This window comes from Salvia miltiorrhiza, chromosome 3 (genome assembly GCF_028751815.1).
Source record: "Salvia miltiorrhiza cultivar Shanhuang (shh) chromosome 3, IMPLAD_Smil_shh, whole genome shotgun sequence".
NCBI lineage: Eukaryota > Viridiplantae > Streptophyta > Magnoliopsida > Lamiales > Lamiaceae > Salvia > Salvia miltiorrhiza.
In genome coordinates this window covers 35,232,070-35,304,158 of record NC_080389.1, presented here as the reverse complement: position 1 = coordinate 35,304,158, position 72,089 = coordinate 35,232,070, and the positions used below count along the sequence as shown (strand labels likewise).

Sequence of the window (72,089 nt, the reverse complement as noted above, 5' to 3'; positions counted from 1 at the left end):
TGATACTTTTCAAAATTATAAAATAAAATTAAGGATCTTTACTGAGTAATTGATGTAGATTATTTTATTTTTTAAGAAAAAATAATTTACATTTACTTATATTCTAACTATATTTAATATTTATTTGATACATCATTTAATTTATTTATTTTTGATAAATTAACATGATTAAATAAAGAAATTTAAAGGCCGCGCCACAGGGGCTCGAATCCAAGACCTTCGGTTTTAGACATTAACCCCTAATCGCTTAACCGATACACACGCTACATCGTTTAATTTTGATGCAAAACTATGTTCGTCGTGCATCGCACGGGCGAATGTACTAGTTTTAGTAATAATTTTACACTATAAACAATATGGCCCCACACCTTTATACTCACTCCGTCCACAAAAGAACTTCCTATCTTTCTTTTTTGGGACGTCCACGAAAGAACTTCCTACCTATTTTTGGACTATACCTCACCACTTATAATTACTCTTACTTTTTATTTTTCACAACTCTCAATATTAATTATAACACTTTTTCACCACTCCCAATACACTCAACTACCTTTTCTCCACTTTCAATACACTCAATAATATTTTTTCTTAAAACTCGTGCCACTCCCTCCTAGAAAGTTCTTTCATGGACGGTGGGAGTATATTTTTACTACACTAATTTAACTCTCCTTAATAATCATGCCCAAAAGAAATAGGACAAACCTAATGGGACGGAGGAAGTATCTAATTTGTCATTTTCGCCTGTCTTTCTAAAATGTATCCAGTCTATTTTGATAAGTTTTTCACTCACAATAAAGTGGGACCCTTACTCCACTCACAACATGTTCAACTACTTTACTAAAACCTGTGCCATTTAGAAATGGATACTTTTTATAAGGAATGAGGAAGTATATCCTAAATTAACTCAGTAAATCTTAGTTGCTTATAAAATTAGATAAAACTATATATATATAATTATATATATATATATATATATATATATATATATATTGATGGGTATAGATTTAAATGAGATGTTCGGATGGGTAGGATTTCTTTAGTTCACCTGAATTTCAATGAGCAAAAGAGAAAAACTTTAGAGCTTGGCTGTTGTGATGAATAGCGTGTGTATATTATTATGGAGATGAACTATTTCAAGAAGGGTATTATAATAATTTCATGTTAATACACGCGCTACGCGCACTAACTAACTAGGTCTTGGCGAATATATCCTAAAAAGGGGTGTCAGATTCTATGTCGGGGCATTGTCTCTAATCACCATCTCTGGCATCGCCTCTCTGTCTTGACCTGGAACCGTTCCTCTGATAGCTGCTTCTCTGGTCCGGTCCAGAGCTTCTTCGCTGATCTGGTATACTCTGGTCTGGTACGCTCTAGTCTGGTCCAATCTGATCCACTCTGGACTTTATCCGAAGTTGAGTATTCTTTGGTATTATCGATCTCTTATGATATTCTGGCTTAGTAGAGCAGACCACGTGGCGCGATCTTAGAAGAATACATATTTCACTCCTCATCAGCTACTCCCCCCTGGTATGGTCAAACGATCTATTCCAGAGTTTGACCGTATGTCAGAACTCCCTGGTGTGGCCAAATGATATTTTCCAGAGTTTGACCATATGTCAGAACCTGACAAGGTGGCATATTTTTCCAGGTAATGACGAAGCCGTCGTTTGAGCTTCGCGCAAATAAAATATCCTGTGCCCACAACTAGACTAGCTAGTGGTAAGTCCAGAGTCGAATCCACAGGGAACTGAGCAGTAACTCCTCCTGCAAGGGTGTCACTAAAAAGGGTTTGTATTCTGACGGGTTCTAACCACAACGTGCTTATGGGCAGAACATGGTTTCCAACTAAACTGAAATAACAAAGGTAAATGAATCAAATAACAAAACAATCCTGACTTGGGTTCGAATCTCTAAACATGAACTAGGCACTCGATCATTGGTGCAAAGATAAATTATTATACTCGCATACCAGTGGTTATATGCATAAGAAATGTTGCGCCCCTATTGTCACTCGTCACGCACACAAAAACCCCTTGCCCAATCTATCATTTCAGTTTATGATCCCTTAGAAGGTTCAGCTAATGGAAATCAACTACCCCGGGCAACATCCACGCTCTCTGCGATGGCCTATCGCTAGTTGTGTTTTGCCTAGAATGCCTTAAGAATTAGATAGACTCACTTGACTCGTGCGCAGATATTTCACCGCAGTCACGGCTCCAACACTCGTTGTACTATTTTGGAGGTCGATGGCGTTTCACCTTTGCCCAAAGTTTACTTGTGGCCAAAACTCCCTAGTTAACTAGTGATCAATTAATTAACCAAGTTGTTATAACCTTATTGGAATCAAACCTAGTGTATCGAGAATATGCTCATACAGTTGTTATGCCCAAATTAGACCTCTCGAGTTAAGTGTTCATGCTTAGATCATCTCGCCCAAATCAGAATATAAAACTTAGCCAAACATAAAGTAAATAACAAAGGCAAAAGACATAAAGGAAAACATAAAGTAAAAACTGAAATAGAAACTTACTTAAGGCAAAGGGTACTTACGGCCAAAAGTGCCGCAGAAAATATGAACAGAAAACTAAACTACTATGCCCATAAGGGGCGACTACTCCTACCTAACTATGGAAAGTAAAACTGCAGCAGTGGTCTCTGAAATGGTGCCTCCAAAATCCGTTCTTCAATGGTTCACAACTATGTGGTATTTATAGGTATGAATTAGGGCTACGAAGGGCTCGGCCTAAAAGGAGTGGGCTGGAATTAGGGCTCCTTCTGCCAGAGATTGCATCCAGATCTGGAGGCTGATTCTTTCCTTATCCAAACCTCAAGGGATAAGGTTTTTGGATTTCTTTCCTTATCTACATCCTCTGCACTCTTCTTCTCTGCCCCGTCTGTACCTTCTGCCCACGATCATCTTCTGGTGCAACTGGGTCCCACACGGTGCTTATGGGCAAAGCGCTATGTTGACTTGAGCAACTCCAAACTTCATCTAAGCTTTTATAACCTGCTGCTTCAATCTCCAATTGGCTTTGTATCTGTGCTCATACTTCTTCCCCGAACCGAAGTCGCATTATGCCCAGAACCTTCTTCCGATGCAACTGGATCCCGCGCGGTACTTATCGGAAAAAGGGTCGATTTGCCCAACATCCTACTTCTCGGACTTTTGTTCTTCAAAACATGCTTCTGAGTGTCCCAAACTCCTCTGCTTCAAACTCATGCCTCTTTCGCGGAATGCAACAGCATTATGCCTTAAAAGCACCTTCTGCCCAAAGAACGGGCCTGTCCTGGAACTACGCCCTCCCAGGCGACTAACTCTAGCAAAATAAAGGAAAAATGACTCTATCTAGACCTAAAACAGACACGAAAAATGAGCACAAACATGGGCTCATCAGGTAATCATTTTATCCTCGTTTTAATAAAACCTCTTCGGTTCCGATAAAAGGGGAAATTTGAAACGTCTAATTTTTCTCCATTTCCTAGGTAATTTAAACCGCCTGTTTCTCATTTTCTCATCTTCTTCGAATTTCTGGGAATTTTCGACGTATTTTAACAATTTTCTTCTTCTCCATATCAGTTTTCCCCTAAAGCTACTATTGTTGTTTCATTATTATCCGTCCGCAATTCCTACCAGGTGTTCGTCTTCGTTCGTGTTTACCCAAATCACTAATTTAGGTACTGTCCTAAATCCTTGATTTTTCCCTTGGTGCGATTACTTTTAGACTTTTAGAACTTATAGAATCATGTCGTCTGGAACAATCCCCAATTCTGTAATAACTCGTGATCAACTGGATAAATTGAAGATGAGGTTGAGGAATCCCCCCAATCTTCATTTTGAACTTCCTGGTAGTCCGGTAGATTTCTTCAGTGATTTGTCGAAAACTAAAATCATTGATTTATGCTTAATTTACTCTATTTTTAAGGGTTTGTATGTGCGTATTTTAAGATAATCTTCTGGAAATTGGTGCGTTTTATGGTGTATTTTATGCTTTGCAGGAGATTTAGGCTTTCGAGACGGAAGAATGCAATTTTGGAGAATTTTGGATGAATTTGGCGTTTTCCAGAGGAACCGACATCTCCAGAGCAGAGAAATCACCATTTCTCTGGAGTCAGAGAAGTCAACTCACCAGAGCAGAGAAACCAATCGCCAGAGAAGTCGATAGTCAGAGCAGAGGAATCGAGAAGCCAGAGAAATCAAAGCCAGAGAAATCACCATTCCTCTGCAGAGAAGCGCCAGCATCAGAGAAGTAAAGTCCAGCGCTCAATAGTCAGGGAAGTGAAAAGTCAGAGAAATCACCATTTCTCTGGCGAAGACAGAGCAGAGAAATCACCATTTCGCTGACGACCCATTTCTCTGGCGAGGTCAGAGAAATCATCCGTTCCTCTGGCGAGAGCTGCGAATTCGGCAAGAGTAGGAGTATTTTCCGGAGCGCGCATCCAGCTGGAGAGTTGCCTTATTTTACACGATTCTATTATCTTTAGAATTCTACTTTGCATGGCAACTTCCATGTTGATCGTAGGAAATCTGAAATCTATAAATAGGTCCTCTTTTGACCTATCTAGAGATACCATACCGGAGACCCCCCGAACCCGAACATTCATATTTTCAGTTTTATAGCTTTAGAATATTTTAGCTTTCTATGTTTTCAAGGCTTGGATCAAGATTGAAGATTCAAGTCGCTACAATCGTTTTCATTTAGTTTTTATTTAATTCAGTTTTTATTATTGCTTTCTTCTTAATTATGTTTATGTTTTATTTTAGCATGTCTGGCTAGTTTCCTTTCGCTGATTCTAGGGTTTGTAAATAGTTGATTGAATTTATGTGATTTATTTGTTAATACCTTTGTGTAGGGCTGAGCATGAACCGAACCGGACCGAAAAAACCGACCGAACCGATCATTTTTGGTTCGGTTCAGTTTTGGTATTTCTGGGTCGGTTTTCGGTTCGGTTTTCAAAGTGAAAAACCGATGGGATATCGGTTCGATTTCGGTTTTCTATTTATGGTTCGGTTATAAACCGAACCGAACCGATGCATTAATATATTTTAATAAAATATATTATATATTATATATTTTATATCTTTTAGCCTAAATTTTGAAACCCTAGTTCTCCCCTACACCACCCGCCGCTCACTCATTCTGTTTCATTTCTATTCCCATTTCCAAATTCAAAAATTTCGAACCCTCAATATTATTTCTCTTCGCCACTCACATTCATTTCTCAGTTACATTCTTTGGAAATTTCTGCTGATTTTTGCAAGGTTTGAAACTTCCCCTGCAGCAATAGATCTGCTGAAGAACACTGAAGTAATGGCAATTTTCGGTCTCAAACATGACTGCAATCTCCCCTTCTGCTCAAAATGATATGATTCTTGAGAAATTGTATGAGTTGAAGAAGTTGCAGACAAGGGTGTTTGTTGTTCACATGCTGCCCTCTCTTCCTCCGCTGTTCCGCCACCTCCGACGATGAAGCACGAGCAGAGCGGCGGCGCCCGACTTTTCCTCCGCGGTTCCGCTGCTTCTCCTCCAGCACGAGCCACGTGCAGACCCCGCCGCCCGCGTCTCCTCCAGCACGAGCCACGAGCAGATGGCTTCTCCTCCGCCGACTGCCGGTGAAGCAGACCGCCTCCCCCGGCTTCTCCATTCTTCCCTCATCCGAACGGTTCGGTTCGGTTTTGAACCGAAACCGATCGGTTTTTAGCGGTTCGGTTTTGGTCGGTTTTCGTACTTCAGTCGGTTTGGTTCGGTTTTCATTCTTCCAGGGTCGGTTCGGTTTTGGTTTTTTCAAAATTCATCGGTTCGGTTCGGTTTTGAACCGATGCTCACCCCTACCTTTGTGCCTTCCAGTTTATGATTCATAATTCCTGGTGCTTGATTTCTTGTGAATTATCTGATCAATAGTTTGCATGCTTAGCTATTCGGTTTGAGACCTAGCGGAGATAACTGTTTAGCGGATTCAGGAATGTATGATATGATTTTAACCTTGAGACCTAGCGGAAATAGGTGGATCATAGGGAGCTATTCTTAGGAGCTATTGGGAGTTAGTAGATTTTCTTGAGACCTAGCGGAGATAGAGAATTTATTAATCTACGATCGTTGCTGCTCTAGCGAGAGTGATTGATTAATTAAGTGATCTCTCATCATAACTGGATTAAACTGGTACATAGGATTAATAGATTTATTGCGTAGATTTAGTTAATGAATTTACTACCCTAGGATCAGTTGTTTTTAATATTTGATTTTTCTACGTGATTTTATTTGTTGCTTTTTAAGTTTAGTTTTAATTAAACCTTCTTCATAATCGTTTGCCTGTCTACTGTTATAGTCTGTTTAGGGGATAGCTAAAGTTATTTTGTTGTGTCAGTCCCTGTGGATACGATACTCGGTTACTAATTATTTGCTACAATTGCATCGTGTTAGTTGCGGTATTTGTTGCTAAGAAATTAGTGATCAATCATCATCTGGCAAGGCCAGGTAGATGCAGGGCTTCGTTTTTCCTCCCCCGACTTTTATAAAAGATGTTTGTAACTATTTTGGTATTCCTCTGCGTAGGGCTTTCGCTTTCCACATATTACTTAGTCATCACGGTGTTTGACACACCGCCAATCTCTTTTTCCGAACTCAAATTCTGAAGAAATCTAATATCACTCTTTTCCAGCCACAAAAATTATCCCATACTATTTTTGTTTAGCTTAAATTCCAATGATAAGGGATTTTTACCCAAATATTGTTGGGTGTCCATTGTAGAGGGTGATTGGAGTACTTACTATCAATTGGGTGATATTATTTGGCACCTTGTTAGGCGTTCTAACGTTCCTTAGCCTCCAGAGAAACCCTCCTCTTATTACTTGAGTATCATAGATAAGCTGAATGCTAGCCAAGAAAATAGGACCTTTCCATGCAAGAAACTTACAGACAATGATTCAGCCCTGGACGCCACAGGGCTGTTCGAATTGTTTCCTATTGCTAACATAGGTAATCTTATTTATTATTGTGGCGTTTATGAGCGTATTCTGGTCGTGCATTATCTTAATGTTTTTGCTTTTGGGATATCCTTTACAGATATGTCGTGGCGTACCGATTGTAGGTTGGTTCTGAAAACCCTGAGAAAACCTCAAGATGGGGCGGAGGCTTCTGTTTCTTCTAACCAAGACACCTCTCGGGCTGTGTCTGATCGTGCAGAGACAGTGATTCCTACTTCCAACGCTGACCAAGGCATTATCGAGATTCCTTCTTCTTTCAGTCCTGGTCCTCGAAGACCACTTTTGAATCCTTCCACATCGACACTGACTATACCTCCTTCTGATACTGCCTCTCAATTTGCTTCCGATCCCATATCATTTCTTCTCTCATCCGAGCAACCGACTTTAGGTATTGAGATAGTGGAGCTGGATGCCCTTTCTTCCTTAGCTGCAGGCCCTACTCTTCCTTCTGAAGAGGAAGTTGACCTTAACCGCAAGAGGCGGAGAAAGAGCAAGGAGAAGTTGGCTGATTTGGCTGAGAAACGGTGGCGAGAGACTCTGAAAAATACTATCATTAGAGACTTTGCTCTAATGGATGAGGAGGAGGATGCTCTTCCAGAGACCGTGCCAGAGACCCGGGCTCTTCCCTTTACCAATGCCTCTAAATCTGTCCTTCGCATGAAAGGACGAGAACATCTTGAAACTCTACGATCATGTATCCATTCGGATGATCGTGCGGTTGCGTGGAAGCTGAAAGGGAAGAGTTTAGCAGAGGGTTTGGGCCGATTTTGGCTAATGGTAAGGTCTTCCTTTCATCTTGCCGAGTGGTTGTTATTTTGGAAATCATTGTCCTATTCTGACTTTTCTCTCCTCATCTATTTATTGTTGTTTTTTAGGGCGAGGCACGTCTAGAGGAAGCTCTTCAGCGAGTGGAAGACTATGATGGTTTAGAGAATGATTTGAAAGAGGCTCGCGAAACCCTGGAGCAAAGGGAAAAAGAGCTTACTATGATCACGGAGAAATATAGCACTACGGATACAAAGCTGTCCAAGTTGAAGGCTCGGTTGGCTGAGTTAGAGGTGGAGAAAGCTTCTCTGGAGTCTGAACTGGTCAGAGCGAAGAGAGAGGGACATGAGCAGGTGGTCCATTTTAAGAATACTTATTCTATCCAATATCGGGAAGCCAGGCGGCGATGGCAGACGGCGAGGGACTCTGCTTGTAGGGAGTGATTCTTTTTCGGGGCCAGAGATCAGAGATTGGAATTTCTCCTATCCCCGCATGGTCATCAATTTATCCAGATTCTGTTTGATGGGACTCTTCAAGCATTTCGCTTTGCTCCAGAGTTCTTGCGTTGCTTTGCCCTCTTCTTTGCCCACATTATCTCTGTAATTGGGCATAAGGCTATAGAAATGGTTGGGGCGAGTCCAGAGCAGATTGCATGTCAAGACCTTGAAGCTCTAAAGGGTGCGATCGATGATGAGAAAATCTTTGCCATCATGGGCATCGAGGCCTCTGCCGCTCCTTCTCAAGCCTGGTGGTATCTTGTGTTGGATAAAGCAGCGGAGCAATTCGCCTTCGGACTCTACACTGATCGTCTCCCCACTAAACGTGTGTACCAATCTCCTTTCCTCCAAACTCTTCAAGAGTTTGTGGACAAATTGAAAAAGCCAAGTGCAGATTCGATCACTAGTCCTGTCGGTTTGAGGAGTATAGGCTAAGTCCTCATCGTCTTTCAACAATCGATACTTCTGGCGCAGCCACTTCTAGGGAAGCTCTGCTCCAAAAATTTATGACCTTTTATCAGGATGAGACCGCAGTCTCCCAACAAATTTTTTGGAGCATGATTCCTACTCCTGTTGCTTATTCTGTCAATGAGGATCAAGATGATCTGGAAGTTCTCCGTGCTGATCCTTCTCCTGCTCCCTCTGATCATCAGATAACTGGTTCCTCTGCTCCGTCCGACCCTCATTGTTAATTCTACCCTTGTATTTTTGTACTTTTGACTTTGTAGTTATTCCCTTCTTATGGTTTAACTTGTGGTTTTCATGGCCTGTTGACTTATCTATGTTGATTAGTTATTTTTACGCTTTTGTTTTTCCTACTGATTCGTTTTCTGTCCCGTTTTTCTTTTGTTGCCTTGGTTTTATATCGAAATGGTTCTCGTGATGATGTTGGTCTTACGAAGACCATTATATAAACTTCTGTATTCTGGTTTAAGGCATATGCTCTAAATATATCTCATTTTTATGCTTTAATTATTTATTGGTATAAAAGACATAAAGATATCATGCGGAATAGGAAAGGGTATCCACCCCTAGTCCTCCCCGAGTGTCGTGCGCGTACTTTAGAAGTCAAGCACGATTGAGTTAGTTTTCAACGTGTGTGGAAGGTTTTGTTTGCTTTTGGTGTTTTGGCTCACAGTCTTTGCTATTGATACATTATATGCTGCTCTGTTACTCTTATATTGGTTCTTTCATTCTAATGCGTTGTATTATGCTCTGGCTCTTTTGTTCTAGATATCTAGAGTGCTTGCATAGTTGTCTGCTTTGATTATTAGCATAATGCTCTGGCTCTTTTGCTCCGGCAACCAGAGGTGCCTGCATAGCGGTTTGCTCTGGTTCTTAGCATTATGATCTGGTTCTTTTGCTCCGGCAACCAGAGGTGCCTGCATAGCTTTTTGGTCTGGTTCTTAGCAATATGCTCTATGTTTGCTATTTTTTCTGTTTTGTTTGTTGTTTGTTTTTTTTGAAAGGCCCGTGTTGGAGTATGAAAAGGGACACGCGTGTTACCCTAAAACCAAGGATACCATTTTATTATTGATATCTTGGTCCCAAACCTCGTTAAAACCCTTATGGGGGGAATAAGAGTATTTGGTCTACATAGAATTCTTGGATGTTTACACATAAAACTTCTTCAACATGGTGATGTTCCACGGTCTGGTGAGTGGTCTGCCATCGCTCTCTGATAAATGGTATGCTCCTCCTCCCAGCACTTCTGTTACCACAAACGGTCCCTCCCATGTAGCCTCGAATTTGCCTGTGTTTTTTAATGCATCCATCCTCTTCAGAACCAGATCGCCTTTTTTAATTTCTGCACTGTTACATTTTTGTCAAATCCAGCTTTGACAATGCTATTGTACTTGGCAGCTCTGAGTACGGCCATGTCTCTCTGTAGGTCAATGAAGTCCAGATCTAATCGTCGAAGTTCGTCATTCTGGATGGGATCATAATGAAGTATTTTGTGTGATGTGAGGCGAACCTCCGCTGGTATCACAGCGGTGGATTCATATACCAGAGTGAATGGTGCTTCTCCTATACCAGTTTTAGGACTGGTTCTATGTAGGGGTGAGCAAAACCGAACCGGAACCGCCAAATCGAACCAAACCGAATCAAACCGGGCAGTTTGGTTCGGTTTTTGTAAGTAAAATGGTCCGGTTCGGTTTGAAAATTTATAAACCGTAAAATTTGGGTTCGGGTTCGGTTTCAGTAAAACGGTTCGGTTTTGAAACCGAACCCGCTCGAATTAAATATTAATATAATATATTATATATTTTTAAAATAATTAATTATTAAATAAATAAATAAACAATAAGGTTTTAGGTTTCAATTAATTTTCAAATTCCAGATTTTAGTTCTAGGGTTTCTCAGCCTTTCTCTTTCCCTATTTCTGCCGCACCCTTTTCTCCTACCCACACCCGCCGCCTCGTCGGCGCCACCCCTTCTGCGCCGAGCCTAGCCGCCCCCAGGCCCCAGCCTCACCACAAAGTCGTCGCCCAGGCCCCAGCCTCGCCGAGAAGTAGTCGCCCAGCCCCAACCTCACCGCGAAGTCGTCGTCCAGCCCCAGCCTTGCCGCAAAGTAGTCGCCGAGCCCCAGCTTCGCCGCGAATCGATCAAGCTCTGAATCTGAGGATTGCGACCGGTTTATGCATTCCAGATTTGTGCCCTCTTCATTATAGTTTAATTTTCATTGAATTTTTCTATTGTAAAATTGTGCCTTTTGAATTTGTGGCACCTGATGTATGGCCCCAACCCCTCTTTTCCATTTTTTCAACTGAATTCGTGTCTCTTGAATTTGTGGCACCTGATATTTTTTTTTCATTTTTTTTTGGCCTTGCAAAGGATTTTTAGTAATATGAAATAGTTTTTGCCAAACCGAACCGAACCGAAAATTTACGGTTTGGTTTGGTTCGGGTTTGGCCTTACAAACGGTTTGGTTCGAGTTGAATTTTTAGCATCAGTTCGGGTTCGATTTTTTCGGGTTCGGTTCGGTTTTAAACCAAACCACCCGAATGCTCACCCCTAGTTCTATGAGCCCAGAGAACCCCGTCAAGTTCCTCTGCCCATTTCCCTTTGCTATTTTCTAGCCGCTTCTTCAGGCCATCACAAATAGTACGATTAGTGAGTTCTACTTGACCGTTAGCTTGCGGCTGAGCTACAGATACGAATCGTTGTATAATGTCCATTCGGTCACAGAAATCTTCAATCCTTCTACTGGTGAACTGGAGTCCATTATCCGAGACGAGTACACGTGGGGACCCATACCTGCAACAAATGTTACGTCATAAGAATCTTTCTACTGCGCAATCATCCACTTTGGTTACTGCCTCTGCTTCCACCCATTTTGAGAAGTAATCGACCGCTACAATCAAGAAACATTTGCCCCTTGGGGCAGTAGGGAGTTTTCCGACGATATCAATCCCCCATTTGTCGAAAGGGCAAGTGGCATACATGATGCATCATCACAAATATCACATAATTTTAATAAAGTATCTCTCAATTCAACAGACTGGAATCTAATTGCTTGAACACTTTTAATACGACTTTCCCAACAAGTATTTGACAAGTATTCTTCTATTTTCACATTGTTGTATGACATATCAACACATCTGATTTATGCTTAATTGTTCTAATTTTAAGAGTTTGCATGTGCATGTTTTAAGTTAAATCTTCTGGAAATTGGTGCGTTTTATATGGTTTGTTTTATGCTTTGCAGGAGATTTAAGTTTTATAGATGGAAGAGTGTGATTTTGGAGATTTTGGATGAGAAATGCATATTCTGACGCACTCTGGTGCCAGAGCAGAAAAGCCCGCGCCAGAGCCGAAAAGCCCGCTGTAGAGCAAAGAAGCTCGCCAGAGCAGAGCTACGAGGATAGCTCTGTAGCATAGCAGAGCTAACTTGCAGAGTCAGAGCCGAAATCTCCAGAGCTGAACTTCCCTATGCAGAGCTAAAATCTCCAAAGCAGAACAAACATGTCAGAGCAGAGCTAAATCAGCAGAGCTAAACTCGACAGAGCTGACTTTCGCGCCAGAGTAAAATTGACAGAGCAGAGCTAAAGATCGACAGAGTCAAACGTACTTTGCCAGAGTCAACTTACGCAGAGCTGAATTTTCAGCTCCGCACTTTTGAGAACTCGCTACTGCCAGAGCTGACTTTTAGCTCTGCACTATACTTTCCAGAGCCGAGTTTTCGGAGTTAGCCGATTTCTCGCCAGAGTGGAGATAACTTGCAGAGCACGATTTTGATGGACTTAACTTCTCTTACACGATTCTATTTCCTTTAGAGTCCAACTTTACATGGCAAGTTTGATGGTGATCAAGATTGAATTGAAGTCTATAAATAGGGCCTTGTTATTCATTGTAAAATAATTCTTTTTGCCCTAATCTTCGTTCCACCTTGAGAGAGTTATTCTTCCGCAAGGCAACCAAGACTTAGGCGTTTTTCATGCTTTCCTAGTTTCTTTAAGTTTTCGAGTTTTTAGTTCTAGTTTGCTTTCAAGTTAGTTTATTTAGTTTTTGTTTCGAAGGTGTAATCACGTGACAGATTTCATCCTCGTGACGTTTACGGTATTTCGTATTTAATTCAATTTATTTTGTTTAATCATGTTTACGCTTTGCCTTTACGTTTATGCTTTCTTTTCAATTATGCAATTTAAATTTTGCACTTTAGTTTCACGCCTAGATTAGAAGGTTTTTAATTTACAAGTCTTTAATTTCTTAAGTTTAGATTTACTTTAAGTTGTTTAATTTTTGCCTAGGGTTTTCGTAGTTTCTTGCCTAGATTAAGTTTGAGTTTAATTTACGAGTTCTAGTTTTTAAATCAAACCTTTATTGCTTTCTTTACTGTTTTCTTGCGATACAATTAGAAGCCCTTTAAGATCTTCCTTGAGAGATGACACTGGGTCAACTTACCATCGCTAGGATGTCCTTGTTCTATTGCAAGTCAACTTAGAGGTGTTTCTAGTTGAGTCAACATCGAATTATCAAAATCATTTGTTCATGGTGACTTATATCCGGTGTACAATCGAGAGAGAGGGAGAGGAGAGAAGAGAAGAGAGAGGGAAGAGAGATGAGAGAATAAATCAAGAGAGAGAGAGAGAGGGGAGAGATGAGAGAGAGTAGAATTTGGTTTTTTTTCATCAAAATTAGATTTCATTTTTAATTTTTTCTAATGTATTGTTGTTATATTATTTGTGGGCCTCATTGAGGATACAATTGTCTTTTCATGTCAAATTGGCTACTTTTGTTATAGTTTTATACTTGTGGCTTTATATGTTATATATACTATTTATTTTATAGGATCTGTAATTTTTCCAATTCATTTTCATGATTCTAACAGTTGAAAAATTATTGAAAAAAAACATTTTTGATACAATGAATGGAGAAGTGAGAACTGAACAGCTCTCTGAAGAAGGAGATGAAGAGTCGGCTGCGTGAGAGGTGAAAAGTCGGAATAGAGAAAGAATTAAAGATTTCACACAGTCACGCTATGTCGCTATTATCTAAAAATATTTAGGGATATAATTTTATTGGGCTCCAAAGTTCTTTTGGAATATATATTTTTGGGCCCTAAGTATTTTTATTACTAGTAGTATACATAAAAAAGGGGCCCATAATAATAATAATATATATAAGAGGATATAAAATTTATTGGACCCCCAAAAATGATGGGCCTTGGGCGGTCGCCCATACTCGCCCGCCCTCAAGACGACCCTGTTATGATGGGGCACACAAAATATCGATCTACAGATATAAGTTGGTTAGATCAAAACCATGTTAAATGGACAACGACGAGTCCACTACGAGTAGTCCGGCCGTGAGTTCCCTGAATCTGAAACGGAAAGGAGATGGCACGCACGGACTGGAAGGGATGGCCGCAGCAATAACCCTGATAGAGAGAGAGAGAGAGAGAGAGAGAGAGAGGCGCTATCAAGAATAGAGAGAGGATGAACCCTTAGAAATTGGGGGTTTTAGAGCTAAGCAAAAATTGGGAATGAGTCGAAAGGTGAGGATGGTAAAGGAAAATTATGAGAAACTCGTGATTTTTTAATTTCAAAAATAACTCACTTTACACATAGACTACTATCAAAATGTTGCACATGAAATTTCAGTGTGATTAACTTTTTTTTTTTTTTTGAAAGGTAAAATTAATATATATAGCGAACAAGAGGAGTACAAGGAGTAATTAAGTCCTTACCCAATGAAGCACACTACAGCCAATCAACATCAAAAGAAAACTTAAGGCATCTTAGGAGGAAGACAATTAAAAGAATCTAAAAACTACTCAGGAGACGAATAGCAAAATAAATGAGAATAAAAAGCTTTAAGCCATCTCCATGTACTAATAATAATAGTATCCATCGTTCTAATAATGTCAAGACTTCCATCTTTAAAAACTCACTTATTTCTATTTTTTTGGATCTTCCCCAAATAGTGTTGCATATCAGTTTTCCCAAATGGTGTGATCAACTTTAATAATGGGCATTTCCAAAGAACTTAGAAACAAATAGAAACAAAAATGTCCATATAAGGAATAAAATATTAAGAGCACAAGAGTTTTGGAATTCGAGTAACCGACTTTATCAGGAGGTGGGCATCAAGAACAAGAGACTTGCACGTGCACGGACATCAGTGGATATTACATTAATTATTAGTATTTGATAATGTAATAAATTATACTCCAAACTAATTGCACGTGGCAGTCTCTCCAAACTATATAAACGATGATTCGGCCCTCCTCAACAAGATTCAATACTCCCTTACAATCTCAGATTCAGAGTGAGAAGATGGAGAAAGGCATGACAGAAATCACAGACTTAGTTTTCTCCCAACAAAATAAGGAGAGAGAAGAAAAGGAAGAAAAGAGCGTTGATGCTAAAGAAAGTGCAGAAGAAGAGAATCATTCTGGTGACGATTCTACTTCACCAGAAGCTAAAAATGGAGGGGTCTTCGGTAATTTCATTTCTGGTATTTTGCATCCGAGTGGCGGTGGGGATGAGAGAGAAGGAAGCGCCGCCGTGGATGAGAGAGAAGGAAGCGCCGCCAGCGATGGAGGCGGTGGTTTGATAGATAATATCGCCTCTCACTTGCCTGCTCCTCTTTCTGGTAATTTTCTTCAATTTCTTGTTTTGTTTCGAAATCAAGTACTTTATTTTCTCTCCCATTTAATTTCATTTTATCACATACTAGAACGTGAAACTGTGTTTTGTGTGACGTGCAGATGATGCAGCTCCTGCTACGGAAGAGGCATCTATTTTGATTCATTCCATTATTCACGATTAGTGGTTTTTTTTAAATCGTTATTCTTGTACTCCGTATTTATTTCTATTTCTATTTCTATTTCAATTAGACTCATTTCCACAGCAAACTCTGCCTTATTTTTTGGTACCAGAGTTTGGGGATGTAATATGTGCTTTGTAATTCATTTTAATAATGGAATTGTATACAAATTCTTCACTTAATTGGATGGTTACTGCAAAGTTGGATTATAGCATCATCTTATTTAGTATCTATCTGTCGTTATCTTTATATACAATTTCCGTAGCCAATCAACTGTGAAGAGCATCCACGTCGGCTTATTCATCCGAGGGGATTCGAGTCATTTCTTGGATGAGTAAGCCGATGTAGCCCCTCCTTACTCGAGCCTTACTCATCCGTCTTAACGTAAGACGCGTGCAATGCACCGCGCCATATTTTTTTTTTTTAAATGGAAATATTTTTGAATCCAACGGCTATTTCAGTTGAATTTTACTTTTTGTGGCAACGGACAACGACCAAATTCAAATTTTCTTTTTTTCTTTTTATTTTTTTATTTTTTTATTTTTTTTATTTTCTTTTCACTTTTATATAAACCCCTCATTTCTTCATTTTTTTTTTATTCCTTTCACTCTTTCCCTTTCATTTCTTCTTCATTTCTTTTGTCTCTATTAAAAAATGGCTTCATGGTTCGATGATACTTCGTATTCATCCGAGAGGAAGACGCAAGAAATCATGGACATCATCCTCCAATCGCAAAATACGGTTGCTCAATTTTTCACTCTCCAACCACAACCCCAACGACATGTTATTTTCAATACAGTTCGATGATACTTCGTCTTCGTCTTCGGAATCGGTTCGATTGACCCCGCCTAGCTTCGAAGAGTACATGCATAAAGATGCAATTCTCAGAGATAGTGGATTTGATCGAGCACGTTTGGACACGTTTCGGACCTATAGGGCCAGAATAGTTATTTAGGGGTTATTTTAAGCTATGTTTTATTTTTTAAAATTTTATGTTATTTCAATTTTATTTTATGTAATTTAAATTAATACAATTTAATTTCAAGTAATTGTGTTATTTAAGTTGGTGTAATTTAAATTAAATTAAAATTACAAAAATCAAAATTAATGAATATAAATTAGTTGAATGAGTTTCTCCAATGCAAATTACTGACATTTAAATAGGAAAAAAAAGAGTCTAACAAACTAAAGGGAAATGGTTTCTCAAAAAAAAAAAAAAAAAAAAAAAAACTAAAGGGCAATGGAAAAACAAGACTTGATCGTAATTTCAACAACAATAACTATTGTCTGTTACAAAAATATGTCTACCTTATAAATTTTGATATACTTAAATATTCTTATTCAATGATTACATTGATATAGGATAAGAATACTTTCTGCCTATTTTATTTTTTATGTTGTAAAAAAATTTCTCTATTTTAAAAATGAATTAATATCAAAATTCATAATATGTCATTAGTATGATCAGGTAGTTAATCTTGAAAAGAAATAGATAAATCGTGAATGAGGTATTTGAAAACCAAACTTGAAACTTCTGCGTTAATAGTTCCCCAAAATTAGCGAACCGTGGTCTGAATTCTGGAGACAAAAACATAACATATTCACTAATAAAATTAAAAGAAGGAGAAAAATATAAAACTATCCACCTTTGATTTGTTTCTTTTTTATTTCTGGGCTTCACGCCATTGTGGTTAATATATTGGACAGCGCTGTCTTATGGTGAGGCGAGGCCCAATTTTGAACGAGAAATTTGCGGAGCAATCATAAATGCTTATATTATGTACCACGAAAACAAGCTTGTCGGACCGGGTTGGTGATTTCCAAACTGGACTTGGAGGGTGTGTCGCTAACCTTATTTTAAAGAGCTCGTAAGCCCATGGAGCTTATAAAATGTTTCAACAGCTCATAAAATATAGTTTTTTAAGAGTTTATAATTTCTCAAAGTGTTTGGATAATTGAGTTTATAAGTTAAAGAGAGAATTTTTTTTACTAGAGAGAGAAAATCGAAGAGAAATGAACTTGAATGATATACGATGAAAATAATAAATTATAAATAAAAAATATTTATAAAATGATTGTTGCATATGAGATTATAAAAAAATAAGTTGGGGTAGAGGAACTTATTTTTTGGGGAGCTTATAAGAGCATTGGTGCCTACTTGATAGCCTACTTGATAAGAGGGGACCACATTGAGTAATGAGGCCGCATTGGGGTTACTTGACAGCCTACTTGATTTTTTTAGTTTTGATTTTTCTATTTTTCATTTAAGTTTAATTGCATAAAAATTTAAATCACACAATTTACTTCAATTTTAAATTGCATTAATTTTGAAATCCTAAAAATTACATAAAACTTCATAAAATAAAAAACAAATCCTAAAAATAACTATTCCTGCTCTAGAGGTCCAAAACGTGCCCAAACATGCTCGATCAAATCACGTTGGAGCGCGGCGTGCATCTGCCTATCTCGGAGAATAGTATCTCTTTGCACATATTCCTCGAAAGAAACCAGAGTTGCTCGAGCACTCTCCGTCGAGTCACTGCTAGACGCCCCGTGTTCTGCGTTGTCATCTCTCCAATTGGTTGCTCCTTCACCTTCGTGCTCCACAATCATGTTGTGGAGAATGATGCAACACAACATGATGTCCTTGCAGTGCTCCACGTACCAATTACGCACCGGACTTCAATGATTCCCAACTGAGCTTGAAGGACTCCAAAGGCACGTTCGACATCCTTTCGTGCCTATTCTTGCATTTTTTTGAACCTCGCCTCCTTCGGATTGGTCGCCATCGGTGGACTCTGGATGAAGTAATGCCACTCCGGATATATGCCGTCGCACAAGTAGTAGCCCATCTGGTAGTAGCGATGGTTCACCTGAAAGAGTACGGGCGCCGCCGTTCCATCCAACACGTCGGCGATGAGAGGTGACTGGTTGAGAACGTTGATGTCGTTGTTCGAACCAGCGACACCGAAGAAGGCATGCCAAATCCACAGATCGTTTGATGAAACAGCCTCCAAGATCAAGGTTGGCTCCCCTTGATCACCGCGTGTATATGCATCGTGCCACGCCTTTGAGAAATTCCTCCACTCCCAATGTATACAATAAAGACTCCCTAGCATCCCGAGAAATTCGTGTCGCGCCTCGTGCATCTAAGTAAGGTGTGTGATGTCCTCCGGCGTTGGACGGCGCAAATAATGGGCTCCGAAAGCCCGGATGACAGCCTTGCAGAACTTCTTGAGGCATACACGCCCGGTCGAGTCGGTGACTTTGAGATACTCGTCAAAAGTATCCGCACTGACGCCGGTGGTTAATTGGCGGATAGCTGCCGTGCATTTCTGCAAAGAGGAGAGAGAGTCCCGACCTATTGCATCAGTGGTCATCTGGAAATAAGTATCTTCACCTTGAACAGCCTTGACGATGCGCAAGAACAGCTCCTTCTGCATTCAAAAACGACGTCGAAAAAATGTAGGCCCGTACGTCGGATTGTCGTTGAAGTAGTCTTGCATAAGACGTAGATGGACATCCTCACGATCACGGTGGACGTAAGACCGGGGACGTTTAACACGTCTCGGCTTCGGCGCCGGTTGGGTGTAGATTTGAGCAAACCAATTGTTTCTGCAACTCTATCTCCTCCATGATCGCGTGAGCTACACCGTCAGATGAATCAGACGAAGAATCGTGCTGGGGTTCCGCCATTTTTTGAAGAAAAAGAAGGAAATATTGAAAGAGAAATATTGGAAGAGTGAAAGAGAAGAATTGTTGTTGTGTGAAAGAAGAAAGAGTTTAGGGGTATTTATAGATAGGAAAACAAACATATATATATATATATATCAAATGGCTAAAATAGCCGTTGGCAACAAAAAAAAAAGGAAAAGTAATTGCAAAATAGGCTACTAGCCGTTAGTTTTAAACTTTGATTTTTTTTTTTTGATTCCAGCGCGTGTAAACACGCGCCTAACTCAAACGAGATCGAGTGCTACTCTATCAATCGAGTAAGTCTCGAGTAAGGCGACGCTGCATCACCCTACTCGATCTCACCCTTACTCGAGTAGGGTGGATCGAGTAGGGCGTTACCAATGCTCTAAGCTCTTGGAGCTTATAAGCTGTTTAGGAGCTTATTTTGCCATATACTTTGAAGGTGCTTATAAGCTTCTAAACAAGTAAATAAATAGTTGTCTTCCAAAAATAATTTTAATAGATTAAAGTCAAAATTAAGTATGTTGAATAGTATTATCCCGCCTCTCTTTTACGCAAAAAAACCACAACCTTTTTTTTCCCCTTACACTCACGCTTCCACTCTCTCCAAAAACCCTAGTTCCTTTGTCGTGCCTGCATCGCTCTAGAGCCCTAATCCTCCCGAAGCACCGCTAAAACCTTTGTTCCAACGCACCGCCACTGATATACTAGCATATACTTTGATCGGTTTCGAAATCTCTCTCGCTGCTCTTTCTCTTTGATTTTCTTTGAGTCGTCGTCAACATTATCACCTCAAGAATCCTGAGAAATCTGAGTTCTATGAGTTCCAGATCTACAAAACTTATGAGATGTAAAATCAGATCTAAGAAAATCTGAAATGAAATAGTATGAATTTGTACCATTTATTTCAAGATCTATCCAACGTGACCGTTAGCCCCATCCATGCCATCTGTACTAAGATTCGTCGAGGCAAATATTGGTACAATTGGTGCGAATGGAGCCATTAGAACCATTCGTGCCAGTCGCCCCGAGATTTGTCAAGTATGCAGGAATGGGGTAAAAAAGACAACAATCTCCAGTCTTCCTCGATTATTCATCGCAGCCCCCGCATGGCGCCTTTCTCCAGTGCAAGAAAGCAAAAGAAATGATGAAAAATGAAGATTTAGTTTAGAGATTTAGTTAGATTTTGTGAGAGTTGTAACATTTCGGGTTAACTTGATCATATGATGTGTAATTTTATTGTTCGAAAAAAAAAATTGATTCAAATTTTGTTCATAAATTATACTTGGATTAATTTGTTGGGGAAAAAAAATGACAACTCTATAGTGATTTTATTGCGACATTTTTCGTGAGAAAAATGGTACGAAGTGACATATTCTCACCATTCGTCCCAAGTGGTAACGTGACAAGCCTTGGCACGAGTGGTGCAAAATGGCATATTCGTATCATTCGTCCCAATGTATGTCACAGCATGTGTTTGATATGAATGGTACTAATATTTCATTTTGCACCATTTGTGCTAAGTGCTAAATTTATTAGGACAAATTGCATCATTTTTTATGAGACGAGTGGCACAAATAGACCATTTTGCACCTTTTATCCCAATTACGAGCGTGACAAACTTTGGGATGAATAATGCGAAATGGCCTATTCATGCCAACACTATCAGAAAAAGACCTTGGCACAAATAGATTTTTGTTAGGTATTGACGGAGCCATGAATTTAGTTGAGGGGGTGGGTGAATTTGTACGGGGATCAACAGATATTTTTTTTTTTTTTGGGCATTTTGTATATTTTAAGTGTTTTTACTAAAAGACAAGCATCTATATATTATATAAAGTACCAATTTAACAGCATCCAATTTACCGTCATCTTTCTAACAGAATCTTCTTAAATATTAACGACAATTTATTGAGCTTATATGTTGATATTTAAGGATAATTTAAAGATAATTCATTTGCTTACCTTCACCGGCCCACTAACTCACCTTCTGCCACATACCCATTTTCTCAATTTTATCATTCCACGATTAAACCCTATTTCTTCTGTCCCCAACTATTCACATCAACATAATTGCAAAAGCAAATCCCAAACTTCGAACCTTTTTCTCACTCAATTCTCCTCTTTGGCCAATTCCACCACCATATGAGCGAGCCGTCCTCGAATGGAGACTCATCCGTCATTTGGTCTTCAAACTTTGATGAAGACGTAACGCCGTCTTTGTCGTGCCGCCTTGAAGAAACGTCGTCCAAACCTCAGGTTGGCCTGTGACCTCACTGACACACACCCGTCGTGCGGTGCGGACAAAATACCTGTGTATGCCCAGTACAGACAGTACACGCTCCTACTTCTCACAACAAGAACTTAGTCTTAGCGGTGAGCGTAGGGTCGAATCCCACAGGGAGTGAGGAACCACTTTGTTCTCCAACGACAAACTGAGGTGTCACAATTCTCAATTTGTATACTCTGCACAAGAAATAAACAAGATCAATAATAACAAAGGGGTGAGGTTATTCGGTTAGGTCATAACTGTAGTTAACATTTGTTTCGGTCATAGGCACACTGATGATCCGTCTATGATCCATACAAACCCAAGGCGTGGCCCAAAGACATTGGGGCGTTTCAAGGGGTTGTACTTCACATATAGGATGGTTGATCTCATTGTGGTCACTTGGTCCGAAGGTCACACAATCCCCGGTCACAAGGCAGTGCTTCACTTCTCCTTAGATGGTAGCCATACCCGTTACTCACCAAGTATGGCCCTCACCAACCTTCTCTCCCGAGGTCCCCAACTCAGCGCTTTGAGTGACACATGCCTCCTGGACACAACCATTTCTGGCTTTGTCAGCCGACCAGTCATAGACATGCTACGGCGCCGAGATTGCTTTCCTCGTTTGATAACCATGGCTTTATGCCTCGTCACAGTTGATGGATAGTCTCTAGAGAAGCCCAAGACTGAGGAAGGACAGTGTATCCCATCAATCCTTTCCCCACCTTCCGGATTTACAACGCCTTTTGTTGACGCTGCTCAGCTACTCGGTCTTGGGCATACCGATTGTTGTACCTTGGTACACCCTGGCCTTTGCTTGACACGGATAGCGTTTTACCGAACGGAGATCACCCGTTAGGCCCCTACTGCCCATGGTTTCGAACAGATCCTTTCGGAACCACGAGATTCAACCGAAAGAACAAATGCCTCACGAATGTTTACATGTTAACAACAATTACTTCCACCCCTAAAACCTCACCTAAAGAATTACTCACACATAACAGAATTCATAAATGTAAAATAGATCGAACACATGATAGAACGAAAAGAAATACTGGAATAGATAAATAATACCTAGGCTTCAAGCCTTCGATCTTGTTCAAAAGCAAAAACACAGCGGAATAGGAAAAAGTACTGAAATGTAAATTGTTTTGGATGCCACACACGGCGAACTAAAGTGATAACTAAAGTAAAAACAAGAGTTTTAAGTGCCAAGAGCTTGTGCACGCTGCACACCATTAGTCTTTTATACTGCCGAATGGTAGAGGTCTAACCCTAGCTGTGCCGGCTCAAAATCTTCGCCGGGATCTTCTTTCCTTAATTAGCTCGATCTTTGATTGATCCTGATACGATCCTTGCCGATCGATCGAACACAACGCACGCGGAAGACTGAACTGGAACGGAAAGGGTGGAAATCCCAAAACCTCTGAATCTAACCCACGGAATGATTTAGGCGAACGGATCCCTAAACCCCAACGTGCAGTTGACGCAGCAACTCGGGGACGCTGAATGACACCCGACGAGGGTTGGTTGTTCTCGCCGTTACGTCGATAAATTGAATTCGTCTTGGAAAAATCAAGAAGAATTCGAAACTCTCAAGAGAGAATAAAAACTCACAATTTGATTAAAAGGTAGCTGATTTTCGTCCATCACAAGGGAGCCTTATATAGGCAAAGGCTAAACCTAATCTAATAAGGAAACAACTTAAAAACAAGCCCTAATAAGCCAAACAAGGCCCTTACTACTAAAATCCGAAAATAACAAGGCCCTTTTAACTAATGGGCTGCGAAAATAACAATACTGAAATAAATAAATGAAGTCTTCAAAATAAATAAATTCTTCAAGCTTCGGCCCACTCGCATGTAATGAGATTAATTAGACTTGGACCGACTCCACCATCTCCAATGGGTTTCTTCATCAACTCTTGAGCCCACACTTCTTGAACTAAGCTCATCAAGCTCTCCTTGAACTTCTTGGCTCGTGCTCTTGTAACCGGACCAACAGGAACATGCACCGGGTCTTGCACCAACGAACCTTGGGCTGCATCATTCCCCTCCTCTTGAAGAGGATTTGTCCTCAAATCCAAAGCATCACCTACATCAAAAGGACTCAAATCAGTGACATTAAAAGAAGCACTCACATTATACTCACCTGGTAAGTCCAACTTGTAGGCATTGTCATTGATGCGCTCCAACACTTGAAATGGCCCGTCACCTCTAGGAAGTAATTTGGATCTCCGCTGCAATGGAAACCTTTCCTTGCGCATGTGCAGCCATACCCAATCACCGGGCTCAAACACTACTTTGCGACGTCCTTGGTTGGCGCGCTCGGCATACTGCTTCGTGCGCCTCTCAATATTCATCCTTGCCTTCTCATGCATCTGCTTCACAAAATCAGCCTTTTTCTTGCCATCAAGGTTAGTATACTCATGCTCAGGTAATGGAGATAAATCCAATGGAGTCAAAGGATTAAATCCATACACAATCTCAAATGGCGAAAATTGAGTAGCAGAATGAACAGAACGATTATAAGCAAACTCAACATGAGGCAAACAATCTTCCCAAGACTTAATGTTCTTCTTGATAATAGCTCTAAGCAAAGTAGACAAAGTCCTATTCACTACCTCTGTTTGACCATCAGTTTGTGGATGACAAGTAGTAGAAAACAAAAGTTTAGTACCCAACTTACACCACAAAGTCTTCCAAAAGTAGCTCAAGAACTTCGAATCCCTATCAGAAACAATAGTCCTAGGCATGCCATGCAATCTAACAATCTCTCTAAAGAATATATCAGCTACATGAGATGCATCATCAGATTTATGACATGGAATGAAATGTGCCATCTTAGAAAATCGATCAACAACCACAAAGATGGAATCTCGACCACGCTTAGTCCTAGGCAAACCTAACACAAAATCCATAGAAATATCAATCCAAGGTGCTGTAGGAATAGGCAATGGTGTATACAATCCATGGGAACTCACCCTAGACTTAGCTTGTTTACATGTAACACATCGACCACAAATTCTCTCAACATCACGTTTCATATGAGGCCAAAAGAAATGCTCATGCAGAACAACTAAAGTCTTAGCAATGCCAAAATGTCCCATCAAACCCCCACCATGAGACTCAAGCAGTAACAACTCACGTAAAGAACATTTAGGAACACATAACTTATTCTTCCTAAAAAGATAGTCATCATGCCTAAAATACTCTCCACTCGCAGCTCTCGCACATGCTAGATAAATCTTACCAAAATCAGCATCATGCTCATACAAACTCTTGATACACTCAAAACCAAGCAACTTAGCATCTAAGGTAGAGATCAAGGCATACCTCCGAGAAAGTGCGTCAGCCACCACATTCTCTTTACCTTGCTTGTATTTGATGACGTAGGGAAACGTCTCAATGAACTCCATCCACCTCGCATGCCGCTTGTTCAACTTGTGCTGCCCCTTCAAGTGTTTCAACGACTCATGATCCGTGTGAATGACGAACTCATTGGGCCACAAGTAGTGCTGCCACGTTTGCAAAGCTCTCACCAATGCGTACAGCTCCTTATCATACGTGGGATAACTCAACGTCGCCCCGTTTAACTTCTCGCTGAAGTACGCAATGGGTCGTTTCTCTTGCATCAAAACTGCACCAATACCAACACCAGAAGCATCACATTCAATCTCAAAAGATTTGGAGAAATTAGGAAGAGATAATACCGGGGCGTGGGTCAACTTGTATTTCAACTGCTGAAATGCCTCCTCTTGCGCCTTGCCCCACTTAAACTCCACATTCTTCTTGATGACTTCCGTCAATGGTGCCGCAACACTGCTAAAATGAGGCACGAATCGCCTATAGAAGCTAGCAAGTCCATGAAAGCTTCGAACTGCTGCAACGTTCGTCGGCGTTGGCCACTCTTGGATAGCTCGTATCTTCTCGTCATCAACCTGTACACCCTGTGCACTAACAACAAAGCCAAGAAAAACAAGCTTGTCCGTACCGAAAATGCACTTCTTAAGGTTAGCAAACAACTTTTCCTTGCGAAGCACACCCATAACAGACCTCAAATGTTCAACATGCTCATCATGATTCTGGCTATAAATGAGGATATCATCAAAGTAGACAACAACAAATCTGCCAATGAAAGCACGCAAAACATGATTCATAAGACGCATGAACGTACTAGGCGCATTAGTCAAACCAAACGGCATAACTAACCACTCATACAAACCAAGTTTTGTCTTAAAAGCAGTTTTCCATTCATCACCTTCCTTAATCCTAATCTGATGGTATCCACTACGCAAATCGATCTTAGAAAAGACACAAGAACCATGCAACTCATCTAGCATATCATCTAAACGAGGGATAGGATGGCGATACTTTACCGTGATGTTATTGATGGCTCGGCAATCACAGCACATCCTCAAAGACGAGTCCTTCTTTGGTACAAGTAGAACGGGTACCGCACAAGGACTCAAACTCTCCCTCACATGCCCTTTGGCCAATAACTCGCCAATTTGCCTCTCCAACTCCTTTGTCTCCTCCGGATTGGTTCGGTAAGCTGGTCGGTTTGGCAGTGTAGCACCGGGCACAAAGTCAATCTGATGCTCAATCCCTCGAATTGGTGGTAAACCGGCAGGTGTATCGTCGGGAAAAACATCATCAAACTCCTGCAAAACAGAACGAATAGAAGGGGGTAGAGAAGAGAGATCGTTAGTAATAACCAAGTTCTCCTGATATCGCAACAGCATGATCGGCTTCTCCTCCTGTACACACCACTTCAAATCACTAGCCCTTGCAAGAAAGGACTTATGGATCATCCCATTCTCCTTCTTCTCCACGGGCTGCTCCTTTGACTTCACCTTGTCCGCCTCCTTTTGCAATTGCACTTGATCCTCATAAACTTGTTTAGGAGTAAGAGGAACAAGTGACACCTTTTTCTGCTTGTATTCAAATGAGTATTTGTTGGTGAAGCCATCATGAATAACACGGCGATCAAACTGCCACGGTCGCCCCAACAGGATGTGGCTCGCTTGCATAGGGATCACATCACACACAACCTCATCCTCATACTTCCCAATGCGAAAAGGAACCTTCACTTGCTTCGTCACTTTCATGACGCCTGTCTCATTCAGCCACTGCAAACGATATGGCTTGGAATGCTTCTCCGTGGTCAGCCCCAATCTCTCAACCATGGCTCTACTAGCCACATTCGTGCAACTCCCGCCATCAATGATCACACTACATACCTTGTCTTGAACAAGACATCTCGTGTGAAAGAGGTTCTCCCGCTGCTCTCGCTCATTGGGTTGAGTTTGGACACTCAAAGCTCTCCTAGCTACAAAAAGCTGTCCATTGGGCGCGAAAATCTCCTCACACTCCTCCTCATCATCGGTACCATCTCCATCCTCCAATTTCGGCATATCAGGATCGGTCTCATCACCATCCGTCACGACTTCGCCGTCATCTCTCAAGATCATAATTCTCCTGTTCGGGCAGTCACTCATAATATGCCCGAAGCCTTGGCACTGGAAGCACTTCTTATCTCGATTTCGACCATCAGAAACGGCCGGACTGCCCTGATTTGCTGCACCGGATCCCTCGGGTCGGGACCTAACGAACGGCTTCTTCTCCTCTCTCGGCGGTGCCTCCTTTTTCCATTGATTCCCTTTTGACGAGGAACCATTAGAAACTGGTTGCGATTGCCTCCAATTGCCCTGATTCTGGCGCTGGTTGCTGCTGTTGTTGCCCCTCCTCTTGAGTTGATTCTCGATCTTGATGGCCATGTGAACCATGTCCTCCAACTCAACGTAGTGCTGCAACTCCACCTTATCACGAATATCCCAATGCAAACCAGTCAAGAATCTAGCCATGGTCGCCTCTCACTCCTCCACCACATTCGCTCGAATCATGGCAACCTCCATCTCCTTATAATACTCATCCACACTCCGACTGCCTTGCCTCAAAGTCTGCAACTTGTTGAAAAGCTCGCGGTAGTAATGATTCGGCACAAAACGCTTCCTCATCACAGCCTTCATCTCCTGCCAAGTCTGAATAGGTGGCTCACTGTTTCTCCTCCTACTCGTCACCAACTGATCCCACCAAACAAGTGCATAATCGGAGAACTCAATTGCTGCCAACTTCACCTTCTTGAGCTCTGAATAGTTGTGGCAATCGAACATAAGCTCCACCTTTCTCTCCCAATCAAGATACAATTCTGGGTCATTCTTCCCTTGGAAGGGAGGAACGTTCATCTTGATGTTGCCCAGATTGTTATCTTGCCACGTTCTGCCGCCATCATCCTCTTCGTCAAATCCTGTATCATCTACATGCTCCTCATACTGACGGTGGAATCGACCTCCTCCACCACCACGGCCTCCTCGCCCGCGGCGACCTCCTCGTGTGAAAGTGGTCTCTCGAGAATGAGACTGCTCCATCAGCTCGATCTTGTCGTACACTCCCTCGATTTCTGAGTGTAACATCTTGCCAAATTCTGAGCGAAGTGCCTCCACTACGAGTTTCAACTGTGGATCCATAACAGGGCCATCGCTCACATCCGCACCCTGTTCATCTTTCTTAGACATAGTGACAAAGAAAACAAGAAACGGTTAGTGAAACAAAATAAAAGGACCTCACCACCTCACAAACACTCGTGTATCACTCGAGATGAAATCACTCAGCGCTCGTGTATCACACAATTCAACGGCTTTTTTCACTCTAATAATCTCACTCTCTCGTGCCTTTTTCCACTCAATTTCTCTCTCAAGGAATCAAATTCCCTCAATCTACCAACTGAACTCAAAAACCAACTGCACCAACGAGATTGCCAAACTGTCTCAACGAGAGCACTCAATGAAACGTCCCACAAGAGGCCACACCAACAACACTAAACGGATACGAAAAGATGGGAAAACCCCCAAATAGAAAGAAGACAATCAGAAACGCAGACTGAACAACCCAAAAAGTACTGCGCAGAAATAGGCTCAAAACGCTCTATACTACCCAAGGACTCCAGAAAATACAATGAGAAGTAAACGAAAACCGGAAAAAATGTCCGCAGAAACTACCCCAAAAGGCTCTATACGACGCCAGGGAACTGTAGGAAAAGTATGATGCAAGAAAATTTTCGGAAATTTCTATACTTTTTTTTTTTTTTTTTAACCCTAACGGACTGTAGGTTCTGAAAAAGTCAAGAACCAAACGAAATTATGAAATATGGAGGATTGGCGACCAATTTCAGTCGACAATGGATTATGGATGTTTATGGATATGTATGAATGATATTATAATCTTTTATGGTGGTATATAATGGTACTTCACAGACGGACAGAAAAAATCGTAGTAATAGGTGTGACGATATATGGAATACGGAAACCCTAAAACAGATGCAAAAGATGAAACCCTAAAACGCAGAAACTGAAATCAGTAGATGGAACGAAATTGAACAGATGAAACCTAAAACTTCTACCCTGGATACGTAGACAGAAAACGAAAACGAAACCTGGATACGAAACGCGGCTCTGGTGCCAAATGATACGATCCTTGCCGATCGATCGAACACAACGCACGCGGAAGACTGAACTGGAACGGAAAGGGTGGAAATCCCAAAACCTCTGAATCTAACCCACGGAATGATTTAGGCGAACGGATCCCTAAACCCCAACGTGCAGTTGACGCAGCAACTCGGGGACGCTGAATGACACCCGACGAGGGTTGGTTGTTCTCGCCGTTACGTCGATAAATTGAATTCGTCTTGGAAAAATCAAGAAGAATTCGAAACTCTCAAGAGAGAATAAAAACTCACAATTTGATTAAAAGGTAGCTGATTTTCGTCCATCACAAGGGAGCCTTATATAGGCAAAGGCTAAACCTAATCTAATAAGGAAACAACTTAAAAACAAGCCCTAATAAGCCAAACAAGGCCCTTACTACTAAAATCCGAAAATAACAAGGCCCTTTTAACTAATGGGCTGCGAAAATAACAATACTGAAATAAATAAATGAAGTCTTCAAAATAAATAAATTCTTCAAGCTTCGGCCCACTCGCATGTAATGAGATTAATTAGACTTGGACCGACTCCACCATCTCCAATGGGTTTCTTCATCAACTCTTGAGCCCACACTTCTTGAACTAAGCTCATCAAGCTCTCCTTGAACTTCTTGGCTCGTGCTCTTGTAACCGGACCAACAGGAACATGCACCGGGTCTTGCACCAACGAACCTTGGGCTGCATCAGATCCGATTGAAGATGGCGTCCAGCTGCAAGCTTAGTCAACCTTTCCCATTCTTTCGATCCTTCCAGTTTCTTCTTCCATCTTCCACTTGCTTCTTCGATATCTCCGAGATTGACCTTCCTTTTATGGCTCTGGCTGTCTGCTTCTCATGGTAACGATCAGACGGATTGCTCTTTTCGGTGTGGCTCATACCAGGTGGGTTGCTCCAGGTTCCCATGCCCCAAGTTGAACTAGAGAGGTACTTGTTGGCCGAAGCTCCATGCTGATAAACATGACTTAGCAATCTGGGCTCGGTAATGCCCATTCTGACCGCATTTCCTCCGTTTCCGCTCTACTGATCTTCCTTCCTCCACAACTTTGTTTTCCCCCTGGACAGACCTGAACTGACACAAATAAAGAGAAAAATAGGGCCAAATGGCCCAAAAGTTGAAGACGCATCACACCTACACACTTAAAGCATACTTGCCCTCAAGTATGTAGGTGGATTCACAGAAGACACGGACGAAAAGGTTGAAAGAAAAGAAATAAAACTAAGAGACACGAAACTTGCATAGATTTCAGGGTCAAATCATACCCACATGCATCATTCAGTTCAGTCAAACTACAAACCAGAGTAATGATCATGCATAAAGTGCGATGGTAGTCTCTCTTCTCGCTCAAGCACCGGGTTAAGTGTTTACACTCATAATTTGTTGTGCCAGTTCTTCTAAGAATTTGATCGAAGACTACAAGTTAAGCACACTAGTATGACTCATCAAAGGGTCTTTATTGGGTTGTAATGGGGTATACGGAGCTAAGGTGAGGTATATATGGTCCAGTGGATAATTTCAGTATCACCCTTACTCAGTATATATGTTTAATACAGCTACAACCAACCCTTAATTCCCCCGCTTTCAATGGGGTTCATTTTTTTTTCTTTGATTCTTTTGTGGGCAATCATTTTTTATTCATCAATTTTTTTTTGTGCCCAGATTTCTTTCTTTCTTATAATTCCCTGTTCACCATTTCATTTACTTCATAAATTCTTTCTCCTAGATATAGCAATAACAAGGCTCAAGAAAGAATGAATTCGGCTCAAGTTGGCATACAAGGGATTCTTTTCACATTAAACATCAAAGAAAAATCTGGGGCCCTAAGTCAAAGAATCGTGCCCAAATCACACAAGTCATGTACTAGCAAAAATGAGTCCTCAAACAAAGTCAAGATTTCCTAGTCACAGCAAATTCTCACCATAAACATGCATTTTTCAATTTGGCCCTGATCTCACCGGTGGGGTACTCTCAGTATCCTCACAGCTACCATCATGCATTTCATACTCAATCCACCAATTCATACCAAGACTGAAATCAGCATGCACAATCCTTCACCATCAAACAATGCAAGTAGACTCGACTCAAACACAGATTAAACAGACACTAAAACAAGAAAAGCAAAAGATAAAATAAAACCTAATCTAAGAGTTCAGGGGAAAAGTACTTAGTCGTTTTGGTCGGAGGATCTTGCCTCCGCATTCAGCCGGTCCATGATTGCTTTGAAGCCAGCATCCATAGCCTCCCTCAGGGTTGTGATCTCCGCGCTCAGCATCAGCAGCTCGTCTTTCACTTCCTTCATTTCTGCCAACAACATCACGCTCTCGCTGCTGACAAGGCGGGGTGCCTCTTGCTCAAGTGGCCTCCTCGGTTCTGGTCTAGCTGCTGCTACTCCCTCAGGATACACCAAACGGTATCTCCCGCCTTCGTCTGCCTAAGTCCAGAAAGCGACTTTCGGCCAGGGCTGCATCATCTGAGCTCTTTATGTCGAACTTAATGAGCTTTTCTGCCAAGATGGTCACCAGTGGGCAGAGCGAGAGGAACTTGTTGGTATGGGTTACCCCATACTGAAATTGAAGCGCCACGGTGAGCCCGAAGTTCACCTTTTTCCTCTCCATCATGCACCACAACAGGAAGACTTCCTGTTGGGTGACCACATTGGAACCTTCCAGCCGGCCGTAGATGTTGTAGGCCAGCCACCTGTTGCAGATCTGCAGGGCGGGGTCCCGAATCTCATTCGACTTGCTGATGTTTTTGACATACTTGCTTCCGGTAGACAGTAGCGACCAGTAATGGTCAATCCGACTTCTCCACTCCGGTGTGGCTATGGTTTCTGCCTGCTTGTACTCCTCGTCGTAGACTTCTGTGGTTTCAATCACCCCCAGGTGGATGTTCAGCTCGTTGATCGAGAGCGGGAATATCCTTCCTTGCATCTGGAACCGCAAGGTACCTGGGGTCTCAATTGTGTAGTTTCCTTTTGGGCTTGAACTCGACAGTTCCCATGAACTCCTCCATTAACTTCTGGTATGCTTTAGGGTTCCACTCCAGTACTTTCTTCCAACCAATCCCCTCAAAATAACCCTCTACTTTCTCCTTGATCCCCAAATCCTCCAAAGCTTCAGTAACCAGGAAATACCAAGGGGTAATTTCTCTGTTTTGTAGGACGGCATACCTCTGGCTGTCTCTCGGTATGACCACTCCTGAAGCAGTGGTGCGTATCAGCCCCTTTTGCTTTGCAAGTTTCGGCTTTGCAGTAGTGGCTGTACTGGAGGTAGGTTTCTTTGGCGCCAAAACCTCCTCAGACTTGGAGCTATCCACGGTCTCAGTTCTCTCTGGATCTTCCTCGGCTTGCTTGCTCTTTCCTTTCTCAGCAGGGGTTGCTCTCCTAGTTCTGCTCTGGACCTCCTTACCCTTCGTCTTACTTCCGGCCGCCGCCGGTCTGGTCTTCGTGGGCAGAGGGGGCTTGGTGACGTCCAACTTCCTTTTTGCTCCAACTCTCGCCACCTTGCTCTGAGGGGTGGAGGTCTCCATCTCAATCTCTTTCGTGGCCTCCTCTCCTTCTTCTTCTCCATCTTCGGATGCCGTTGCCGTCTTCCCTTCTTCGAGAGATGGCGCCTGTGGTTCAGGGGGAATCGGAGTGGGTTCCCGCTCTTTGGCAGTTCGAGCGGGAGTTGCCTTCTTCAGAGCTTTCCTAGGCTTTTTCACTGGTGGGGTAGGTGCGACTTGTTCTTTCTCGATGGCCTTTTCCGATTTCTCGCCCATTTCCTCCGCCGCCTCTTTTTTTGCCTCACGCCCCTCTTCCACATGAACGTCTTCTGGCCCTATCTCCTCCGCCTGACTGACCGCGACCGGATCTTCTGTAGCTTTGGTAAATGTTTCATCGGATGCGGTTCGTCTGGTGGTCCGTTTAGTCGGAGGTCGGGACTTGGCAGCCTTCTTCTTCGCCGGGACTTGAGTGCTTCCGGAACCAGTTTCACCTTTGGTTTTCGCCATTGCGGGTGTTTAGGATTGAGAAGGTGCTTGAGAGGTTAGGGTTTTGGGCAGGAAATTATGGAACTGGGTGGTTTTTAAAGTGGTACGAGCAGTTACTGAAATTGAAGGCGGTGGAATGTGGTGAAGATCGTGTGTAGCGGTTATGGAGATTTAGGGTTTTTGGGAGAAGTGGGGGTAGTGTTTAAGGGAAGTGGGGGTGACGGTTATGGCAGATTTTTGAATTAAGGAAAGAATAATCTCCCCAAACTTTGAAATTCAAATTTTCCTTCGGAAACCCAAACGTTTCCGTCACATCATGTCAGTCTGCTGCATCCGCCTTTCTGACGTCATCCTTCCCCGGTTAGCCCTCCTCTGCTCACAAAACTCCAAATCCTCCACCTACACACTTTGCAACGCAAAGTGGGTTTGAAATCACCACTGGGCCTCCGCCTTTATGCTTTCTCCGGCCCATCTCTCCTGCAAATTAGTGCATCCAAACAAAACAAAACAACTTAAAAGAAAAGAAAATTCGGTATAAACTATACCGAAGTAACCACACTGGGTTGCCTCCCAGCAAGTGCTCTTGTTTCCCGTCTTGAGCTCGACCTTCCTTCATTCTTCACTCATACTCAGGGTCGAGAAGGTGGCATTCCTCCTTCTCCTTTTCTACTTCAGCAAGCTCATGATAGGGATTTAGGCGATGCCCATTCACCACGAACGTATCAACCCCATTGTGATCATATACTTCAATGCTTCCATTTGAAAAGATTTCTTTGATCACGAATGGTCCTGACCACTTTGAACGAAGCTTCCCAGCCATCATCTTGAAGCGTGAATTGAAAAGTAGGACTTTTTGTCCCACCAAGAATTCTTTCTTCCTGATCTTGGCATCATGGATTCCTTCTTCCTGATCTTGGCCTGTGACCTCACTGACACACACCCGTCGTGCGGTGCGGACAAAATACCTGTGTATGCCCAGTACAGACAGTACACGCTCCTACTTCTCACAACAAAAACTTAGTCTTAGCGGTAAGCGTAGGGTCGAATCCCACAGGGAGTGAGGAACCACTTTGTTCTCCAACGACAAACTGAGGTGTCACAATTCTCAATTTGCATACTCTGCACAAGAAATAAACAAGATCAATAATAACAAAGGGGTGAGGTTATTCGGTTAGGTCATAACTGTTGTTAACATTCGTTTCGGTCATAGGCACACTAATGATCCGTCTATGATCCATACAAATCCAAGGCGTGGCCTAATGACATTGGGGCGTTTCAAGGGGTTGTACTTCACATATAGGATGGTTGATCTCATTGTGGTCACTTGGTCCGAAGGTCACACAATCCCCGGTCACAAGGCAGTGCTTCACTTCTCATTAGATGGTAGCCATACCCGTTACTCACCAAGTATGGCCCTCACCAACCTTCTCTCCCGAGGTCCCCAACTCAGCGCTTTGAGTGACACATGCCTCCTGGACACAACCATTTCCGGCTTTGTTAGCCGACCAGTCATAGACATGCTACGGCGCCGAGATTGCTTTCCTCGTTTGATAACCATGGCTTTATGCCTCGTCACAGTTGATGGATAGTCTCTAGAGAAGCCCAAGACTGAGGAAGGACAGTGTATCCCATCAATCCTTTTCCCACCTTCCGGATCTACAACGCCTTTTGTTGACGCTGCTCAGCTACTCGGTCTTGGGCATACCGATTGTTGTACCTTGGTACACCCTGGCCTTTGCTTGACACGGACAGCGTTTTACCGAACGGAGATCACCCGTTAGGCCCCTACTGCCCATGGTTTTGAACAGATCCTTTCGGAACCACGAGATTCAACCGAAAGAACAAATGCCTCACGAATGTTTACATGTTAACAACAATTACTTCCACCCCTAAAACCTCACCTAAAGAATTCATAAATGTAAAATAGATCGAACACATGATAGAACGAAAAGAAATACTAGAATAGATAAATAATACCTAGGCTTCAAGCCTTCGATCTTGTTCAAAAGCAAAAACACGGCGGAATAGGAAAAAGTACTGAAATGTAAATTGTTTTGGATGCCACACACGGCGAACTAAAGTGATAACTAAAGTAAAAACAAGAGTTTTAAGTGCCAAGAGCTTGTGCACGCTGCACACCATTAGTCTTTTATACTGCCGAATGGTAGAGGTCTAACCCTAGCTGTGCCGGCTCCAAATCTTCGCCGGGATCTTCTTTTGTAACACCCCGTACTTTTCCCTATGTTGAGAAATAGTGTCTTAACACTAATGAGAGTACTGAGATGTCGAAATACGAAACTTTTTTTTATGAGCAGACAAGACAGATTGTCTTTTAAATAGAGATACGAGTGAATAAACCGATGATGGAATTAGAGTGATGAGATTTGAGAAATGAATTGAGATAGAGATGCTGATTGAACTGAGCTGAGATTTTATTTTATTTCCAACTACCGGGAATAGAGTTACAGGATACCGAATTATTAAAGTTTGACTGTCCTATTAAGAAAATAGGAATAATGAGTTGGAAATAGAGTCGAGGAAGAAAGAGTGAGAAACCTTGATAATTAAAGTCGGTCTGAGAGACGTCTAGTTGTTTGTATTTGCCGACTGCTTTGATGTGATGTTATGTGAAATTACGTGACTGATTGATTATGTGATTTCTGTGACGTGTGTCATTATGACCAAGTTATTATGATTTTTTTTTATTTGAGACCTTAGCATTTGGAATTTTGATTAAGTTTCCAAAGCAAGTGCGGTTTATTTTTACCGAGAAATCGAATGATGCCGGTTTATGGAAATTTTTCCTAGCATAATATTTTTAAATTATTTTTCCTACGAAGAGGAATATTATAATTGAGTGAGTGCACTAATATTAGTGCTATGATTATTTTATTTGATCACATGAATAATTATGCTATGGTATTTTATTAATGAGTAATATTTCCATAGTTATTGTGATTATTATTTAATCACCCTTCTCACACTTTATTTTAATTTCCCTACCATATGATTAAATGCCTCAAATTGCTAAGTGTAGAGATTGAGAGAGTAGAGATTGAGAGTGTATTATTGAGAGTGTAGAGATTAGAGTGAGAGAGATCATGCATTAATTGCCAAATATTCCCTAAGATATCAAAATCTCCTTTAAAGATTCACAAATCTTTACAAGATTAGCAAAATCCTCACAAATCTTACAAGATAATTCTCTCTCTCCCTCCACCCATTTTCGAGCTCTCTCTCTCTCCCTTCTCTCTCATATTTCCTCCATTGTCAACCATTGGAGAGACCTTCGAAGCTTCACCAAAATATGCCAAACACATAAATCACCAACAAAATCCCACATAAACACATCCTATCAACTTGAATTCAAGAGAATCCTTGAAGATTGGCTTCAAGACTAGAGAGAGAAAGTTTGATATTTGGTGTAAACTTGGGTAAGTGATCTCCATATTCATGGATTAAACTTGTATGAGATTGTATGTGAGTATTCTTGAGAGTTTGAAGCAAGAAAATCACCCCCTTCATTTTTTTTCTAAATTTTCGAAAATATGGGTCTCATACCCTTCAAAAAATTTTCTTTTTCTTTTCTTGATTTGGGGTGAAAAATGAGTTTTATATGATGTTTGTTGATGATTGATGGGTGTTGTGAAGTATGTGCTTAGAGATGTGAAAGTTTGATGTAGTTTAGTTTACCCAAAATTGGGATCTTTCGAGTTGATGATTTAAATGATGAATTGATGATGTAGATGAGTCCATGAGATGTATATGATGATGATTGATGGAGTAAATTGAGTATATGATGTCAATTGATGATTTTGATATGAGTTAGTTTACTAAAAATTAGGGATATGTGTATCTATGCTCTAATTTGTAAATTGATGGAGTATATGTGAGTTTAAATGATTAAAATTGATAAATATATGATGAGATTAAAGATCCATGTGTGTTTATAAAATTTCAAAGAGTTTAATTTAATAAAAATTAGGACTTTCTTGTCTATGTGCCTATTAAGTGATTTGTCGTAAGGTATATGTTTTTGAGCATGATATTAGTGTTTTAATATGTTTGATTAAGTCTATTGTAAGCTAAGTAAAATTTGGACTTAGTTTAGTTTGAATGAGTTTTTGAGTTTTCATATTTTGAGAAGTCAATGAATGATAAAATGAGGTCTAATTGATTGATGATCATTATGTGAACGCTTGTCATGCTTTTGTTAAGAGTTTGCGTTGATATATGAGTTGTCATTAGAGTTTAGTATACATGATAAAAAGGGAGATTTATATGTGTAAAATGAGTTATATGATGTATGAGGTCATTAATGAATGATGGAGTGATTTTGAGCATGAGAATGAAAAGAGAATTGTATTGATGCGTTCGTTGAGACGTTTTCTTTGAGATTTGAGTTAAGATGTAAAAGAGGAGAGTTAAATTGAGTATGATGAGTATTATGTTATACTTGAATGTTTTTGGAATGCTATAAGTGTTTAAAATGAGTCTTGATGAGTTTTCTTTGAAGGAATGTTGAGTTGAGCATTTAAGAGTTTGAGATGAGATTTTGGTGATTTCGTGGGCCTACTGACTTACTGTGATCGACGGTTTTTCGATGTCAAAAAGCTTTGAAAATTTTATAGCAAGTCCCTACATGCGTCTTGAGCTAGGGCTGCCACCGGTTCAGGAACCGCCGGTTCCGGGCCCGAACCGGCGGTTCAGGTTCGAAAATTTCATGAACCTGAACCGGCCCGCCTAAAATTTGAAGGGCCGGTTTTCGGACCCTGAACCGGCGGTTCCGGGCCGGGCCGAAAACCGGCGGTTCCGGGCCGAAAACCGGCGGTTCTCGGGCTTTTCCTCTTCTTTTTTTTTTTTGAAAATTTTTGAAATTACTCAACTTAAATAATATTTTAATTTTAATCAAATGTAGGTTCTCTATTTATAATGTACTACACATTGTAGAGAATCCTACATTTTTCAATGTGGGATAATTTCAACTTAATGTAGCTTCACTATTTATATTGTACTACACATTATAGAGAATCCTACATTTTTCAACGTGGGATAATTTCAACTTAATGTAGCTTCACTATTTATAGTGTACTACACATTGTAGAGAATCCTACATTTTTCAATGTGGGATAATTTCAACTTAATGTAGCTTCACTATTTATAGTGTACTACACATTGTAGAGAATCCTACATTTTTCAATGTGGGATAATTTCAACTTAATGTAGCTTCACTATTTATAGTGTACTACACATTGTAGAGAATCCTACATTTTTCAATGTGGGATAATTTTAACTTAATGTAGCTTCACTATTTATATTGTACTACACATTGTAAATAATCCTATATTTTTCAATGTGAGATCACTCAACTTAAATTATCTATAGCATATATAGACTTTCATTCTTAATCATTCATTGGTCTTTTTAATTTGTCTAATGGCGTGAAGGTATAATGGTTACATTTTTTTATTTGAATAGGGAGATGGGGGAAAATGAATTCAAGGCCTCTTTATTAATATATCGAATTTTTATTCGAATGGATGTATCATGGCACACTTATTTAAAATAATGTGTTTTTTAGTAGATTTGACATAATTACTTTTACTAATTTTGAAACCCCTCTTCTCTCAATCAAATTGTTGGACTAACATTAAATTATGGGAGAAAACCCATCAAATGAACCGTCAGGTATGGCTTTCAAAAAAATATTAGTAAGTTATATATCTACATTAAATTGTTGGACTTACATTAAATTGATGGTGCCATGTATATTTCTAAGTTATAAGTTATATATTTATAAATTATAAGTTATAATATATTACATGAGAATTGAATTGAAATAAAATAAAGGAAAAATAATTAACACATTGAGAACCAAAAATTCAAATGAATTCATAAAAATAGATATCTTTATTGAATTTATTCTACGTACCAAAAGAATATTACAAGGATACAAATTACATAATCTTTAAAATTGAATAAGTAAACTAACTATTACTAACTAATTGATCCCTAGACCTTATAAGTTATAAGTTACATATTTATAAGTTATATATTTAGAAGTTATAAGTTATTACATGAATATAAGTTATATATTTATAAGTTAGTTTGAGTGATCCCACATTGAAAATGTAGGATTCTTTATAATGCGTAGTACATTATAGATAGTGAAGCTACATTATCCCACATTGAAAAATGTAGGATTATCTACCATGTGTATTACACTATAAATAGTGAAGCTACATTATCCCACATTGAAAAATTTAGGATTTTCTACCATGTGTAGTACACTATAAATAGTGAAGCTACATTATCCCACATTGAAAAATGTAGGATTTTCTACCTTGTGTAGTACACTATAAATAGTGAAACTACATTTAGTTAAAATTATTAGGATTTGAATATAAAATTAAAAAAAAAAAAAATTGGCCGGGCCCGGCGGTTCAGGGCCGAACCGGCGGGCCGGACCGGCGGTTCAGGGTTGGCAATCCTATGAACCTTAACCGGCCCGGATAACTGGCGGTTCGGCCCTGAACCGGCCCGTTTGGTCAATGGTCCGGGCCGGAACCGTTGACCGGCGGGCCGGTTCAGGGTCGAACCGCCGGTTCCGATCGGCCCTTGGCACCCCTATCTTGAGCACCCCTGTAAAATTTCAAGTTATTTGGACTTCGTTTACTATTTTTATAAAATGCAAACCTTAAACTGCACATTTCTACCGACAATTTCAGAGAACAGGAGAAAGAGTCATTATTTTCAGTGGCTTCCTGTGTGATCTAGCCTCCCAAATTTTTATGGTATTAACCTTATTGTGTTATCTAGATATTCACCAAATTGGAGCCCAGTTTGACAATATTTACTATTTTTCAAAAATCAAAGTTTCCGATTGCTCAAAACTGCCGAATATGGTAGACTGTAGTAAAACAGTCATATCTCCCAAACCACTTGGAGTTTTCGACTCTACTTTTTTTTATATGAAACTAGACTCAAAGAGGTTTCTTTTGATATAAATTACGACTCCAGGGGAGTTCGGTACAGAGTCTGGTGAGGTTTTAAAGTTGAGTCAGTGCAGAGTGAAGTTTGTTTTTGACTTGTCTATGTGTGTTTTTCATATGCTTAAGTGTTTATACTTGTTTATGTGCTTGATTGCTATGAGTTTGAGCCAAGTTGAGAGTTAAGTCGATAATAGGACGTGTGAATCCTTAGAAGCCGAGTATACCTAGGGATTGAGTTTTAATGGGTAAATAGACGTTGAGTGAGGAGTTATAATTAAGATGAGATTGGATTTAGAAATTGAGTTTCTAATCGAGATTCATTTTATGACATGAACCCTCGATGATGATGATGATCCCTGAAGACACGAGCAGAGCAAGGAAGTAAGTAACTCCGCTTTGACGGGAGATTTGAGTAAGGTCTTCAGGTGGGCAATATTTTGAGTATACGTATATCGTATGAGCTTTCTAAAATGATTTAATGATGTTATGAGCTTATCAAATGATTTGAGATAAATGATATTTGAGAACTGTTTGACTTGCCAATTTTTGATGTTGAGCTTGTATGTTACCCTCTACTGATGAGATGAGACGAATTCGGATCCTGCTACAAGCGGGGTTGTGTACACAGAGGTGACTGTGAGCCGTCTTCGGGTCGGCCGGTCACGGTGCTTGAGAAGGAGGCCTACTTCTCAGTACCTTAATTATGATGATGAGTTGTAGATGCGGTACATACATGTCGATTACTTTGTCTGCAGACACTTAATTATGATGTTGATTATGAAAACTGTATGCACAGATTCATTTATGCTAACTTATTTCTGTGTATTGCTGAGATGTGGCAAGCTTCAAACATATAGCTCTAAGAGCGCCTTTCTTTTTTTCGGCGTTTGCCCACTGAGTATTATGTACTCACGCCCTGCATGTATTTCTAAATGTGCAGACTAAGCGAGGAGCGAGATTGGACTGGTGCTGGTGGGGAATTGTTAGAGGATGTATTTACTTTATCGCATTTCCATTTTGACGATAAAGTCTTGATGATTGATATATATATATATATACTTTGATTTTCTTTTGAATTTAAGCAATGTACTCACGGTTATATGTCTTCATACATATAATCGATTCGCCTTTTGCTGCAATACTCTGCATATTATGCTTCCTTACGAAAAATGAGCGATACCCGTTTTGTTTTTGTTCGTGAAATTCCTGATAAATAAAAAGTTATAACGACGTTGACGATTTTACCCTTGGGTTCCTTTATGATGATTTCCTTAACACCTTTTGATGCGAGCTTCCGCTTGATGTTCGACCTATTCTTCTTATCTTTTATTCTTTTAAAAATAGTCGTATCGATACTCGTACCCCACTATCACTAGTGTCGGGAATCGGGCTGCGACATCTTTCCTTAATTAGCTCGATCTTTGATTGATCCGATTGAAGATGGCGTCCAGCTGCAAGCTTAGTCAACCTTTCCCATTCTTTCGATCCTTCCAGTTTCTTCTTCCATCTTCCACTTGCTTCTTCGATATCTCCGAGATTGACCTTCCTTTTATGGCTCTGGCTGTCTGCTTCTCATGGTAACGATCAGACGGATTGCTCTTTTCGGTGTGGCTCATACCAGGTGGGTTGCTTCAGGTTCCCATTGTTGGATTTATATACTGAAAGCAAGAACTTTTATGCTTGTATATAATGATTCCTGTGTTCACTGTTTTCAATCTCCTGTCTGATTGTGTTCATGATTGCATATGTATGTTCTTTATCTCTATATAAGTAGATTATACGGTTATACGGTGTATCACAGAAGATCGTATAATTGGAATAAACCTTAAGAGATATAATATGATCACAGCCGAAATAACTCTAGGACAAGTTATTGGTTTAGGCTGCAGTATAGATGGAAATAGTTTGTCTTGACTACTTGTCTATACTGGTACGTCATTACGTATTGATAGGACCACAGTTTGAGATGTATTCTTCTATCTGACTTAAGTGAAGAATCAAGATCTCGGTGACTTATAAATCTTAATACTAATAAGTATTCAGATATATATATATTAATTCGTATATCACTTTGACTTACTATGGGTGAAAGTTATATACTAACTCGAGTACTCTGTATCTTGGGTGATAGCGGTTAACATATGATATCTGATTATCTGTATTAGTACCCGTATCCGGTATAGGATAATGACATCCCCTTAAGGAGCTCAATAAGGTTTATTACGCTAAACCCTGCAGGTTGATTAAGTTCAGGCGTAATAATAAAGTTTGAGTGGTACTACTTAAGGAATTATTAAGAGATTAATTAATTTAAGCTGTCAGAGCTCTAATTAATTAATGGATGTCGGATATTTTAAATACGGAGATTTAATAAGTCTAAATACAAGCCCCGACTCATCACCGGCAATAAAGGGGTAAGTCAGTATCGGTTTTCTAGTGGAATGAACTGATATTTATAAATTAATTATGGTCTGGGCTGACCATTGATAAATTAATTTATTTGAGGCCCATCTTTATTCCTTGTATCTGGTCCCTGGGCTGGCCCAATGTCTCCTAGCCCAAGAAGACAGAATTTTCGGCCCTCACATGTAAAGTGGCGCCTCCTCCTCTTTTCTGTATTATTAAATACAGTTGTCAGCTCTCAGGAAAAACACACTGATAAAAATTAGGGTTTTTGAGAGCAGAGGAGGCGTAGAAACGTGTATGGTCTTTCTGTCTTGGGAATTTCCATAGCTCGTTGTCCATCCAACGTTGGGAATTGAGCGGGATACAGTCGAGAAGATCAGAGCTGGAGTCAGATTCTTTCGATGCGATCATCAACAGTTTGTGCATCCGATTCTCAAGTAAGTTTTCCTAACACCTGTGTGCAGCTGTTAAATTCATAGGAGCATATTCGGTTTTAATCGTTGTATGATGAATTAATAATAATCCAAGAAACGATCATCGGGCAATCGAGTATTAATTCAATTTAATATTCTTTCAATTGGTATCAGAGCCCAGGATTAATTTCTTGGCTCTATTATTAATTTGTGTACGATTAATAATGTGCGTTGTTTTTACTGCTGTTGTTCTTCGTGATTCGTTGATTCGTGGAATACGTCGTTTGATGTTGTAATTGTTTTTCACCACGAGAAAATCCGTGGTTAGATTAGGATTTCAATTGTATTTGTTTTTCTGTTGTAAATCTGTAAAATCGAGGAACGAAACGGGGATGACGACGAATCAACAACGAGGAACGGTGTTTGGTGAGACGGAGGTGCAACGGGCACGGAGCGAGCAAGGCCGCCGGCGCCGAGGGCCGCGCGCGCACGAGCGCTTGCGCGCTGTGCGTCGCGCACCTGGGCAGGCACCGTGCGCCCTTGCTGCTGCTGCTCGATGCGGGTCAAGGCGAGGCAGACCAGGGCGGGCTGGGCGAGCGACGGGAACTGCCGGTAGGGGCGGTGCGCGCCCGGGGCCGCGTGTGCGCGCTCTACGCGCTGCGCGCCCAGCGGGCGGCGCACTGCCGCTGCTATTCGTCGCCTACTGGAGCTGCTGCCGCCCGGGGTTGCCGAGTGTTGCTGCTGGAGTCGGCAAGGGGCGAGGGCTGGGCGTGCTCGGGCCGTGCACGCGCGTGCCTGCTGGCTGCGTGCTGCGCGCCCAGCGCCGCACTGCTCGGCCGTCTGCCCGGGCCGCTGCTGCGCACGCTGTTTGCCCACGCCGGGGACGGGCTGCTGCCAAGGCTGGTGCTGCCGAGGCTGGTGCTGCCGGAGCCGAGCACGAGGAGGAGACCGGCGGCGGGGCAGCCGCCGCCGTGGACTGCTGTTGCTGGCTGGAGGCGGCGGCACCTAGGGTTTTCCAAACCCTAGGTGGCCGATTGCTTCTCAAAAGGCCCTAGGGGGGCCCAAACCCTAATTCCAACGACGGGCTTGAAGTTTTCGGGCTGTTTTTAGTTTTTGGGCCTGTTTTTCTATTTTATTTTGTAATAGAATAGATTTGGGTTTCCACGAATGGGTCACGAAGAATTTTAATCCCTTATGCTCTTTACCTGCTTTTGCACGTCTTTGTTTGTTAATATTTGTTTATTAACTGCGCTTAGACAAGCATGATAGTAGGTTTATCGTTTTCCTAAATATGTTTTAGAATTCTACGAGCATGTTTTACATGTTGCGTTCTAGAAAAGCATGATTAGGATTATGTGCTTGAGCATGTACAAACCTTTTGAAAGAAAAAGACTAAACTGTTTTAATAATTTTTATAGTATTTAAAAATTATTTTAGACCTCCACATGCGGCCTCAAGACAAAGTGATTGAAAATATGAGTAAACGTCCACACGATCGTGGCTTACTTCATATTGGATTTCACAAGTTTGTTAAGTTGAGGTTTCTATCAAAAATATTTAAATCCATTTAAGTAGTGGGAGTTATGCGGTAAACGTCCACACGATCGTGGCTTACTCGTATAATTTTCACAAGTACTTTAGAGGATGGATTCTAAATAAGATAACCAAGAGATTAAATTGAAAGCGGTATGGTCCTAGTGAGTATGCTAATTTCGAGAATTTAATTTTCAAGGTTAAATTGTGGTCACTGTTTAGATATCATTTCAAGTACAATGTACAACTCCCCATCGGAGTCCCTTCTTGAATATGATATGGTCTAGTTAAGATCCAACTATTAATTTCCTTTGTCAAAAGGTTAAGTTGACATGGATGGAAATTAAATGACTAGGTAAAATAGTCTGGTTGAGGGGTTCATGTGTAAACGTCCACACGATCGTGGCTTACTCGTGAGATTCCTTGGGCAGTTGGAGGTTTCATTAATATTGTTTTATCAAAAGGTTACAATATTATTGTTACGAATTATGTGCTTCATGTTCTTACATGTTTATTTGTTTACTTTCAGATATGTCTATGTCTCCAATTATTAACATTCTAGCAAACAATCCTCTTATCGGTCCAAATTACACCCAATGGAAACGCCATATTATGTATATTCTTGACGCTGATGAGCACAGTTTTGTGCTTACTACTCCACGTCCCGCGCCCTTAACTGATGAGTCCACTGATGCGGAACGAGAAACGCATAAAAGGTGGCACAAGTCAAATAATATGGCCAAGTGCTATATTATGATGACTATGTCACAAACTTTGCAACTCTAGCATCAGGTCATGAATGACGCGGCTGAAATCATGTTAAACCTCAAGGAGGTTTATGGGGAGTCCGAGAGGTCTGCTCGTTTTAACTTGATGAGAGAAATCTTATCTTGTAAAATGAGCGAGGGCAGCTCGGTGCACGATCATGTCATGCATATGACAAATTTGTTTGACAGGCTTGATCTGCTAGGAGGGGGTATCGAAGGCGAAGCCAAGGTCGATATCATCCTCAACACTCTCCCCAAAACCTATGAGAACTTCCGACTCAACGTCGTTATGAGCAAGGCCAACTATACTCTCAATGAGTTATTGAATGCTCTAGTTTCGGCGGAGGGAGTCATGGGCACGCGCAATGGGAAAGAGGTCCTTGTTGCTGCCAAGGGATCTACTTCTTCGTCGAAAGGCGGGAAAAAGAAGTGGAAAGGTCCAAAGGGCAAGCATGACCATGAGGCTAGTGGGAGCGGTAAAGCCAAAGTAGATGGCCCTACCGGCGGCGTGAACAAGCCAACGGCCAAGGGAAAGTGCTTCAAGTGCGGCAAGGTTGGGCATTGGAAAAAAAATTGTCCAGTGCTCAAGGCAAAGGGACAAGGTACGTCACAAGTTTTAGTAACAGAAACATGTTTAGCTTCGTTTTCTACTCATTCGTGGGTAGTGGATACGGGGGCAACTGACCATGTTTGTTACACCTTGCAGGGCTTCAACCCAACAAGGGAGCTAGCAAGTGATGAGATCACCATCTCCATAAGCTAGAAAATTCTCAAGTAGAATTTGTAGCTGCTAAAGTAGCCAATTACTATAACAAAGGGATTGCTAATGAATTCATGTTCTGGGCACGAACACCTATTATGGGTGGTGGTAATGGCCGCATTGACCGACTGTCACGACAGATCTTGAAATGAATGATACCATTCATAGATCTTCTTAGATTTGTATTTACATCTCATAACTCTCGTAGATCTCGAACTCCTGGAACTCATAGACATCAAAGAATGTAAGTATATCTGAAGAAGAGGATGTTGGCTGCGACATACGGGTGAAATTAGAGAAAAGATCACGAAGAGAGAAAAGGATAGCAACTTGGCGGCATGAGGATTAGGGCTTCAATGGCAGAGCAACTAGGGTTGGAAAGAGAGAGAGAGAGAGAGAGAGAGAGAGAGAGAGAGAGAGAGTGTGTGTGATAACAAAGAAAAGAGAGAGCCTGTGTTTTTATACGAACAAGAAAGAAGGGTGGGAGTAATTCCGTCCGAAATACTTAAAATTGCTATAATTTATTAAAATTATATTTGATAGACAACTATTGATTTTCACTATCCTCAATGAATATTTCACACCACTAAAATTTATCCTTTGTATTTATTTGTTTACAAAAAAAAAAAAAAAATAGATTTTAGCATTTCGTTATAAAACATAAGATAAAATACATAAAGATGAGCAAGAAATATAAAATAAGTGTGTGCACGTATTAATCTAGTAATAAAGTAATTAATTTTTGAAGTCAAATATCTCAAATTCGAATTCACTGTCATCCAATTTTTAAAATTATTTATTCAACAATCAAAAAATATAACACAAAAACTATAGAACAATTTATTTTTACCTGTCTACAATTACATGAATTCCCCTTATATTGCAAGAAATAAAACCACTATCATAAGGCTAATTGATGGATAAGATTAATGACTATATGCATTAGAGAAATATTAGAAGGAATGAAACATCAAAGATGACTATATATGGGCATTCATGAAATTTTCTTATGGTCGAAATTTTCTTATATTTTCTCCGTCTCGTAAAGTTTGAGCAATTTTTTTTGACACAAGTTTTAAAGAGTTAATATAAGAGAAAAAAATAGAAAAGTAAATAAAGGAAAAATATTTTATTATATAAAAAAATGTGTTAATATATAAGAATAGCCACTTTTATATAGTAAAAATAAATTTTACCCACTAATATAAAAACTTAAAAAAATGCCCACATTTACCATTTTACCCTTACATATAAATTTTTTACAAATACCCACGAATTCACAACCAGTGAATTCAAGCTTTAAAACTCGAATTCACAACTGAATAACAAGTATTGGTTGTGAATTCAAGTTTTAAAGTTTGAATTCACAACTATAAATAGTGTTAGTTGTGAATTCGCTGAATTCACAACCAACACTATTTCTAGTCATGAATTCACAACCAACAAAACTTGAATTCACAACCAATACTATTTCTAATTGTGAATTCACAACCAATGATGATAATTTAGTTGTGAATTCATAAATTTGCTTGTGAATTCTAGAACATATTTGTACAAAATTGCGTGATTTTCATCAATTTCTTCATTACTTGTATTTTTTTTTATTAAAATCAAACTGAATTCAATTTTTCCTCAAATAATCTAAATAATCTCTGCAAGGATTGAGAAATTGGGGTTTCTATCCACATCGCGTAGGGAGAGAGAGAGATACGACGTGTATGTGTGTGCGATTTTCAGAGAGGAAATGGTGGGAATAGGCGGCGGTGGCCCAGTGAAACCAGCGGCAGCGGCATCGGACCTTCGTCCGTCCAAGGTGGCGGCGACATAATAGACCGAGAGGGAGGGAAGATCGCAGATCTGCGATGAGAGAGAGAGAGAGAGCGAGAGGAGAGAGAGAGTGCAGCAGTGGCCCAGCAAAACCAGCAACGGCGGCATCGGACCTTCGCCGATCCAAGGCGGCGGCTGCAGAACAGATCGATCGAGAGCGAGAGGAGAGACGACTGGCAAGCGACGGCTGGAAAGTCGAGGGCGACGGCGGAGATCTGATCGCTGGAAGAGAGAAAGAAAGGGGGAGGGAGAGAGAGAGTAGAGAGAGAGAGAGACGTTTTTTAGAGAGAGAGAAAGTGATAGGGATTAAGAGTGGGTATTTTTTTAATTTTAATCTTAAGGGTAATTTAGTCATTTAACACAAAAAGTGGGTATTTTTTTATGTTTTATTTGAGTGGGTAAAATTTATTTTTGCTATATAAAAGTGGCTATTTTCAAAATTCACTCTAAAAAAATTGTTTAAATTTTATGGGACAATTCAAAAAAAAATAATGCTCAAGTTTCGCGTAAGTTGGGGAGAGAGGGAGTATTTCCTTAAAACTAAGTTTGTGCATGGCAGCCCGGTTATAGTTAGAGGGCAGACAATTTAATGTGATATGGTGATGAGTTGGTAACAGAGCAATCAATTAGATGACCACTAGCAAAATTAGTTCAGACTGCACATGCTTGCCTTCTTAGATTTTAATAATAATTCTTCTTGGAGATTCAAACCGACATGGTAACTGAAAGAGATAGAGAGAGAGAGTCACAGAAGCAGAAAAACACTGATACAAAATCCAAACCAACCGTTTGACCAGGGCCCCTCCAATATATGATATCACTAGAAACAAGAATCTTTGGATTTGTTAAATAAACTATATTAGCAAAATCCAAAACCAATCGCTCCTGCTCAATATGTCTGTTTCTCCTCAGCTTCTCTTATTTCTCCATCACACCTTACCTCCCAAATCATAATTAATTTATTATAATCGAGAAAACTAGAGTATAATTCTGGATGGATCTGATTTTAATTAATCGCTAAATCATGAGAAAATCTTTGATTAATTAATAATAGAGGACTATTCCCACTTGACCTCCCACATTACTTCCTATAACAAATTCATATACCAAAATCAAGACTTCAAAACTTTCTGTCTTGTTGATTGTTGTTGCCTTCTTGTTGGATTTCTCTCATCTTTTAGTTTTTGAATAATGTCATTTAATACGCGTGGCATCGAAACTAAGTGATTGTGAGTATAAATCACACCACACAAATACACTATCAAACTCGAGCATCCAATGAAAATGGAGAGGAAGAAATCTTGGTTGAGTTCAATAATTGTCAAGAACTCATTTTTTCTTCGGACAAGAGATATTCTTGCAAATGCTGCCTCAAATCTCAGACACAAGGCTAAAGGTAAGACCTTTAACATTTGGGTGCCAATCTTTTCTTGTTTTCTTGTTTCGGATAATCTAATAATTCTTGTTTTCTGTTGCAGAAAAAAGTGATGGTTTTGTTAATTTGTACAAGGATATGGAGGCGTGCGCAGGATACACAGATATTCAGGTGATGTGGGAGATGATTCACTCTACATCTCCTCATAATGTGCAGAGAGAGAGAAGCGGTAGAAGATTTAAGTGTTGGAAATTCTGTTTCCAACAAGTGTGAGAGATTATTATCAATAGTGTACAACGAGGAAAAATCTACAACCGCTATTCGTGGACGTTTTAGTATAGATGTCTCAATGGTGTCTGTGTGCGTAGTGGGAGGTTATTGTTTTATTTCCAGCTGAAATATTTGATGATCGTATAGAAATATAAGTATATTATTTGAATTTCTTTATGCTGTTATTGAGTGGAGAATTTAATGAAATTCAAATACTCGATATTTTCCTTTTTTCAGATAATTCAAATATATAAACTCCTTTTGATAAATGAACGTCGCCTTCAAGGTATAACCATTTGAACTTCCCGTTCATCCGGAAAATGCTCTACGCGTTCCACCATTTGAATAGAACAACCTTAGTGCTATGTGTACAACGTTTACGCCTTCTTCCGAATCATGTCGTCGAAGTGACCGAATGACCACTTGGCGTTGGCTTCGACCCACCTTGCCACCCACAGCTTTACCTCATAACTAACACTGGCCCAAGGCGATTTAATTTGGTTGAGGATAAATGACTCGTTCACTAAGTGTTTATGCGATCCACGACTCGTCCCCAATAGGCTTCACCCTTTTGATGGATAACATGAATGGCATCGTTGGTCTCCTCAATCTGCACTAGTCGCTGGCGCCTTCTCCTTGAAGGCCTTTGCCTTCTTTCGGTGCGTCAGTGGCTGTGGCTCCATCACGCCTTCGCCTTGAGCCTCGTTGCCCAAATTAACCGTCGAAAGGTCAGGACGCCAGTATGAATCGGAAAGATCACTAGTTCAATTTGGAGAAAATAATCGGGGATATTGGGATCGTTAGGATTCATTGACAACAGAGAGAAATTGAGAGACAGTTTATGAAGAAAAAGTGGGGAAGAATGAAAAAAAAAATAGATAGGAGAAAAAAAAACAAAGATAAAGTATCGTTGGAAAGGGAAAAAAATTAATTATAGGTTGCAATAGCCGTTGGCAAAGAAAGAAAAAAAAATTAAAAATTAAAAATCGATTGAAAGTCGTTACTCATTCAAATTTTCAAACTTTTTTTTCAATTTAAGGTGCATGTAGACATGCGCCTGATTTTTCAGCTCATGCTATCGCGCGCTAGGACTTGAGCTCCCTTCACCTGCATTGGTCGACTCATAGTAAGGGCTAACTCGAATTAGCCGTATGAGCCGACCGATGTGGATGCTCTAAGAGCATGTACAATGCAAGAGCCCCAAAGAAGCTCTATAGAGGTGGGCCCTTCCACAATAGGGGGCTCGATAGATTTTAATTCTATTTTTCAAGAAATTAAATTCGTAAATTCTAATTAAAATAAAATAAATCATTAAATTTAAATTCAAATATTACAATAATAAAAATAAATAAAAATTTAAAATTACAATTCTTCGGCATTTGTCCTAAACCGCTCCTAAATCTTCACGTCCTTTTGCACAGATTGAAACTGTGACTTTATTTGTTCGTTGTTGCGCGTCACCGTATTGAGAGGACGAGATTCGGTGAACCACCTCATGATTTCTCCCAAATAGATGAGTGTTTTTTGATCGGCATCCTTGACAGCGTTGAGGAACACCTCGGCCAATAGTGAGCAAATTAACTTGGTCTCCGATAGGGAGTAATCGGCATGTGACTTCGTCGTCTTGGGGAGTGCATGAATCTCGATGACTTCATCATCTTGAATGAATTGAGTTTTGTTAAAGTTGATAATCTCAAGACATTGAGAGTTGAATGCGTTGGATGCTTGAGAAAATGACGAAAGCCGAGAGGAGAAGAATTTGAGCTTCGTTAAAGGGCTATTTTTAAAAATCCATATCTCCCAATTCTAAGGTCCCATGGGGACCAAAGTGATCAATCCAAAATTTAGGAGAGTTTGAAATACTTCTCCAATTGGATTCAACCCGAAATGATGTACAGTTTAAAAGATATTCAAGTTTGAAAAATGGTGCTTAAAGTGGGCTTCAAATAGACAAGTACGAAATCAATATATATATATATATATATATATATATATATATATATATATATATATATAGGGTTAGGTTCAATGAAGAAGGCCTAAATGTAAGAAAGAAGAAAGAAGTAATCTCATCCGTTGATCTTATCTAATCTAACGGATATGATTTATTCACGCCATGTTCAACGGATTTTTTCGTTGAACATTCGTGAACATATACAATATTTTTGGGGGTTATGGGTTTCGACCCCCGTATGTTCAACGAAAAAATCCGTTGAACATGGTGTGAATAAATCATGTTCGTTAGATTAGATAAGATCAACGGATGAGATTACTTCTCTCTTCTTTCTTACATTTAGGCCTTCTTCATTGAACCTTGGCCTATATATATATATATATATACTTGAGCTTGTCTAAAAATATTGAAACTCGATAAAGAGGCTCAAAACATTTAAAATATTATTCTGTAGAAAAATGGGCTCCAAAGTAGGTGTTTTAGGTAGGCCTAGCCTTCCCCAAAAAAATTAAATTAATTATTAAACCATAACCAATATTGTAACACAAACTAATTAAGAAACATAATGAAAATGAATTTTGTGAAAAAAATAAATTTCGTGGAAAAAATTAGAAGAGTATTAAGTTCGTGTGAAAAATTAGAAAATGCTGTAAATTTATGTATTTACTCGCAAATAATTTAAATTAAAAATTGACACGCATATGCCACATAGATAATAATGTACCACGTAGAAGTCCAATCAATAATAATTTGATCGAAATTGCTCGTTGTGAAAAAAATTAGATGAACACAAAAATTCATATATTTATTCAAAAAATAAAATTCATAAAAAAGTTAAAAAATAATAAAAATTCGTATATTTACACGTAAATAACCTTCGCCTAAATATAAAGCCCGCCTCCGTCATCCTTTATAAATACCTTTCAAATTTTAGATCTCAAAATTAATACCCTACACACATTAAGCCCACGTTTGATTGGATGTTTTTAGAGGTTGGAAAAGAATTCAATTAATTGAATCAATTATTTGTTATTTGGTTTGGGTAATGACTTAACCATTACCACCTAATCACCTAATTTGTTACCCCTTAAAATAGAGGGAAAACAAAAGAAATAGAATCTCTTACCAATGATTCATTTATATTGTTAAACCAAACACTCAATAAAAGTAATGGTTATTGTTACCATTCCACTCATTTATTTGATTCAATTTCCTTTCCATTCCATTACTTGAACCAAACGAGCACTAAGTCCGTCTCCCCTAAAGAAAATGAAGTCCGTTGAATTTGTGACACGTGTACCTGGTGACATCACAAAAAACTTTCGTAGAGTCAACTATGAAATGACAGTCAAGCAATATTAGGATCAACCTTCATGTAATTTATCATGAATCTATATTATGTAAAATCACAATCCTGCTCTAAATTGCTGTTCATTTACTTGATGCCAACCACTAATCATCATTACGAGTTTATCACGATTCTATGCTGATATATTTTCTTCTCTGTTTCACTTTTTAATCAACTCTTTCAAATCTGAATATACCACTGATCTACAAGCCCAATCCATCTGCAAAACGGTGCAATATTTCCAAGAATTACGTGAAGAATCATGACTCTGCAGCGATGAGTTCGACTCCATTTTTTGTCGCGTTTTCGAGAAAGGGAAGGGGACCTGATCTTGAAATGAGGACATGAAATTCCTAGCTGCTCTGCATACGCATGCCCATTAATTTTCTTATTAGCTGCTTTCGAAAGAAACGTAAATGATCAATCCAGCTACTCGTGGTCGTGGGTGCCACGCCACACATCCATGTTGAAAAAAACTTATTCTTTTCTTTTTGAGGTGAATGGGAATATAAAAATGGCGATGATGATCGAGAGCTCTTGATGCGGAGATTACCACTAATGAAAAGGCGTGTGGATAGAACATGCCCTATTTGTCTCTATTTGCATCAATCTACATCAATGGATTCTGGTGCTGTCACATTCAAAAAAAATTTAACAATTGAATGTTTGCATTAGCATTTCCATTTCTCTTGTTAAATTTGGTCTTCCAAATTAGATAACTGAAAAAGCTGCTATGGAATTGGTTTTGGTTTATGGTAAATTACTTGCACTAATTCCTCATGAGATGAAGGTGTAAAGCAAACATATCTTCAACCGTGATTCTCTTTCTCTCTTATTGCCTCACCCTTTAAAAACCTTGATCAACTTCCTCAGTTTCTCCACACTCCCATCTCCGCTCCGGCACCATGGTTGATGCCTCCGCCCCGCCACCGGTCCACGACGGCCTTGAGTTCTGGCAATTCATGATCGCGGGCTCCATAGCCGGCTCAGTCGAGCACATGGCCATGTTCCCGGTCGACACTCTCAAAACTAGGATGCAGGCCATCACTTCCGCCACCAAAACCTCCTCCTTAACTCTCCGGCAATCCCTCGGTTCCATTGTGAAATTCGAGGGGCTAGGCGGCCTGTACCGTGGCATCGCAGCAATGGGGCTAGGCGCGGGCCCTGCTCATGCTGTCTACTTCTCTGTCTACGAGTCTTGCAAGAAAATCTTGGCTGCAGGGAACCCTAACAGCCCCATTGCTCATGCCGCCTCTGGCGTGTGTGCTACTGTGGCCAGTGATGCGGTGCTGACGCCCATGGACGTGGTGAAGCAGCGGCTGCAGCTCAAGGGCAGCCCTTACAAGGGAGTGTGTGACTGTGTGAAGAGGATTATGGTGGAGGAAGGTTTTGGGGCGTTTTACGCGAGTTATAGGACGACTGTGGTGATGAATGCGCCTTTTACTGCCGTCCACTTTGCTACCTACGAGGCTGCAAAGAGAGGCCTAATGGGGGTGAGTGGAGGCGGAGGCGAGGAGGAGGAGGAGGAGGAGAGTCTGGTGGTGCACGCGGCTGCTGGTGGCGTGGCGGGCGCGCTGGCTGCAGCCGTGACCACTCCTCTTGATGTGGTCAAGACTCAGCTGCAGTGCCAGGTTTGTTCGTCTGTTTGTTTGTTTGTTTGGTTGTGGTGTTATGTTTGGGCTAAAAGCGCGTTTTTGTTATGTGTTTCGGTGTTGGTAGGGAGTGTGCGGGTGTGATCGGCTTTCGAGTAGCTCGATTTTGGATGTGGTTGGGATGATCAAGAAGAAAGATGGGTATGGAGGGCTGATGAGAGGTTGGGTTCCAAGGATGTTGTTTCATGCACCTGCTGCTGCCATCTGCTGGTCTACTTATGAAGCAGTCAAGAGTTTTTTCCATTGATGGAGGAACTAACTGCTTCTGTTGATTCAATATTATAGAGATATGCTGGTCTTGGAAAAACATGAAATTGTGCTCAATTTGGTTGGAGACAAGTGGTCTTCCTATAAATTTAGAAGAATGTAATAATTCATAACCCTTTACTTGCTCCTATCTATTGTTATGTTGTTCAGATATTATTAAGCTGGAGAAAAAGGGTCGATGAATACATATTTGTAGATATTTCTTGAGGTAAATAATTTAATTGTTCAATTTGCACCATTCATCCATTCTTCTATTTAAATTACACAATAGGTTCAATATTGATGTCGTATGATGAGTAAAACAACACTTAAAAGGTGGGCAACCAGATGGGGCAAAAAATCATAAAGCTACCATAATTTAAAGAAAATCGATTTAAAAATTATGTGAGACATTATTCAATCAAGCACCAGTGGTCTAGTGGTAGAATAGTACCCTGCCACGGTACAGACCCGGGTTCGATTCCCGGCTGGTGCAAATCTTTTAGGCTTTTTGCCATTATCTATAATTTTATACTTTAATTTTTTTTGGCCATTATATACTCATTACACAAAGGGGAGCACCTATTTTTACATGTATAATAGAGATAACAACTGATGGAAGAAGTACGATCTTGCCATCTTGGAAGGTCTTGCGCTACATAAGTTATGGTTTGCAGATTGCTTTTCAGCAAGATATGATGCTCATTACATGTAAAGTAGAGACAACAACTCATTCTTCTATAAGCATTCTACTCAATGAAGTGAACATAATATACAATATGTATCCCCTATACCAACACCATTCAGTACAAAAAAAGATTTGAGGCTATTCTATTCTCTAAATTTCCTAGTTTGAAGAGGGGTGCAATTCTTGAAAATAGCTAGAACTTTCCTACAACTATGCCATCTCTTTCAACTTCATAAACATCTCTACTTCTAGATCTTCTCACACCAGCTTGGAAATGGAGCTTCTTTTCGTCGGAGGTGATGCAACTCACCTTCATCCAAACAATCACCTTTGTCTTCATCCCAACTATCTCCGACAGCTTCCCTTTCTCCAAAAAACCACTCACCTCCGTCGCGAAACGCAACACGGATTGATCCTTGTAGCCCACTTCACACACTTTTGGAATGTGCACCGTTAGCTTCTTCGTCTCCTCATCGAAATCGTAGTTGGTCGCATCGCGAGGGAATATGCCGATTGCCAGATCGTACTCCTTTAGGAGCTCCGCTAATGGTTTTTGGATCTTTCCTGAAAAGGGATGATGTGTTCCCATGCTCGTCATTGTTTATTTATGTGAAGCAAAATATGAGATTGAAAAATATGGTACCTTTGATCTTGTTAACCAACCACTTCGTGCCTCCTTCGATGCTCGTTGACAATGACTGGACACAAAGAAACAAAGAGATTCATTCTTATGAAATTCCTCAATTGAAGCTAGAAATCGATCCAATGGGTTATTTAATTTATGTATTCATTCATATATGTTGTTCTTCCATTTTCGGGATGATATGCGAGCATTTTAAAATCTATAATTCAAGCAAAATGGAATTCAGGAAATGCAGCATATCTAGATCAATTGCGTCAGCTAAAGATCAATTGACAACCATGCGATCATAAAAAAGCAATTCCATCAAAATGCAGCATATCTAGATCAAGATCGTGATTTTTCTATTAAAAAAATCTACAAAACAGAGATTTCAGATATCATAGCCAGTGATTGTGAATTTCTCATGATAACAAAAATAAGATATATAAGAAAAAAGAATTGAGGGTGTTACATTGACATCATTGCCGACAGTGCCAAACTCATTGCTGGCTTTTTGTTTAAGCCAAAATGAACCCGCCTTGCTGAATACTTGATCCATTCATAGATACAAAACCCACGACCTTTTCAATTTTCAGGCAATTTTCATCTCTCTCTCTCTCTCTCGAATTTTCAGCAGTATGAAGGCTTCTCGCTTTTTTTGTCATAGAGATTAGACTCCGTTGGTTCTCGCTATTAGGAACAAAATATCCAAATTAAATTACCGGAAAAATTGCAGGGAACTCAATGTATTTTCCAATAACTAGCATTTGCACCCCGTGCAATGCACGGAAAACGTTTTTATATTTTTATATATATAAATTGATACCAGCTCAATTATCATATTTATAAATATAAGAAAAAAATTAATTTTCACTTAATATATTTGAGTTGAATATTCAAAAAATAAAAAAATAAAGAAAAATTCACAATAATAAAAATTGATATTGTGAAAAGGCATAAATAATAAGTAAAAAGAATAAAATAGAAAAAAATTGATTTATTCAAAAAAAGAGGAGAGATGAGAGAGAATTTTTAAAAATCATTAATCTTTAAATAAATATAACTCTCCGTTTTAAATCAAATATTTACATAAAATATATCAAATTAATGCTCTTATCATGATATTTAATTTGATATATTTTATAAATAATTTTAATTTCACAATTTTAGAAAGAAATAATATTAAAAAATAAGAACACAAAGAAAAAATTATATTGTACAAATAAAACTTCAATTTTTTATAACTACAAAATTGCCACTTATTAATTTTGAAATCAATTTGAAATTGAAAATTATCTTCTTAATATATTATAAATTATTATATAAATATAAATTTATAAATTATTTATAACCAATTCCTTATAAATTGTGTATATATACACATATAATTCATTATGGAATTATAAACGTGGGTTATGCAATTTTTCTTTTTAAACGTGGGGTGTGCATTTTTTTTAATTATGGGTTATGCAATTTTAATTGAGTTAGTTACTTAATTTTTGAATATATACAATAAGTCATTATTTTTGTAAGAAATCACAAAATTGCCATTGAAATTGATTTGAAATCAATTTCTAATTGAAAAATGTTGTTTTAATATAGTATAGATTATCTATAGCATGTGCATTATTTAGAGTATCAATTTGAATTTATAATTTGTTAATATGGATATACATATATAATCAAATAAAAGGCCATTCAAATTTAGTTTTAAGAATTGCTCGTTAGTTTTTATAATATATTAGTGGATTTATTTGAATTTTTTGAATGAGTTAATGTGTAAGTGAGATAGTGGGGTGAGTGGGATATAATTTATTTGTAACCTTCATGTTGAATATATTTTCAAAATTGCCATTCAAATCAATTTGAAATTGATTTGAAATCAATTTCTAATTGAAAACTGCTGTTTTAATATAGTATAGATATACAAATTATTAGGGTAACGCTATTCACTACAATGCTCTTAGAGCACTCCCAGCAGAAATTCCAAAATTATACTCCTATATTCCTCCCTAAAGCTTCCCTATTTAATTTTAGGATCTTGATTTTATAAATGCATACACCAGATCTCCTATTTTCTACATAAAAATAATAATTATGTGTGGGCCCTACTAATTATAAGCTTAAAATAAATTTAGGGTGGGTGTAAATTTAAGATTGAATTTAGGTAGGTGTAAAATTTTTTGTGGGCCCCATCCAATTTAGGGGATCTGTTGGATGCATTTTTTATCTCATTTTCAATTGTTTTAGCCTAAATTTAGAGTTAGTGATGCATTTAGGTGATCTGCTGGGAGTGACTAATCAGAACCGATCACCTACCCACTGTGGGCATGCATAACGTGTCCACCATGATGTGGCAATTGTAATTATAGTAAGATAATTTTAATTAGAGTAAGATTTATTAGTTATCTTTCCTAATTAAAATTGTCACATCAATGGTGGGCACGTTACGGTGGATAGGTGATCGGTTCTGTAAGACTAATTTATGGCTGTTGATCAAATGAAATCAACGGCTGTCATTCCATAATTTATGGTTTTAATAGTTCATTAAGTAATATAAGTTACTCATACATATTTTTTACGTGAGGGTATTACTGACTTTGGCTGTTGACCTTCTAAACTGTTCTGATTCTCTCTCCAATTTATTTATGGAATTTAAGATTCGAAATGATTACTTCTCAGTTTAATTTAGAGAGTGACACTATTTTGGTAGTAAATGATCCCACCTAAAAATTCACCGAAAATTTTGTGGATATCAATAAAATTTTGAATTTTAATTTACTTGGTATACTAAAAACCCTTCATATCTTTTGAATCAAAATAAAATTTTTCATTTTATTAATTCGCACATTGCTAATGTAAAATTCGTACAGTGTTGTATATTAGTTAATTAATTTATAATCCAATCATTCATACATTGATAATGCAAAATTCGTATAAAGTTACATTTTAGTTAATTCATAATCCAATAATTCATTCATTGTTATTGAAAAATTCGTACGTACGCTGAAGAACTGACTTTTTTTTTTGGATAAATATTCTTCAAAACTGTAGAAAAAATAAGAGAAATTTGATTAAACGTAATAAAATGTCAGTAATAATTCATACATTGTTAATGCAAAACTCGTACAAAGATGTTAGCAAAATTCGTACAGAGTTGCATTTTAGTTAATACATAATCCGATTAATTCATTCATTGTTAATGAAAATTCATACGTACGCAGAAGAACTGACTTTTTTTATTTTGGATAAATGTTCTTGCATGAATTATTTTTAGTTTTTGTACGAATTATTTTTAGTTTTTATACGAATTACGTACGCATTATTTTTAGTTTACGTAAGAATTATTTTGGTTTTCGTAAAAATTATTTTAGCCTCAACTCTGATTGTATGAATTGTTTTTGGGTTTCGTACGAATTATTTTTTATTTATATACAATTTTTTTTTTGTTTACGTGTGATTTTTTTTGCATACTAGACCATACGTAATCGGGTTTGCATATGAAAATAATTATAAAAAAAAATCAGAAAGGATGATAATTAAAAATTGTGAATAGTGTTCTCCATAAGAATACTGATCGTGTTCTTTAACTTTATTCGTAAGTTTTTTTTTTCTTCCTATTGTGTATACATTAATTCAGAATTGTAATTATGGAATATTAGATATTGGCATAAATGTGATCCCATTATTTAAGGAAATGATTGTTATTAAAATGCAGAAATTACTTTTGTATCCAAACACATAATCTACGTTAATTACTTAAGGAAAAGATGATGAAGATCTGACCATTAATTAAATAAAATCCAATGGCCTACAATGAGTCTTATTTTAGCGCAACCATATATATATATAAGGGGCCGCTCCAATGAGACCCCTTATCTTTAGTGAGATTCAGGGCACGATTCAGTGCGTTTATTTTTTCAATCCTATGGCTAAATTTTTTTCCTGATTTTGTTTATTATTTAATTCTGTAAAGGTTAGATGTGTCCATAGCATTTTTATAACTACCGAAAATAATTCCTCCAGTATCTATTCCATATCTTTTATATGATTCTTAGATTTCTCTCTCATATGTTTGTGCATTCTTATACAATATTTACGCATATATTTTAATAAAATTAATATGGAATATATACACAAAATATAACTTATACAATATGAAACAAATATATGCGTAATTTTTTTATTAGATTCTTTCACAATCTATAAAAATTTTATATTCTACTGAATTAATTTATGTTAGTTCATTTTTTATTGTTACATTTTTATTTGTTATTTTAAAAAAGTATCTCTATTTAACTATAAAAATCTATATTTTATTCAATATGCGGTCACGTTTGTTCATATGTATTGTTTAAAAATACAATATCCAATAATATTATTTATCCACCAGACATAACTTATTCAACAGTTGTAAGTCATTGCACGTTTATTTCAAACGTTAATGAATAATGTATAATACGTAATGAATAAGATTATAATACATGATGTACATAATCAGATTTACGCATTGAATTCGATTACAATAGAACTTAGTTGCGGAGAATAGTTTTACATTATGATTTTATGTTAACAGTTAATTAATAAAGCGTATATTCATTAGAATATATATATATATATATATATATATTATGTAGTGAATATAATATAAATTAGTTTATTTATTCATATATTTATGTGGTTACAGTTATGAATAACGATTAATGAATAACAATTACATTCAGAATAAAACATGATATGTAATGAACAAGTTATTAATCGTTTTATACCTTTGTAATATTTATAGACTTTCTTTGAACTGAATAACGTGCTCATGATTTAATGAATAATGTATATATTTATGAGAATAAAACATAATATGTAGTGAATATACATAAAAAAAATTATGTATATGCGATTACAATTATAAATAATGATTACAGTAATGAATAACTATACAACAAACTAATGTCGGTTAATGACCTAATGCTGGGATCGACTAAGCGACGTCGTATGTATAATACATAAGCAAAAGATGTCGAATGAATAAATTTATTTTCTAATGCATAATACGTAAGTTTAACTGAATATAACAAAACTACTGCCAAATAAAACATCTTCGATCAGTTTTTCTGTACCCTTATTTTTTCCTTTTCCAGCCGTATGTGATGCATCGGCTTTTGCCTGAAGCAGGTTCTGAAAAACAAAAAAAAAACTTATAATGTTCTTATTTCGCCGCATGTTCATCAAGTTCACCTTTTTCTTCAACAAATTAAACCGATGATGAGCTTATTCAAAATCCTAGAGGAAATCGCATAAGAAAGAAGGAAGGGAGAATTTCTGGTACAAAAATAAAAACAAGACAAAGAAAATTCATCCTTCACACGTATTTGCAAAGAATCGAAAAAACAAATGCAACATACGGTACAAAATCAGAACACAAAAGAAAAAATACATTCTCATAAAAACAAAACCAACAAAAAGAGAATTCTTTTTCCACATCCATTTGCATAGAATCAACTCATAGGATCAGAACTTTAAACAAAAAAAATACAACATTAATAACAATAGACCTCCATGTTTTCGATGAACTCGCTATTTTCACCTCTTTTTCAACCACATTCACTCCTTCAAAAGTGAAAAAAGAAGCACAGTTAATCGATTCTACAGATCTTGTTGAACAAAATGGGATTCAAAAATTCTGGAATAAATAAAAATTTCAAAAACGAAAAAATAAATTTATTTTTTATCGCAACTTACTTTTCACACAGCTTGTTTACCACGATGATCTTCGTCTTCACCGCTCGACCAAATCTGAAGAAGCCCTAGTTTTGTTCACCGCGAAAGAAAAGTAAAATAAAAGATGGTATTTTGGCTGTTATTCATCTCGGTGGAATTAAAAAAATTGAGAGGTAAATATTGGCATTAATTACACTCCCGAGAATTTAGGAAGCGAAATAAAAAAATTGACTGTTGGGGTTTCCCCTTCTTCTTCCCTTTCTCAGAAATTGCCGGCAATCTCTCTTTTGTTTGTTTTTTTTTTTTTCGACTTAGCTTCCTTCCTCTATGATGGAACCAATGAAGATGATCTTGTGATACCCAAAATCCCTGGATCTCCTTTCGCGAATTGCCGGCCCAATTTCTGATCAGATCTCGTCCTCCTCTAAAATTGTGTTACCGAAATGAAAAAGAACCTCACGCCCTAGCCCATAATTCTCACAGACGGCACCAGTTGGTGAAACAAAAATCTCCACCCAAATCTAGAACGATAGAAGCAATAAACTACACAATATTTACGTGGTTCGGTCATCAAGACCTACATCCACGGGTGGTTCTTCCGAGCTTTTCTACTATGATTAGAGAGTGTTTACATCTTACCAGTGAATTGAGAGAGTCCCCTAACCCTAATGATAAACCTTCTATTTATAGGCACAAGTATAAAACTAAAGACCATTGGGCCCATGAACTCTAATAAACGGGCTTAGGCCCTTATTACAACTTACTTGAGTCTTCAGCGCAGGGAGCTTCGTTGTTCCTTGACTGCGCAGGCGCTTCAGGTTCTCTTGACTGCACAGGCACGCGTCTTTCATACTTCGTTTTATTTACGCAGGTGAATCTTCTTTCTATTAATAATCAAAGTCTTCAGTTAAACCTGCGCTAATTAGCTTTACTTAATAATAATAATAATAATAATAATAATAATAATAATAATAATAATAATAATAATAATAATAATAATAATAATAATAATAATAATAATAATAATAATAATAATAATAATAATAATAATAGTTGAGAGAGATATTTCGATATTGTTAAGTACAGGGCTGATGGAGGATTTAGTCCTCATCACGATTCACTCAAACCTGTTAAGGAAGTGCTCGACACGACCACGAACCCGACATGATTCACTCAAATCCGAACATGACACGAATACGATAACAACACGATTTGAACCGTGTTGACACGATACGATAACGACATGATCTGATTAAAACCTGATTAAACACGAAACCCCAAAGGCTAAAGTATAGAAATAATTAAAAATTAAAAATTAAAAATAAATATTTAATAAAAATAATAATATTAACTCTATCAGGTGACACGAATCCGACACGAAATTATCAGGTCCTTATCAGGTCGACACGATAAGGACACGAACCTGATTCGGCTTGACACTAACCCATTAATTTTATGTGGTTTCCTATCGTGCTTTCGTGTCGTGTCGAAAATTGTCAACCCGACCTTATGTATCATTCACGCATTGCTCGACACTAAAGCGTCGAGCACTCAAGTGTCAAGTGTCAAGTGTCAAGCATAGACTGTCGAGTTTTGAAGTGCCGAGCAATAGTTTAAATTGAACTATTGCTCGACACCTCGAGCATCGAGCATCGTGTATCGAGCAATTGAGCATCAAGCATTGAACTATCGAGCGAGGTGGAGTTGTTGAGCGTCGAGCACTAAACTGTTGAGCAAGGCGGAGGTGTCGAGCAATAATTCAATTGAACACTGAACCGTCGAGCATTGAACTGTCGAGTACCGAACCAACGAGACGGAGGAGCGTCATTGCAGTAGATCTAGAAAGAGAGCACCGCTACGCGGAGGCGCACCACGGCGGATCTGGGGAGAAAGAAAAAAAAAGTGCGGCGGAGATAGATCTGGGAGGCGGTGGAGAGAGAGAAAAGAGGAGTGTGCTGCTGGACGGCTGGCCAAAGGCAGGAGGCCGCGACGGTCTTCCTAAACGCCTCGTTCCTCAAATTTTCAAGCAGAAAAAACTTCGCCATCTAAAACGACAGCGACATAGTAATCCGAAATCGGCTCGGTTTATCCATTGAATATGGCAATTTTGAGGTCCCAGAAGCAACACCGTCGACAACGAAGCGTTTGGAGCCGTGTTTCCGCCAAAAATATCAGGGCTTAAAGCTCGATTTTGCAGTTGGATTGGGTTCTCTATCGTCGGCGCCATCGATAGAGGAGGAGGCACACCGCGGTGAGGCGAAGCACGGCTACACAGAGGCGCGCTGAAGTGGGAGGCAGAGGCGGGAGGCCGCTGTGGAGGCGCGAAGACGCCGGAGGCAGAGGAGCGAAGGCGCGGTGGAGAGAGAGAGAAAGAGAAAGAGAAGAGGCTAAGGTTGTGTCTACGATTTGGGGGGCGAAGGAGACTTGTTTGAGATTTTTTTTCTTAAGGGTATAAGTGTCAAATTTTTCAAAAAGTGGGTGTTATTTATAGGGGCAAAATGAGATATACCCTTTTTGAAAGACAAAACATAAAAAATACCCACTATTTATAAAACAACAAAAGTTAGGACATTTTTATCCTTGTGTATCATTCGCGCATTGCTCAACACTAAAGTGTCGAGCACTCATGTCTCGAGTGTCGAGCATAGACTGTCGAGCATTGAACTATTTCTCAACACCTCGAGCATCGCGTCTCGAGCAACTGAGCATCAAGCACTAAACTATCGAGCGAGGCGGAGGTGTCGAGCATCGAGCACTGAACTGTCGAGCAAGGCGGAGGTGTCGAGCGTCGAGCAACTGAGCTTCGAGCACTGAACCGCCAAACATTGAACTGTAGAGCATTGAACCAACGAGGCGGAGGAGCGTCGTTGCAGCAGATCTAGAAAGAGAGCGCCTTGACGAGGCGAGGCATGAAGGATCTGGAGAGAAAGAAAAGAAAAAGTGCGACGGAGGCAGATCGGGGAGGCGGTGGAGAGAGAGAGAAGATGAGCGTGCGGCTGGACGGCTGGGCAGAGGCGGGAGGCCGCGAAGGTCTTCCTAAACGCCTCATTCCTCAAATTTCCGAGCAGCAAAACAACTTCGTCGTAAAAAATGACGGCGACGTAGTAATCCGAAATCGGCTCGATTTCTCCATTGAATCTGGCGATTTTTGACGGAGGAGGAGGCGCGCTGCAGCGAGGCGAGGCACAGCGACGCAGAGGCGAGCCGCGGCGGAAGCAAATCTGGGAGAAGGTGGGAAGCGGTGGAGAGAGAGAGAGAGATAGAAGATGGCGGTGTGGCTGGGCGGCAGAGGCGGGAGGCCGCGCCAGAGGCAGAGGCGCGAAGGCGCGATGGAGAGAGATAGAGAGATAGAGAAAGAGAAAGAGAAAGGGAAGAGGCTAAGGCTGTGTCTGCGATTTGAGGGGGGAAGGGGGCTTGTTTGAGATTTTATTTTTTCTTAACGGTATTAGTGTGACATCCCGACCTTTTTATAAGAATGTTAGAAGACTCTTAAATTGGTATACTATTGATACACGCCCGAATTTTTTTTTATATATGACTTATATTATTACAAAGAAATTTTATAAATTGTAGTTCATCATTATTTTATCGATCAAATACCTTGAGCTCGTTGCTAAGGTATATGAGAAATATTTTCACAAGCAATTTTCATTTTACCTAGTTATTTATTTATGTACTTAATTATTTAGTTATTTAATTTCGATGGGCCTTAAGCATAATAATTCTATGTTTATGAGGTATTTATTTTTATGGGCTTCCATGTCCAGATCTTGAGATTATTAATGGCCCAAAAATTGCAAGATCAATAACGTGTATGTAGGAGTGAAAGTGCTGAAATATCTTTCCCTTCCTTGGCCACGGTACCAAATCTTTTACTTTATCCCCAAATCTAACTATTGATCCTACAAGCAAATCCTTTTCTTTACCAAGACATTCTCTACAGCTATGTTGTGACATTTAACCTACATGCAGCCAAGTTTCAGCCATTGTTTTCAGATTTATTCATCAATCATATTTAATCACTGAAACCTTCATTTTAACCTCACCACACAGACCACTACTGCCCCAGCTTTCAGGTAATGTTTTCTGCAGTCTCTTTCTTGTATTCTCATCTTCTTCACTTCTTTAACATAGACTCACATAGTACAACTCTTAAGACATACTTTTCCTTGACTTATTCACAATGAGAACTCACAGACCAATTCATCTTTAAACCAAAGAATGAGAGAAGAAAGATCGGTTTCAAACAAAAACAAACGACAACTTTCATATCTTTACATCTGATAATTCCTTTTGTTCTCCGGTGAGTGCGAGTGGCGAGGTGAGAGAGAGGGAGCTGGGGCCTGTCGAAGCCTCGCCCTGGCTGACGGAGCCGCGGCTACCAGCGCTGCATGTGGCAGCAGCCCGCCGGCCGCTAGCAGCTAGGGCGGACGAAGGAGGTGGTGGTGAGGACGGTGGCGCGGCGGTCCTTCGGGGTGCCGCTGCTCGACCGGCTGAGAGGAAGCAAGAAGAGAAGGCAGCAGTGCTGCTGTGGTCGCCGCGGCGGCGCTGTTGTCGCCGGCGTAGGCTGCCCACCGCGAGCAGGAGGAGAAGAGGGGGGGGGGGGAGTAGATTTACAGATTTAGGGATTTCAGATTTTGGGGCTTTGAGGGATGAAGAAGGAGTGGGAGAGGTATGGGTGTGAAGGAGAGATTAAAGAGGAGGTCCACAGGTAGCCCCCCCAAATTTTGATTTTTTTTTTATTTTTTTATTTTTTATTTTTTATAATATGTCTAAAAATGTTGTTATTATTATTATTATTATTATTATTATTATTATTATTATTATTATTATTATTATTATATTTGTATTTTAGTAAAAAATGTCTAAAATGTATTGAATGCCCCCAAAATTTTTTTTAGTAAATGTTGAACTATATTATCTATGAAAATGTTGTTGTTATTATTATTATTATTATTATTATTATTATTATTATATTTGTATTTTAGTAAAAAATGTCTAAAATGTATTGAATGCCCCCAAAAAAAAATTTAGTAAATGTTTTGAACTAAATTATCTATGAAAATGTTGTTATTATTATTATTATATTTGTATTTTAGTAAAAAATGTCTAAAATGTATTGAATGCCCCAAAAAAAAATTTAGTAAATGTTTTGAACTATATTATCTATGAAAATGTTGTTATTATTATTATTATTATTATATTTGTATTTTAGTAAAAAATGTCTAAAATGTATTGAATGCCCCCAAAAAAAAATTTAGTAAATGTTTTGAACTATATTATCTATGAAAATGTTGTTATTATTATTATTATATTTGTATTTTAGTAAAAAATGTCTAAAATGTATTGAATGCCCCAAAAAAAAATTCCCCCCGAACCCCGTAACAGTTTAGCCCCCCCAAAAAAAATCCTGTCTCCGCCACTGGAGGAGGAAATGGAGGCACAGCGGCGACGCCACTATCGACGTCGGCGAAGAAGGGGCGGCGGCGGCTGCAGATTCAGAGGGAGAAGAGAGAAATCGAAATAGAGAGAAGGGGGAGAGAGAGAGACGTTAGATAGGGTGAGAGAGCCGATAGGATGAGCGAGGAGAGAGAGACTTAATTGTTTTTTAATCTCACATTTTTTTTTCAATTTCTTTAGCGTTTTCATTTGTTTTATTTTGATATATTGGGATCCTTTTGTATTTGGGGCCTTTATAAATTTGATGGGCCGATTTTTCTTCAAAATCAATGGGCTCATTTTTATTATTTTTATTGGGCTCTGTTTATTCATTTTGCTTGGACTCATTTAAATTAAGCTGGCCTTTTATATTAAATTCTCTGGGCTCTATTATTTTATAAATGAGATTTAACTAGCCTATTAATTCCTCATGGATTAAATTTATATTTTAATTAAATTACTAAGTATCTTAAAAAAAATTAATTTCATTATCTATTTAATTTTCATTAAGTTATTAATTATTTTTGGAACTTTTATCCTCAATGAATACGTATTCCTTAATTCGGGCAAAGTGTATCAATAGTTAGCGATTCCCGTTTTACCTAAAAATTAGAATGATACCTCGAGACCTATTTAAGAATAGATTTCTTGTAGGTTCGAGTAATCAAGGGCAATAGAGCTTCAAGCAAAGCAACCACTCTATCTCCACTTCGAGGTGGAGTTTATTTTACATACAATGTATCTTGAGTTACATAAGCTCTGATATTTCATGAAAATTATCTGTTTATCCAATATAAATATTTTTATGTGCGTTCTGTAATTGCTTAAGGCTCGCTTAAGCATCGATCGAGATTCTCATTTGGCCTAACACGCTAAATGAGGATTGTGTACACAAGGTTAGTGGCTCGATGGGTTGATCGTCATCGTGCACTAACAGATTTAGAACGTTATAAGGATGTGTGCTTGCCTGGAGGTTATCCGAAGCACAGTTAAGGCTATTGATGCTGATTGGGTGTGTCCCGAGATCAATAATAGATTTTGGATCTGACTGGGCGTGTCCCGAGATCAGTGAATAGGGGAAAGAAAGTGAGTAACAATCGAACGTACATGGCGCGCCACTCAATGAGAAAAGTTTTATCATGCTTAGAAGTGGATTTCTTTTTTAAAACCTTCTGAGTTATGATTGTGATATTGGATAAACTGCCTTGATTATTTCATAAAATATTTTAGAAACTCATGCCCACTGAGTACATTAGTACTCAGCCCAAATTAATTTCAAATGTTTTCAGGTTGATCGGTGATGTAGACGGAGCTGAGCTGAGGCTAGGCACCACGATGTCTTTTGCTTCCGCTAATGACTAGCTTGTCACCTCGTCTTTTAAAATTCCTAAACTGAGAATTTCTATTATGTGGTACAATATTATCTCGTTGGGCTTAGACTCTTAACCCATATTTCTATTAATGAAGCTATCATTGAATATGATCAGAGTCACGAAACTAAACTTATGTGATCCTGAGTGTGATTATTGTCATTTAACTGACATCTTTTAATGCCTTTCATTTTATTTCATTTCATTTTATCTCTTTGGATTATGAATACCCAATTTGACGGGTAGATTGTCAAGTTTATTCCGCTCAATTGAGTCTTTTCAATATTTTCCTATTTCTTTTTGTCTTGGAGAAGTCGGGTCGTCACAATAAGTGTCAAGTTTTTCAAAGAATGGGTATTATTTAAATGTTTTAGTTTGTGTGGGTATTTTTTTTATTTTTTATTTTTATCTTTGAGAATGGGTATTCTCTACGATTAACTCAAATACGAACTAACTAAAATGTATAAATTCTATGTAGAAAACGTATGAATTCGTTGTTTAACTGTATGAATTGCGAAAATAATTTTTTTGCTACCTATGAGATTCGAATTCAGGACCATGAAAAGTGATAAATCAACCGTAGATCTTGATGATCTAAGGGGTGAAAATAATTTCTATTTTATATTCTAAGAGGTATTTTTATTTTAACCCACCCCTATATATATAGAGTAAAATTTTGAAGTAGCCAAAATGAAGCATAAAACACAATTTATGGCCACACATTGAAAAAACATAAAATTTGGCTATTTTTATTGATTTTGACGTTTTTACCCTTAATGAGGCAGACCGGGTAGGATCAGGCATGCGGGTCGAGTGCCGGGTCGGGTTAGGCCCTTATGACACTATTAGTGCCATAAGTGCCAAGATTTTACTTTGATTTTATTTTAGCACTTATGGCACTAATAGTGCCAAAAGTGCCAACGAAAATCCAAAATAAAACAAAGTAAAATGGTCATTTTGGCACTTATGGTACTAATAATGTCATAAGTGTCATACGTGCAATAGAAACAATAATAATAGAATCAAGAAATCATAAATGGATAATCTAAACCCTAAATGAATAATCTAAACCCTAAATGGAACATCTAAACCATACGGGGAAAGGTTTAAAATGGTCATTTTGGCACTTATCAACGGAAATCCAAAATAAAACCAAGTAATAAAATGATGCGTATTATGGCACTATTAATGCCATAAGTGCCATACGCGCAGCGGGCGCTTGCTTTTCCCCGCGAGCGCGCAACTCACCCATAAGCTTCCAGCGGCCGAGTACAAAGGGCAAATTAGGCATACCACCTAATTAATGGCCATATTTTGATGTTTTAAGATTGAGGGCCAAAAATTAATTTTTAATCTTCATTATGGTCATTTGACTACATTGTTTCATATATATATATATATAAAGAATGCTAAACCATATTAATTTTCAAGGATGGTCGTGCAAAAATAATTTCCAGTTTTTATTCCAATCGTGCCCCTTGAAATGTCAAAATCCCCCAATTAAAGATAGAGAAAGAGGAAACGGGGGCTGAATTTCGTGTTATACAACTTGCCACAAATGTAAAACTATTTATTAAGCTCAAAGTGACTATGAATCGTTTGACTGAAAGCAACTTGCAACATATTCGCAACTAACCATCCACATGAATTTGTGCTTTTCTCATGTAAGCTTATTTGGAAATGCTTTTTTCTTCTGACCTTGCTGTATCTATATATTGCTTATAGTAGTAGTTTTAGATAACGAAAAATTAAATTATAATATATATATATATATATATATATATATATATATATAGGAAAAAGGTGCATATTGGCCTCCGAAGTAGTAACCCCTATAGCGTATTACCCCTCTTACTCACTGTGTGTGCAACTAAACCCCTGAACTCCGAGAAAAGGGTGCAAATTCCCCCCTCTGACCTAACGCCGTTAAATGTCCGTTAACGTTTGGGTTTAATTGCACCCTCTACTTCAGGGGTGGATCTGCACTTTTTTTTTTTTTTTTTAATTTCAGCAACCCACCTCCGGCATCAACTTAACCGCCCTCCGTACTCATCGATTCTGACTTGCACCTTGTCAGCTCGCACGCGCCCAATCTCTTGGTCGTCGACTGCCCACCGCTTACATGCAGCAACGCCACCAGTTTCTTCACCGCCCCGCACAACAGCATCTCCTCCAACACCTTAACCTTTTAGGCTTATCTTATGATATTAATTGTGTATATATTTAGCTATATAATATACTCCCTCCGTCCCGCCCAAGATGCTACATATTCCTTTTCGGGCCGTCCCAACGAAGATGCTACATTTCTATATTTGGCAAAAATAAGAAATTTTAAACACTTAATTAACACTAATTATTACATTCTCTCTCCTACTTTATCACTTTATTACCTTCTCTTTCTTACTTTATCACTTTATTACAATCTATCTCCTACTTTATCACTTTATTATTACACACTTAAAACATTAATCTACAACTCCTTAAATCCCGTGCCGAAAAGCAAATGTAGCGTCTTGGCCGGGACGGAGGGAGTATATTTAAATTTATTTATTTATTTTTGAATAATTATTAAAACTCTAGATAATAATTATGATTCTATTTTTGGTTAATTTAATATTTGTAAATTTATTTTAAAACAGAAAATAGAATGGATTCGGATCAGGACTCGAGATCCTGTGAATCTAATGGATCTGGACATGAATATCGTTTTTTTGGACCTAATGGATTTGGACCGCATCCTGACTTAATTAAAAAGTACGCATATGGATTTGGACCAAATAGGATTCGATCCAGGTCCAAATCTGGAGTTGGTGATGCTGCTGCATGTCAACGGTAAGCAGTCGACGATCAAGAGATTGAGCGCGTGCGAGCTGACAAAAGTGTAAGTTGGAGCCGATGAGTACGGTGGGCGGTTAAGTTGATGCCGGAGGTGGGTTGCTGAAATTATATATATAAAAAAAATAAAAAAATTAAGGTGCAGATCCACCCCTGAAGTAGAGGGTGCAATTAAACTCAAACATTAATGGACTCTTAACGGCGTTAGGTCAGAGGGTGGAATTTGCACCATTTTCTCGGAGTTCAGAGGTTTAGTTGCACACACAGTGAGTAAGAGGGGTTATACGCTATAGGGGCTATTACTTCGGGGGCCAATCTGCACCTTTTCCCATATATATATATATAGGCGCGTTTCAGTGAGACCTCCTATTTTTCGTGTAACATGAGTACAATGAATAAGACATATAATACTAATGAACAAGATGTATATACAGATGAAAAAAAAAAATTAAAAATTCGTAATGAATAAGATATATATATACTGATGAACAGGGCCATATATACTGATGAACAATGCAGTATATACTGATGAATAACAAAATTTAAAATATTATGCTCCCTCCAGGATTCGAACCCTGCGAAAAAAAATCACCCTCCAGATACAATATCAGTCGACAGCCATAGGATTGATAAAATAAACGCACCAAATCGTGCCCTAGATCTCACTAAAATTAGAGGGTCTCATTGGAGCGGCCCTTTATATATATATATATATATATATATATATATATATATATATATATATATAGGGGCGCGCTCCAGTGAGACCCTCCATTTTTCGTATAACATGAGTACAATGAATAAGACATATAATACTAATGAACAAAACGCATATCTAATGAACAAGATGTATATACTGATGAAAAATAAAATTTAAAAAATTCG

General features: G+C 38.9%; 4 protein-coding genes, 3 long non-coding RNA genes and 1 other non-coding gene across 8 annotated transcripts; 5 read left to right on the top strand and 3 right to left on the bottom strand.

Annotated features, from left to right (window-relative positions):
* The first annotated feature begins 14,913 nt into the window (after positions 1-14,913).
* LOC131016461 (uncharacterized) lies at positions 14,914-15,716 on the top strand. Its single transcript, XM_057945156.1, has 2 exons — positions 14,914-15,342; positions 15,458-15,716. Exons 1-2 carry the CDS (start codon positions 14,961-14,963, stop codon positions 15,517-15,519), a joined length of 444 nt encoding a protein of 147 aa, XP_057801139.1. The 5' UTR covers positions 14,914-14,960; the 3' UTR covers positions 15,520-15,716.
* Positions 15,717-31,975: 16,259 nt separating this feature from the next.
* LOC131018707 (uncharacterized) lies at positions 31,976-33,010 on the bottom strand. The gene has a single exon (XM_057947418.1). The coding sequence runs from the start codon at positions 33,008-33,010 to the stop codon at positions 31,976-31,978; it is 1,035 nt and encodes a 344-aa protein (XP_057803401.1).
* Positions 33,011-48,603: 15,593 nt separating this feature from the next.
* On the top strand, positions 48,604-49,563 carry LOC131016460 (uncharacterized). The gene is made up of 2 exons (XR_009099012.1): positions 48,604-49,083; positions 49,166-49,563. It is a non-coding gene; the product is annotated as an uncharacterized LOC131016460 (long non-coding RNA).
* A 3,154-nt stretch (positions 49,564-52,717) lies between these two features.
* On the top strand, positions 52,718-54,791 carry LOC131016458 (uncharacterized). The gene is made up of 2 exons (XM_057945153.1): positions 52,718-54,265; positions 54,354-54,791. The coding sequence occupies exons 1-2, from the start codon at positions 53,540-53,542 to the stop codon at positions 54,531-54,533; spliced, it is 906 nt and encodes a 301-aa protein (XP_057801136.1). The 5' UTR covers positions 52,718-53,539; the 3' UTR covers positions 54,534-54,791.
* A 166-nt stretch (positions 54,792-54,957) lies between these two features.
* On the top strand, positions 54,958-55,028 carry TRNAG-GCC (transfer RNA glycine (anticodon GCC)). Its single transcript has one exon. It is a non-coding gene; the product is annotated as a tRNA-Gly (tRNA).
* A 225-nt stretch (positions 55,029-55,253) lies between these two features.
* On the bottom strand, positions 55,254-56,571 carry LOC131016459 (uncharacterized protein At5g01610-like). Its single transcript, XM_057945154.1, has 3 exons — positions 56,315-56,571; positions 55,864-55,918; positions 55,254-55,784 (listed from the first exon to the last, which is right to left on the bottom strand). The coding sequence occupies exons 1-3, from the start codon at positions 56,399-56,401 to the stop codon at positions 55,414-55,416; spliced, it is 513 nt and encodes a 170-aa protein (XP_057801137.1). The 5' UTR covers positions 56,402-56,571; the 3' UTR covers positions 55,254-55,413.
* Positions 56,572-61,256: 4,685 nt separating this feature from the next.
* Positions 61,257-62,069, bottom strand: LOC131016457 (uncharacterized). The gene is made up of 2 exons (XR_009099011.1): positions 61,582-62,069; positions 61,257-61,449 (listed from the first exon to the last, which is right to left on the bottom strand). It is a non-coding gene; the product is annotated as an uncharacterized LOC131016457 (long non-coding RNA).
* A 3,355-nt stretch (positions 62,070-65,424) lies between these two features.
* On the top strand, positions 65,425-67,307 carry LOC131016456 (uncharacterized). The gene is made up of 2 exons (XR_009099009.1): positions 65,425-66,263; positions 66,992-67,307. It is a non-coding gene; the product is annotated as an uncharacterized LOC131016456 (long non-coding RNA).
* Positions 67,308-72,089: the final 4,782 nt, after the last annotated feature.

Bases quoted from the DNA above. Each gene is read 5' to 3' on its own strand.
- LOC131016461 (XM_057945156.1), top strand. From the start codon at position 14,961: ATGATTCGGCCCTCCTCAACAAGATTCAATACTCCCTTACAATCTCAG. The intron at 15,343-15,457 runs GTAATTTTCTTC...TGTGACGTGCAG, and splicing joins CTTGCCTGCTCCTCTTTCTG to ATGATGCAGCTCCTGCTACG.
- LOC131018707 (XM_057947418.1), bottom strand. From the start codon at position 33,010: ATGGCGAAAACCAAAGGTGAAACTGGTTCCGGAAGCACTCAAGTCCCG.
- LOC131016458 (XM_057945153.1), top strand. From the start codon at position 53,540: ATGGTTGATGCCTCCGCCCCGCCACCGGTCCACGACGGCCTTGAGTTC. The intron at 54,266-54,353 runs GTTTGTTCGTCT...CGGTGTTGGTAG, and splicing joins AGACTCAGCTGCAGTGCCAG to GGAGTGTGCGGGTGTGATCG.
- LOC131016459 (XM_057945154.1), bottom strand. From the start codon at position 56,401: ATGGATCAAGTATTCAGCAAGGCGGGTTCATTTTGGCTTAAACAAAAA. The intron at 55,919-56,314 runs GTAACACCCTCA...CTTTGTGTCCAG, and splicing joins CTGTCGGCAATGATGTCAAT to TCATTGTCAACGAGCATCGA. The intron at 55,785-55,863 runs GTACCATATTTT...ATCCCTTTTCAG, and splicing joins GTTGGTTAACAAGATCAAAG to GAAAGATCCAAAAACCATTA.